At 53.5% G+C, this 58557-nt stretch overlaps 1 protein-coding gene across 5 annotated transcripts; it reads right to left on the minus strand.

Annotated features, from left to right (window-relative positions):
* Positions 1-5954: 5954 nt before the first annotated feature.
* LOC144940644 (uncharacterized) lies at positions 5955-49888 on the minus strand. 5 transcript variants are annotated; one of them, XR_013639150.1, is made up of 13 exons: positions 48895-49888; positions 43326-43550; positions 41101-41259; positions 28315-28374; positions 25758-27056; positions 22831-23268; positions 21854-21958; positions 18579-18710; positions 18079-18173; positions 17017-17417; positions 14659-15660; positions 13808-13857; positions 11495-11533 (listed from the first exon to the last, which is right to left on the minus strand). XR_013639150.1 is itself a non-coding variant. In XM_078866910.1 (12 exons), exons 1-11 carry the CDS (start codon positions 49606-49608, stop codon positions 14660-14662), a joined length of 4512 nt encoding a protein of 1503 aa, XP_078723036.1. In that variant the 5' UTR covers positions 49609-49888; the 3' UTR covers positions 5955-11533; position 14659. The 5 variants fall into 5 exon arrangements, 4 of the variants coding, with proteins under 4 accessions (XP_078723036.1, XP_078723033.1, XP_078723035.1 ...); XM_078866910.1 differs by lacking the exon at positions 13808-13857 and having other exon boundaries at positions 5955-11533; positions 14659-15543; XM_078866907.1 differs by lacking the exon at positions 13808-13857 and having other exon boundaries at positions 5955-11533; positions 48895-49887.
* Between the last annotated feature and the right edge of the window lie 8669 nt (positions 49889-58557).

Consider the following 58557-nt stretch of genomic DNA (forward strand, 5'->3'; position numbering starts at 1 on the left):
GAGCGGCCAGGTAAACGAGGGAGGCGTCGTGAGATAACTTTTGAATCTTATATTGAAAACGAATCTCTTTTTAGAGGTGATTTTTGTGTTTGGTTTGTTGTTCTTCCCCCCGCACCTCCGATGAGCACATTTGGCTACGTACATACGTACGTAATGATTGAGGCGTGACCGGGAAGGAGGCAAACGTGGCTTGAAAAGAAGTGGGGCATCCCCGTGACGAGGACGTGGAGCTGTGAGGAGGGGAAGCGGCCGGGAGGAGGGGGTGTCGGAGTGGCCAGGCCAGTGTGGCTACCTGCGTAAGACACCACACGGGAATGATCCCCTCGACTCTTATTTACAGCAGCGCAAACCGACGGGATTACTTTACATCCGGTGGAGGGGGACGTCTCTTTATTGAGCACCGACTAGGGATTTGAAATACCTTTGCCAGGCCAACCATAGATGAACGCTGGCCTCCACGTCAGAGGTCGCAAACGGGTTTTGATTCCTTACCCGTACCCGGCCGCACCAGGGTCGCAAACGGGTACCCGTACCCGGCCGTACCCATACCCTACCCGTACCCGGCTGGGGTATCGGGTACCTGATTGCGACCTCTGGGATGAAGCCATGTTGCAGGCGCGGGTGGGTTGATTCTAGGAACTTGAATTGTGAGAAGAGACAAGACGTTGGGAAATGAGTGACAAACAGTTACTCAACAGTGACTCACGGCCCACCCGTACCCGTACCCGGCCGCACCAGGGTCGCAAACAGGTACCTGTACCCGTACCCGGCCGGGTACGGGTAGCCGGGTAGGGTACGGGTATCGGGTATCCGGTTGCGACCTCTGCTCCACGTCATCCACTAATAACACTAAACTATTGCGGCTTGCTGCGTTTATCACAGGGTGTTGTTGCCAGATCGGAAATATGCCCCTCCTCCCTCTAGTACCCTATTAGTGCTGCTAAGATGCTTGCCCTGCCTCAGTGCCTTGGCGACGCTGACAGAGCCACTCCCGGGAAATCTACAGCCGTCGTGGTTTCTGGCCAAACCCGTCTTTTTCCAGTAACGTTGGGGCCCCAGTTCTAAGCAATGCTACTTGAAGTTGTCAAACCATTTTTTTAACATATATAGTCGGGCAACCTGCTTGCGGTGACGGATTAATATCGATTGTTGTGGGATGTTTTGAATTGGCGCAGGGCTTTTGCGTGGCCGCGGGCCGTGTGAAATGAAGTAGCGGGGGCCACGTCCTGGCCCATGGGCTGTGGAGTTTTTCCTCGCCCGGTTTCTAAACCAGCCGCCTTCGAAGTGGGGAAAACTGTGAAAGAACACTTAGTGCCACTATGTGTGGGTTGCGGTTGTTGTTAATCATTATAATTAGGAGGTAATTGTGTTGATTGTGGTGTTGGTGAAGGTGGGGGGGAGTAAAGGGCATCGCACACTGGCGCTATGCAATCAGATTTGAAGCTTTCATGACTGCAAGGATTCATATTCTTAGGTTTTTTCGGTAAAGTCACGTAGGTTAAAATTTAAAATTTAAATTAATAAAAATAAAATAAAAATCACGACGTTTCGGAGGCAACACTTTTATTAATTAAAATTTTTTACCTACGTGACTTTACCGAAAACCTTAGAATATAGCTATGCAATCAATCGACGTTCGTAACGGAGTCACTGATACCCCTGCCGCCTCCGTGACGTCGGTGTTGAATCTGCTGTCAGGTCCTGGGTGCGACTTGGTACAATAAACGAGCCTGCAAGGCCACGCTTTCACAGCGGCGGTCGTCTTTGGTGGATTTTTTTTGTCTCGGGACCAGAGGTCGCAAACGGGTTTTGATTCTTTACCCGTACCCGGCCACACCAGGGTCGCAAACGGGTACCCGTACCCGGCCGGGTACGGGTAGGGTACGGGCATCGGGTATCTGATTGCGACCTCTGGGATGAAGCCATGTTGCAGGCGCAGGTGGGTTGATTCTAGGAACTTGAATTGTGAGAAGAGACAAGACGTTGGGAAATGAGTGACAAACAGCTACTCAACAGTGACTCACGGCCTACCCGTACCCGTACCCGGCCGCACCAGGGTCGCAAACGGATACCCGTACTCGGCCGGGTACGGGTAGCAGGGTATCGGGTAGGGTACGGGTATCGGGTACCCGGTTGCGACCTCTGCTTGGGACACGCGAACCACCTGTGGCCGGGCCTGTTGGGGCCGTGGTATGGGGTCCGTCTGTACCGGCATCCCAAGCTCAGTAGGGCCCCCCAAAAATTACAAGATGGTTTAACTGATTTATTTTCATGGGATTTAGGATTAGTGTTTTTTTACTTAATACATTTGACTTTAGTGCTGTACAGTAGCCTTAAAACATCTCACCACTAGAGGGCGCTGCTGCGTTACAAAAAGGCCGTTTCCAATGCTAAAATATGGGGTTAAGCCGGTTAAAAGAAAAATGTGGATTTAAACCCCAATAAGCGGGGAAACAGACTTAAATCTAATTAATGACGTTCTAATCTCCCACAATGCACCTCATCGCCCAGGGCGCTGTTTCCATAGATAAACCCCCACCAACACGGATTTTTAAGTCACAAAAAACTTTTAAACTTTGGTTTACAGCAAAATCACGCTAAAGCATCGAGGTTGAGGTAACACGAGGTTCAATACAATGTCCTACAAAACACGCAATAAATACAAAACACGCAATAAAAACGTTAGAGAAGACAAAATGTTAAATCGTTTTTGGCGCACAAAAACCCCACGTGAAATGGGGGTTTAAAATGTACACGCTGAGGTGTAAACGGGAGGGAATGTAAACTAGTTTCCCTCAGCATATGCAGTAATGTTGTAATTGTAGTAAACACGCTTAGCCCTCAAACCCCTGTGTGTGTGTGTGAGAGAGACAGAGTTCAGAGTTGTAGCTTCATCACACACGCGCAGTGAGTTTGCGTGGTCACCGTGTGGATGAAGAAAGAGCCGGGGCCACGGTGTTAATGACGAATGTGTTGAGTGTTTTGTTGAGTGTGCACCACTGTCAACGCAGTAGCAACAACAGTAGTAACAACAACAACAGTAACAAGAACAGTAACAACAGTAGCAACAACAACAGCAGTAACAACAACAGTAGCAACAACAACAGTAACAACAACAACAGCAATGTGTGAACTCCGCCACTGAACACCACGGATCCGCACGCAGCTCTGCGTGCTCCGGTACAACGAGAAGTTCCACTTCCTCCTGTGGCACGTCCCGGTTTGCACCTCGAAGGGGGGAGGGACTCGGGGGGGGGGGGGGGGACTCGGGGGGGGGGGGGTGGAGACTCGGGGGGGGGGAGACTCGGGGGGGTGAAGACTCGGGGGGGGGGGGGGGAGACTCGGTGTGGGGGGGGAGGCTCGGGGGGGGGGAGGGGAGACTCGGGGGGGGGGTGGAGACTCGGGGGGGGGGGAGACTCGGGGGGGGGTGGAGACTCGGGGGGGGGGAGACTCGGGGGGGTGGAGACTCGGGGGGGGGGGGAGACTCGGTGTGGGGGGGGAGGCTCGGGGGGGGGAGGGGAGACTCGGGGGGGGGGGTGGAGACTCGGGGGGGGGGGAGACTCGGGGGGGTGGAGACTCGGGGGGGGGGGGGGGGGGGAGACTCGGGGGAGGTGGGAGGGGAGACTCCGGGGGGGGGAGGGGAGACTCGGGCGGGGGGTGGAGACTCGGGGGGGGGGGGGAGACTCGGGGGGGGGGGGAGACTCGGTGGGGGGGGAGACTCGGTGGGGGGGGAGACTTGGGGGGGAGACTCGGTGGGGGGGGGGGGGAGGCTCGGGGGGGGGGAGGGGAGACTCGGGGGGGGGGGTGGAGACTCGGGGGGGGGGGGAGACTCGGGGGGGTGGAGACTCGGGGGGGGGGGGGGAGACTCGGGGGAGGTGGGAGGGAGACTCGGGGGGGGGAGGGGAGACTCGGGCGGGGGGTGGAGACTCGGGGGGGGGGGGGGGACTAGGGGGGGGGGAGACTCGGTGGGGGGGGGGGGAGACTCGGTGGGGGGGGAGACTCGGGGGGGAGACTCGGTGGGGGGGGGGGGGGAGACTCGGTGGGGGGGAGACTTGGGGGGGGGGGGTGAGACTCGGGGGGGGGGGGGGGAGCCGAGGAGGAGTCCACGGGCCCGAGTCCAACCCTGGCTCGGGCAGCTGCGTGGCGAACTAGTGCCACGTGGTACCCCACGCACTGAGGCTCACCTGGGCGACCCTCCACCGCTACCGTTACCATGACGACCAAGTGATGCTGATCTGGACTGAACCATTATCACTTGGCTCTGTGAGTCGTCGGCTCCGTATTCTTTGTCACAGCTCTGGCGAGTCGTCTCCATGGAGACCCATCCCTGCGGTATAATGGTTCAGTCCGAATTTAGATATTAGAGCAGTGTGGCATACTCAGTGGAAACTTCCATATCCGTGGAAACGCCGCAACACCCCCCACCCCCTAACCCCGTCTCCCCACATGATAATGGTTCAGTCCAAATCTAGACTGAAGATCTATGGGGTGGGGGGGATGAGTGGAGGCTCCCGTCTGCATGCAATGGTACAGTCCGTGCTACGCCGGGAGGCGGAGAATATGAGGTGAAATGGGAATTCCCGTATCCACGGAAGCGCATCACCCCTATCGACGAATGGTTTGGTCTGGAAGAGGGGGGAGGAGAAGCGGCGGTTCGCGTCTCCATGGAGACGTCACCCCCACACGTGAATGGTTTAGTCTGGAAGAGTGGGATGAGAGTGGGGGCTCCCGTCTCCATGGAGACGCCACCCCCACACGTGAATGGTTTGGTCTGGAACTGGGGGGATGAGAGTGGGGGCTCCCGTCTCCATGGAGACGCCACCCCCACACGTGAATGGATTGGTCTGGAAAAGAGGGGATGAGAGTGGGGGCTCCCGTCTCCATGGAGACGTCACCCCCACACGTGAATGGTTTGCGCTGGAAGTGGGATGAGAGTAGGGGCTCCCGTCTCCATGGAGACGCTTCCCCCGAGGGGTAGTGGTCCAGTCTGGAGCCTCTGGTTTCTATGGCAACAACCCGCTTCATATACGGTAATGCTATTGCACATCACCACATTAATAATGAACGAACGTAATTTGAATGCATTATATTGTGGGTGGGTATGACTCAGTTCATCGTCATCCCATTGGGATCGATAATGTGTGCATCCCTTTGTGAAAACCCGACAGTACATGCCCTATGGATGAACTGAAACTCGCCACAAGAATGATGCATTTCCAGTACTGGCTCAGATGAGATAAGCGTCACGCTCTGCTCGCGACACGGATTCTCTTGTTGGCATTTTGGCTTAAGAACACAAAACGGCCCACGGAAGCAGATACCGCAGAAGTGATTCTGAGATCACTTCAAGTGACCTCTTATCGCGTCCCTAGGGGGCAGCACTTTCCCATTGCACTGTCATGGAATTGGCCAAACATGCCGATGGAAGGACCCTCCTGAATATCGGTCTTGAGACTCCGTGACGGCCATCACCAATATCTCCATCACCACCACCTTCACGAACATCACAAATACCATCACCAGCATCTTTCACCACCACCAATCGCATCAAAGCCTAAGAACCCCCCCCCCCCCATAGCCTTCAAGAGACTGCTGGGCAAGTGCTGTTAGCGAGCACCTATGAAGGCTATCACGGTGCACAAATGGGTGGGTGGCCATCACCACGTCCGGCCGCCTTTGTCTCCCCAGTGCTGATGCTCACACCTCGCACCAGGTACTCAAGACGCAATCGACCTCGGCGAGTCGCCGTTTGCCGTGCGTGGGAATCGATCTTGGGTCAGTGGGTTCATAACAGTTGCGCTAACCACTGCGCCACCGTTCCCCACACCAAGCACATCACCAACTCCATCGCCCACATCACCACCACGACAGCCTGCAGCCTTTTCTACCATCACCACTCGCTCGTCAGTTGCGTTAAATGAACACGGGCAGAGTCGGCCTCGGCATAGTAACGTGCAGGCGGTGGCTTCTGCCAAAGTTTATTTCTGATTAAAGCACAATCACGTGACACGAATACAGGGCACACAGCAGTAGCGGGCGGGCGGGTGGGGGCGGGATGGGATGATGGGGAGATGCGTGGAGGATCAATCGGAGATATAAGAGGGATCTGCAGCTCAAGAGGGGATAGGGGATAGAGGGGATAGGGGATAGAGGGGATAGGGGATAGAGGGGATAGGGGATAAAGAGAATAGTGGGGAAATGAGAAGATGCGGGGTGGGGGGGGGTCGACAGTAAGACCAGGGAACCAGAGGGAGGACGTGGCTCAATATGAGATAGTGGGGTCAATAGGAAATTGGATCAGGATGATACAAAATGATCAGGAGACCGAGTTCAAGAGAACACAAGGGGGTCAAACAAGATACAGTGGGTGGGTGGGGGGGGGTGAATCAACCGAATATATCGGGGGTTTAAGAGGAGGTTGGGATATCAAGAATTGCGGGAACCAGCAGAGGATGAAAGGGATGAAAAGGATTCAAGGGGAGATTTGGGGATCGCGAGATGGCAGGGGATCGATGCGGAGACGGAGGTTCAAAGAAGACAGGGGAATCAACAGGTATCCACACACGAGGATCAAATCAAACCGGTCACCTCGGCCATGAAGGGGGGGACACCTCGCCCTCTCCCTCCATCCCTCGGGGGAGGGGCTCCATTCGAGTCCCCATCCCAACCGACCATCCCGGAACCCTCGTCCGAGCGGGTCGTCCGGGTGTCAGTGGCGCACGGTGAATAAATTAAATAAATAGGAGCCAGCGACTCCCACCTCCCACCGAATGAATAATTCTCAAGGCTCCCCCTCCCTCCAAATGTAATTCCTATTTGCCATCATCTCCCGCTATCATTCCTGTCTGCACTTCTGAACGCATCTTCCACCTTCGTTACTGTCTGCACTCCATCTCCCGCTTTCATTCCCATCTCCATTCATCTCCCACTTTCATTCTATCTCCATTCATCTCCCACTTTCATTCCTATCTGCACTCCATCTCCCACTTTCATTCTATCTCCATTCATCTCCCACCTTCATTCCTGTCTGCACTCCATCTCCCCCTTTCATTCCCATCTCCATTCATCTTCCGCTTTCATTCTATCTCCATTGATCTCCCACTTTCATTCCTATCTGCACTCCATCTCCCGCTTTCATTCCCATCTCCATTCATCTCCCACTTTCATTCCTATCTGGCCTCATCTCCCACTTTCATTCCTATCTGCACTCCATCTCCCGCTTTCATTCCTATCTGCACTCCATCTCCAGCTTTCATTCCTATCTGCACTCATCTCCAGTTGTAATTCCTATCTGGACTCATCTCCCAGCTGCTACCATATACAGCACTTGTCTTCCGCTACCACTAGTTTCTCCCACTACGACATTTCCTCTCGGCACCGTCCACATCCTCATCTCGTCTCCCTCCCACGAAATATGTCATCATCTTGCACCTGCTCCGATCGCCTCCCACCTTACCGAGTATCGGACGCCTCGTTTCCATGGACCGCTAACTCGAGGGGGAACTCAAAAGTGCGCTTGAGTTCGACTCATGATGGACAACTCGTTAGAGTTACAACAGATAAAAAGGTGGCGTTTCCCACGACCTTCCAAGTTATTAAGAGTTTCCGCGCCAGTCGGATGGGCAGGTCTCTCACACAAATGTCTACGGTGTTCACGTTCGCCCACAATTCTGACGTCGGGTCCGTCGGCCCACCAAGCTCGACAATTGAAATTTGGAGCGGAAAATTCGGACTCTGGCCCAAACTGGAAACCCAACAAAAGTTGTTCGTTACACGTAAATACAAAATAACGGCACCATCGCATTGAATTTAATTCCGCATCGCAGTCTAAAATTCCGGCCGTGAGAATTAAAATAACGGGGTTTTGACTGGTGGCACGTGAAGAACCTCACTCTCATATGGCAGAGCGGTTGGCGGGAGCACGCAGCCCTCGACTGCGTGCTTGTACCGGACGTTTGAAAAAAAGCTTCGTAGCTCATCGGATTCCTCCAGCCTACGCAAAGATGGTGATTCTGATGTGTGAACCAGGGGTCACTTAAAGACGACGAGACCCCGGAGACGAGCTCGGTGATATCCTGCTTCCCAGCAGGAGAGGTGGCGCTGCTCTCACGAGACCTCCCAAAGGATTCTCGCTCCCGTCACGCGGCACCAAATACCACAATCGGGATAAAATTGGAAACGGTGTGCGCACAGCAGAGGTCGCAACCGGGTACCCGATACCCGTACCCTACCCGATACCCGGCTACCCGTACCCGGCCGGGTACGGGTAGCCGTTTGCGACCCTGGTGCGGCCGGGTACGGGTACGGGTAGGCCGTGAGTCACTGGTGAGTAACCGTTTGTCACTCATTTCTCAACGTCTTGTCTCTTCTCACAATTCAAGTTCCTAGAATCAACCCACCCGCGCCTGCAACATGGCTTTATCCCAGAGGTCGCAATCAGGTACCCGATACTCCCAGGCCGGGTACGGGTAGGGTACGGGTACGGCCGGGTACGGGTACCCGTTTGCGACCCTGGTGCGGCCGGGTACGGGTACGGGTAAGGAATCAAAACCCGTTTGCGACCTCTGGCGTATAGTGGGGGGCCCGGGTGACGGCGTGGGCGGGAATTGGAGTTGCGTGGTTCATGGAAACGCTGCACAATTCTCATCTCTTTTAGAGGCTCCACGTGGAGCCCTCATGCTGGGATCTGAAACACTGGACTCTCCTGATATGTGCGTGTGCACGTGTGGCTTACATGCGCGTGTACACGTTCCCACGCGTCTGCCTGCGTGCACGCATGTTCGTACGTGTGTGCACACATTCGTACCCGTGTGTACATGCATGTGCGCATGTGTGCGCGTGTATAAATGTTTGTACGTGTTGGCACAGTAGAGGGCACAGGTGGTGTATCGGTCAGCCATCTCAGTCAGTCGACCCATGGCACCACCTGGGTCTATCCCGTGACCTCCTGCCAGCGGGCGTTCGACACTTCACGTGGCCTTAACGTGCACATGGGCTGGCACAAGCGCCGTGATGATGTCACCGCCACTTAGTGACGAATGGCGGTTGTTGTACGTGTGTACATGTCTTCATGTGTGTGCAAACGTTTGTATGTGTGCGTACTTGTTTACGAGTCTGTCCATGTGTAGACCTGTGGGGACGAGTACAATCTTCACACGTGTACGATGTTTGTACGTCTGTGTGTCTATGCGTACATGTTCTCACAAAGGTGTGTGTGTGTGTACTTGTGTATATACATATATGCACACACTTATGAGTTGCGTAGGTATGCATGCTTGTGTGTTTATGTGTGGGTGTATGTCTGTGTATGGCTGTATAGCACCAGTGTGTGTGTGTGTGTGTAAACATACACACGTGGATATAGAACACGTGAGTGTACGTGTGTGTAAGTGGGGAGGGGTGGCGCAGTGATTCGCGCAGTGTGCGACAAATCCGGCGACCCAAATTCGTTTCCCCGCTCATGACCAATACGTAGTGAATGTTTTAACTGGTCCTGGGCCTCCCCTAGGTCGACTCGGCCTTAAACGAGTACCTGGTGCCACGTGTAAACATCCGTACTGGGGAGGCGAAATTGGCCGTTGCGTGGTCCTGGCCACCCACCCACACACCCCCTTGCACACTGACGGCCTTGATAGGTGCTCGCTAACAGCACTTGCCCCAAAAGTGTATTTTAAGGCTACACGGGGGATCTTTATATTTGTAGTGTCTCTATACATCACGCGTGTTGATAATTTAATAGTCGTGCAAATACGCAACCACATCCCCTCTGGGGGGCGGTCGATAAAATCAGTACCACTTTGTGGGGAAGTCAACAGTGGTTGCCCCTTTACAGATACAGACGCCCCCGCCATAGGAACGTGGAATTGCCCCACTGGCTCTGCAGGGCTACTAGAAACAGGAGGATACGCACACTGGCCAGGCTGTGTGAAGAAGAAGACTCGTGGATCGTCACGACCCCGGGAGGGGTGGGGGGGGAGTGGGTCTGGGTTCAACTCAACAATCGAGGTTTGTAGTCTCATTCCCGTAGTCGAGCGAGATAACAAACAAGTTTTCGTTTTTACCCCCCCCCATCTCATTCGCATCGCTTTGTTCGCTCCGTAAAGTCGGCCCATCACGTGTTCACAGCGGCATGGCAATTGCACGTCGGTCGTATTCATCCGTAAAACATTGGGGTTCTGCTGCCAGCGATTCGATGCTTGCTTGTATCTATCATGAGTGTAAGAATTTATTTCACTTTCACAAATTTTTGCATTGCCACATGCAGAGTGCATGTATAGAATGTGTGTATGTCTTCTTGGTTCTTTCGGTAAAGTCACATAGAATGGAAATAATAAAATAATAAAAATCAAACATAATAAAATCATTCTCACGACGTTTCGGCCACAACGCAAGCAGCCGTCCTCAAGTGGAGAACAGGTCACTGCTTGCCTGAGGACGGCTGCTTGCGTTGTGGCCGAAACGTCGTGAGAATTATTTTATTATGTTTTTATTTTATTATTTTATTATTTCCATTCTACGTGACTTTACCGAAAGAACCAAGAAGATGAATCCCTGCAGTCACGAAAGCTTTAAATCGAAATGTGTGTATGTGTAGTTCGTATATACACCACGTGTGTGTGTGTGTGTACTTGTGTATGTAGTCGCAGTGTTTACGCGTGTGCGAATAGTGTGTACGTTTTACACCACGTTTGTGTGTGTGTGTGTAGTATCGTATTCTATGGTTATTTCGGGAAAGTCACGTAGTGTATAGTATCAGCTGTGTATAATACTTGTTTGTGTAAACATTGTGTTGGCGTTTATTGAGTGCGTATATATATGTGTGTGAATAATTGTGTATATAACTGTACCAATAGCACCCGTGTGTGTGTGTGTGGAGCAGTGGCAAAGTGGTTAGCACACTGCGCTACAAACCCAGCACCCTCACCTCGATTCCCAGCCACTGCTAACTCCAGTGGCGAGCAATATATGTACCGGTCCTGGGCTCCTCCCCTCTAGGTCCACTCAGCCTTAAACGAGTACCCAGTGCAGTGTTGTAAACCTCAGCACTGTAGAGACAAAGGTGGCTAGGCATGGTTCTGGCCACACCATCACCCGCTAAGGGCGCCTTGCCCGATATGGGACAAGTGCCGAGTCTATAGTGTGTATGTGTGTACACATTACGTAGTGCGCACGTGCGTGCTTGTGTATGTACATTTGTATATAGTACCTGCGTACGTGTGTACCTGCGAGGTGCGTGTGTGTGTGTAGTTGCACCGACAGCCCACATCACACACCCCCTTCTCCGAGACTCCATCGGGGGACCCAGGGGTCGCGTTACACACTCACTCACTCACTCAGGGGGTCCAAGCAGGGCCAGACACCCCCCCCCCATCCCACGTGATACACGTTCAGGGGGGGGTGGGGCTATGAGGACCCACGAAGTCCGATGGGGGTTCTCGACAGGGTCCCATGAGCTCCCCTACGTTGTCGCCACTGGGGTCGTGTCACAGGGTACCGCGGGGTTCAGGGACGAACAGCAGCCCTCGCTGTGGTCCTGTGTGCACACACGCACGCACGCGCACACACACGCACGCACACACACGCACGCACGCGCACGCACGCACGCACACGCACGCACACACACGCACGCACACGCACGCACACACACGCACGCACACACACGCACACACACACACGCGCACAGCTGTACTTCATAGAGTGCCGGGTAGAGCAGTCGGGGTGATTCATGATCCAGCACTCACGGATTCACTCCAGTCACTCGCTCGCTGGTGGCCAGGTCGCGCCTCTGTATTACTCTTCTATCGCTGCTGCCCTGGTGGTGGTTACTGTTCCCGTGACCTGTACTCATTGACCCCCCTCCGCCCGCGTTGAGGACTCGGTCCTGATCCACTCACCCACTCTCACCCACGCGCTCACCCACTCGCTCACCACCCCATGAGTTACAACACTTCTCTCCGTTTCTTCCCTTGCACTGCTCCATTCTAGAATTGCCTCTTCCCACGTCGCCATCCCTTTATCCCCAAGCTCTTACGACAATAACCATTCCGAATTCAAGCAACACGTTACGCTCTCGTCGTATACAGCTTCCGCAGTGCTGGTTGTAGCTGGCCGCTTGGTGTTTTTGGCCCTTTGGGCGCTGCGCTCAGAAACTGTTTAAACATAAAACAACAACCGCCATTCGCCACTAAGTGGCGGTGACGTCACCACGACGGTTGTGCCAGGCCAAGTGCACGTTGAGGCCACGTGAAGTGTCGAACACCCGCTGGCAGGAGGTCACGGGGCAGACCCAGGTGCCACGGGTCGACTGACCGAAATAAAACAACACCTACACACATACATCCTGCACGTATGGGCACACCCAGCGTATACACACACACACACATGTACAGGAAACACATGGTGCATGTCATGTGCGTGTGTGTGCGTGGTGTACATTGAGGACACATGGAGGGCAGTGACTGTGTGTGGTGGGGGGGGAGTGTGGGTGCATGCGTCATGCATCGCTTATGAAGAGTAATGCCTCGTTGAGTAAGAAAAATTCGAGCAAACACAGAGAAGGCAGCAGTCGCTGATGGGCAGAGATGGAATCAAACAGAGAGAACGACAGGCAGCCAGGCAGCCAGTCAACCAGGCAGCCAGACGACAGGCAGATAGCCAGTTAGCCAGACAGAATGAATAACAGGCAGAGAGCCAGAGAGACAGACTTACTGACTGACAGTCAGACAGGCAGACAGGGTGACTGACTGAGAGCCAGACAGGCAGACAGGATGACTGACTGAGAGCCAGACAGGCAGACAGGGTGACTGACTGAGAGCCAGACAGGCAGACAGAACGACTGACTGAGAGCCAGACAGGCAGACAGGGTGACTGACTGAGAGCCAGACAGGCAGACAGGGTAACTGACTGAGAGCCAGACAGGCAGACAGGGTGACTGACTGAGAGCCAGACAGGCAGACAGGGTGACTGACTGAGAGCCAGACAGGCAGACAGGGTGACTGACTGAGAGCCAGACAGGCAGACAGGGTGACTGACTGAGAGCCAGACAGGCAGACAGGGTGACTGACTGAAAGCCAGACAGGCAGACAGGGTGACTGACTGAGAGCCAGACAGGCAGACAGGGTGACTGACTGAGAGCCAGACAGGCAGACAGAATGACTGACTGAGAGCCAGACAGGCAGACAGGGTGACTGACTGAGAGCCAGACAGGCAGACAGGATGACTGACTGAGAGCCAGACAGGCAGACAGGGTGACTGACTGAGAGCCAGACAGGCAGACAGGGTGACTGACTGAGAGCCAGACAGGCAGACAGGATGACTGACTGAGAGCCAGACAGGCAGACAGGGTGACTGACTGAGAGCCAGACAGGCAGACAGGGTGACTGACTGAGAGCCAGACAGGCAGACAGGGTGACTGACTGAGAGCCAGACAGGCAGACAGAATGACTGACTGAGAGCCAGACAGGCAGACAGGATGACTGACTGAGAGCCAGACAGGCGGGCAGGATGAGACAGACAGACAGGCAAAGCTGGTCTTCCACTCAAGCCAAACACTGTTTCCGATGCTAATGGCGGGCAGGCCCTGTGGGATTTCAAATTCCGTGAGGTTGTCGGGGGGGAGGGGGGGGGGAGGTTGCGGGGCGGGGGCATCGTGTCAGACAAGCAGTGGGGGGGGCAGGGGGTGTCAGATGAGCACCACTAAAGCAGGGGTCAAGTAGACGGCGGGTGGAGCCAGACAGCGATGGAAAGTGGGGGCTCGTGGTGGGGGCAGCCATGGGGGGGGGGGGGTGGTCGCAGGGCTTGAACTCACGGGGCAGCCGGGGCCTACGGGGTCCAGGGGCCACGGGGGCCACCGCGCCTCTGAGGGCGTGGGGTTAGGGGTTAGGGGTTAGGGGTTAGAGGTGGGCGCAGGGTTAGAACCGCACTCCCTCGACCTTTGACCGAGCCTCCTCCTCGCCCGAGGTCGACTCTGGCCTTGAATGAGTAGCGACTGCGTTGCGTGACCGTAAGTCGGCGCTCTCTAGCAGTGGAAATGTTGTGTGCGCGCGCGTGCCTGGGCGTGCGCGTGCACGTGGACAACGGTGCTTTTGGGTGTGTGTCTGTGTGTCTGTGTGAGCGGGAGTGTATAGCGGTTAGCGACCCGAGTTCGATTCCAACTCACGGTCTCCCCTAGGTCGACTCGGCCTCAAATGAGTACCTGGTGTGTAAACATTCACCAGGCGTGGTGCTGGCCACCCGTCCCCCCCCCCCCCATGTGCCGTGCCGGCCTTCATAGGTGCTCGCTAACAGCACTTGCCACAACAGTCTGTTCAGGCTATACGGCGGTCTTTGTCTTTGGCGTTTGAGTGCGCCCCTGTGCATCCATGTGCACATGTGTGCACCTGTTTGTGTACATGTGTACCTGTGTCTGTGATAGTTGTTTGTGTTTCGAGTTCTGTATTGCTCGACTTGACTTAATTTGCTTGGCTTCATCCACTTTGCGTGACCCAGGTCACTCTTGCAAACGAGGCTCATCATCCTGGTCTCTCCGAGTTCTCATTTAGTGACACAAAATTAACTCGTCTGTGTACATCTAGGAGTGTGCTTACGAGTGTACCCCTGTTTGCTTGTGTTCTCACGAGTATCATTCCATGTACCACCACCACCACCACCACCACGCACCTCATTTCCTCCAGGTGCCCGCTCCTGCTCCCCGCTCTCTGCTCCCTTCCTCGCAGCGTCTCCGTTCCCCTCCGCTCCGCACTCGGCGTCCAGCGAATCGCAGCTCCTGCGAAGCTCCGTGCTCTGGGCCCCGACACTCAGCCTGGCGCCGGCGCGCTGCTCGCCGCCACCGCGAGCAGCGGCGGCCTTGACGGTGCCGGTGGCAGGCGGCACCGGCACCGCCCCATCCACGCCGGGCCTGGGACTCGGCGACCGCTCCCTGGCGGCGGCGGCCACCGCCATCGCCGGCGTTGGTACGGCGAGCGTGAGCGCGGCCGCTCGGGGCGGCACCGGCAGCACCGGCGGCGCCGGCGGCACCGGCGGCGGCGTCGGGGACGTCGCCACGGAGAAACCGAGGATGCCCAAGAGGCCGCCGGGCCGATCGTCCCCGGCGACGCGCGTGACGGGCGAGTCGCGCGTCGTGGTGGAGCGGGCCCACGGCGAGAGGCCGCCGACGCCGGCCGCGCCACCGCCCGCAGTCCCCGGCCTCGCGTCCAGCCTCCCGGACGACCCCCCGCCGCCCGGCGAGCGGCGCAGCGAGCGCGGGGAGGCGCCGGCCAGGCCGCGGGCGGCCGCGCCGGCGGTCCCCGACGACGGTCGATCGGCGCGGGACGAGGAGAACGAGGCGGAGGAGGCGGTGGAGAGCGGGCGGGCGTGCAGGGCCCCGCGCGACGGAGACGCCGCCGGGGTCGAGCCGGCGCTGCCCCGGGGGGTCGCGGTCGACGGGCCGCGCCGGGGTGCCCAGGCCGAGGCGGAGGTTTGCGTGGACACGGAGTGGCGGGCAGGAGGGCCGCCGCCGGGATTGACGTCGGTGCCGTTGGCGCCGTCGGTGCCGTGGCCGTCCACCTGCGTGGCGACGGAGGAGGAGGAGAGGCGAGCGGTGGCGCGGGACGCGACGCGGCGCTTCATGTCGTCCGAGAGGTTGGTGGCGCCGGCGGGGTCCACTCTTGGCCCCACGGGTGCCTGCGCCAAGCCGAGCGTCATCCGAGGGTGGGGGGTGGGGGGGGCCATGATGGTATCATCGTCGTCAGCAGGCCTAATACTATCGCTGCATCGCACGGTCCAGCGATGCAGCGATCTATCCCTGCTCGTGCACACAGAAAGACGATTTTATCGTTCCATCTCTGCGACGGCCATCCACTCAGTTTTGTTTGGCCGCTATTCCATTGTTGGTCTCGACCGCCACTAGATCATCCCTTCTAGCCACCTGCTTACTTTTCATCACAGTGAAACGTCGTCTGTAAATTGTTGAGGTTTAAATTTTTTTTTAATGTGTTCCTCTTTCTGTCTTGGCGTAATTCCACGCTTCTCTGCGCAACTTCCAGCTTTGGCTTCCCATTCTCGGCTTCGGGCACCCGTTTTGGGGTTTGTTACAGACATGCCCGTGCCGGTCTGATTGCAAGTCTGTCGTGTGTGCGCGCGCACATGCGTACGTCACAGACACACGCTCTGCATCCCGAGCCACGCACGGAAGCCCAAGCAGCAGCTCACCCGCATTCGTCTAAGCAAGCCCGACGGCGGCCGATGAGACACGCAAATGTTGAAACCGGTTCAGGAGTTTTGGCTACGTTCAACAATTGCCGCTGAAGTTAAGCACTTTCTCAGAAGGCCACGATGCGGCTGATGGAATGCGTAAACAACAAACGTTTTTTTTGGTAATTTTGCACGTGCACAAACCAACATGTGAAGGGTGCGTAATAAGTCTGCGTGTTTATTGTGTTGCTGATATTCCTCCACGACCACACTTAACGGGCATCACGCAGCGAGCGTGCGAGTCGATGACCGGTGTCTTAGCCGCATCGGGCTCATTGGTTCAAATCCATTCTTAAAAGTTCACGACCGCGCGTGCAACAACATCGAACGCTCAGACGGACGACGGGTGCCGCAGGCTGCCGTGCGACCACTCTGACCCGTCGTGGTGAAGTATGGTCAAATAATTCTAGATTTGAAGCTTTCGTGACTGCAAGGATTCATATTCTTAGGTTTTTTTCGGTAAATGTCACGTAGGTAAAAAAATGTAATTAATAAAAGTAAAATAAAAAATAAAATAAAAATCGCGACGTTTCGAAGGCACAGCACGATAGCTGTATACAGCTGAAGACGGAGGCTTGTGTTGCCTCCGAAACGTCGCGATTTTTATTTTTATTTTATTTTACTTTTATTAATTAACATTTTTTACCTACGTGACTTTACCGAAAAAACCTAAGAATATGGTCAACTAGCGCCCCCCGCCCACCCCGGCCAATGACCGCACGCTGTGGAGAAAAGTCCTCGCCCAGCAGTGAACAGACCACGTGCGACATGGACACCCCCACCCACCTCGTTTCGACGCCCCCTCCACACCACCCTCCTCTCCTGGCCTTCCTCCTCCTCCTCCCTCTCCCCCCCCACCACCTCGTCCTCCTCCTCCTCCTTCTCCGAGGCTCTCCACCCCCTCCCCCTCCCCCTGCGAGGGGCGCCCGGAGCCCCCGCCTCCTGGGGGGGCCCCCCCCCACCCCCGCGGGGGGCACCCCTCCCCCCAGGGCGACGAGAACTCGCGCACGAAGCGCACGTCGTCCGGGGAGAGGGGGGGCGGCGGCGGCGGCGAGGGGGGAGGGGAAGGGCTGGGGGGCCCCCCGTGGAGGGGGTCGTGAGGGGTCTCCGCCATGCCCCCCGCGGGGAGGAACGGGGAGCTCTCCATGAGGCGGCGGAACTCGGACATGGAGGAGACGGAGCGGGCCCTGTCGGAGCCGGGCGGGGGGCAGGGAGGTCAAGAGGTCATGAAGAGAGGTCATGGGGAGGAGGGGGGTCAGGGTTAGGTCAGGTTGGAGAGTCTGGGAATCGGTACTGATTATGGTTGGGGCTAAGGTCAGATTCAAGGTTATGGTCAGACATATGGTTAGGATTAGAGTTTCTGATTTGGGACAGGGTTACAGCTATGGCTGGGGTTGCAGTTTTATGGTCACGGATAAGGTTTTGGTAGGAGCCAGGGTTAAGGATAGCATGTGTGTGTGCGTGCATATGTGTGCGTGTATGTGTGGGGAGCGGTAGTGTAGCGGTTAGCGCGCTGCGCTATGAACCCGGCGACACGGGTTCGATTCCCGCTCATGGCCAACACCAGTGACGATTATCTGAACCGATCCCGGGCCTCCCCTAGGTCGACTCAGCCTCAAATGAGTACCTGGTGCGGTGTGTAAACATCACCACTAGGGAGACAAAGGCGGTCGGGCGTGGTGCTGGCCACCCACCCCCTCGTGTACCGTTCCGGCCTTCATAGGTGCTCGCTAACAGCACTTGCCCCTACAGTCTGTTAAGACTATATGGTGGATCTTTGTCTTATCTATGTGTGTGCATGTAAGTGTGTGTGTGTGTGTGCGTGCGACGGCAGTGGACATGCCCCACCGTCTCAGCCCGCTGCCCTGCTCCTCCGCCTCCTCCAGGTCTCGCCGTACCACATCCCCAACCTCGGGCCACAGGGACGCACAGCCACACTCGCACTGCAGCGGGACGGAGACGCACACACAAAGGACAGTGATCACCAGTATAGCCTTCGCCTGACTGTTGGGGAAGATGTGCTGTTGGGCGAGCACTTAATGACGGCTGGCATGGTGCGCGAGGCGGTGGGTAGCCAGCTCCACACCCGTCCACCTTTGTTTCCCCCCCGCCCACCCCCCCCCCAATACTAATGTTTGCACATCGCACAAGGTATTCATTTGAGGTTGTGTTGACCTCGGGGAGGGGCCCTGCATCACCACCACACAACACCGACGAGTCCAAGGGGCGGCCAGTATATGCGAGCGTGCGGTGTGCGCGTGTGCGGTGTGCGGGGTGTGCGTGTGCGGTGTGCGTGTGCGGTGTGTGCGTGTGCGGTGTGTGCATGTGCGGTGTGTGCGTGGCGGCACCTGTGCGAGGCAGGACAGGAGGCGTCTGCGCTCCGTCTCCCAGGACGTACTGCGCTCGTGAGCGGTGGCGGTGCGGCGCTCGCGACTCCTCAGCTCCGCCAGCAGCGACTCCACCAGCGCGTGACACGCGGCCTGCGGCGCACGCACGCACGCACACACACGCACACACGCACGCACACACACGCACGCACGCACACGCACGCACGCACGCACGCACGCACACGCACGCACGCACGCACGCACACACACACACGCACGCACGCACGCACACACACGCACGCACACGCACGCACACACACGCACGCACACGCACGCACGCACGCACGCACACGAACGCACGCACACGCACGCACACACGCACGCACACGCACGCACGCGCACGCACGCACGCACACACACGCACGCACACACGCACACACACGCACGCACGCACACACGCACGCACACACACGCACGCACACACGCACACACACGCACGCACACACACGCACGCACACAGACAACGATCATCCGTGTAGTCTTGACAGACTGTTGGGGCAAGTGCTGTTAGCGAGCACGCGAAGGCTCAGCACGGCGCACTAGGGGGTGGGTGGGGTCTGCACCACGCCCGGCCACCTTTGTCTCCCTAGTGGCGATGCTTACACATCGCACCAGGGGCTTACATACGCAGACACTCGAGAAAACATATATATCCCCCGTGTAGCCTCAGAGGCGTAGCTAGGGGGGGGGGGGGCAGGGGGGTCCATGTGTCCCCGGGCGCCAAGGTAAAGGGGCGCCAAAATGAGGCTTACAACGTCACATTATAACTTATTGCGGCGAGCGCGGCAGCCTGAAACTACTGCACAAATCTACACCTCAACCTAAAAGTTGATATATCCCGCCACACACAGCCTACGTGTCATGTAATTACATTTTGGTATGTGATTAAACGGGGGGGGGGGGGGGACGCCAATTTTATAGTTCGTTCCCGGGCGCAAAATATCCTAGCTACGCCACTGTGTAGCCTACACAGGTTGTTGGGGCGAGTTCTGGTAGCGGGCAAATCTACGAAGACCAGTACGGTGCCTGAGGGGCTGGTGTAGCCAGGACCACGGCCGGGCCACTTTTGTCTCCGCAGCGCTGACGTTCATCACATCGCACCAGCAACTCATTTCAAGTCAACGAAGGGGAAGTCCCCCATTGCCGGTTCAGATGTTCGCCGCGGATGTTGGCTGTGAGCGGGAATCGAACTTGAGTAGGCGCCTGGCTCGTAGCGCAGTGTGCTAACCGCTGTGCCACCGCTCCTCGTTCCCACTCAGTAGCGGCGACGTCACCACGGCGCTTGTACGTACATGCGCACGTACACACACACACACGTGGCTGCAGACAACCACCAGTCTGGGGCACGCAGCCTGTGGCACACACCAGCAGTAGCATGAGCCAGACGTGTGCCGGGTTACACCTTGACCTTGCACACAATGTGAGAGTTGTGCGAGAGCCTGGATATCTGTGGGTGTGCGCGAGTTTACGAGAGTGTATGCACACTTCAAAATGGGACCTTTTTGCTCGTATCAAAGTGTGAAAAAATAAGAATAGGTATTACCCTTTATGGAAATAAAAGTGTGAACACTTTGTGGGCGAGTGCGAGTGAGTATGTGCGAGTGAGAGTGGGCGGTAGGGCACTGGTTGGCGCGCTGCGCTACGAACCCGGCGACCAGAGTTCGATTCCCGCTCACGGCCAACACCAGTGACGATTATCTGAACGAGTCCTGCGCCTCCCCTAGGTCGACTCAGCCTTAAATGAGTACCTGGTGCGGTGTGTAAACATCGCCACTGGAGAGCCAAAGGCGGCCGGGCGTGGTACTGGTCACCCACCCCCTCGTGTACTGTGCCAGCCTTCACAGGTGCTCGCTAACAGCACTTGCCCGAACAGTCTGTTAAGGCTATACGAGGGATCTTTGTCTTTGTTTGCATGTGGACACCTGTGAGTCAGTGTGCGTGTACACACCTGTGAGTCAGTGTGCGTGTACACACCTGTGAGTGAGTGAGTGTACACACCTGTGAGTGAGTGTGCGTGTACACACCTGTGAGTGAGTGAGTGTACACACCTGTGAGTGAGTGTGAGTGTACACACCTGTGAGTGAGTGTGAGTGTACACACCTGTGAGTGAGTGTGAGTGTACACACCTGTGAGTGAGTGTGAGTGTACACACCTGTGAGTGAGTGTGAGTGTACACACCTGTGAGTGAGTGAGTGTACACACCTGTGAGTGAGTGTGAGTGTACACACCTGTGAGTGAGTGAGTGTGAGTGTACACACCTGTGAGTGAGTGTACACACCTGTGAGTGAGTGTGAGTGTACACACCTGTGTGTGAGTGAGTGTGAGTGTACACACCTGTGAGTGAGTGTGAGTGTACACACCTGTGAGTGAGTGTGAGTGTACACACCTGTGAGTGAGTGTGAGTGTACACACCTGTGAGTGAGTGTACACACCTGTGAGTGAGTGTGCGTGTACACACCTGTGAGTGAGTGAGTGTGAGTGTACACGCCTGTGAGTGAGTGAGTGTACACACCTGTGAGTGAGTGTGAGTGTACACACCTGTGAGTGAGTGTGCGTGTACACACCTGTGAGTGAGTAAGTGTGAGTGTACACACCTGTGAGTGAGTGAGTGAGTGTGCGTGTACACACCTGTGAGTGAGTGTGAGTGTACACACCTGTGAGTGAGTGAGTGTGAGTGTACACACCTGTGAGTGAGTGAGTGTACACACCTGTGAGTGAGTGTGTGAGTGTGTGAGTGTACACACCTGTGAGTGAGTGAGTGTGAGTGTACACACCTGTGAGTGAGTGAGTGTGCGTGTACACACCTGTGAGTGAGTGAGTGTGCGTGTACAAACCTGTGAGTTAGTGAGTGTGAGTGAGTGTACACACCTGTGAGTGAGTGAGTGTACACACCTGTGAGTGAGTGTGTGAGTGTGTGAGTGTACACACCTGTGAGTGAGTGTGAGTGTACACACCTGTGAGTGTGTGAGTGTACACACCTGTGAGTGAGTGAGTGTGTGTGTACACACCTGTGAGTGAGTGTGTGAGTGTGTGAGTGTACACACCTGTGAGTGAGTGAGTGTGTGTGTACACACCTGTGAGTGAGTGTACACACCTGTGAGTGAGTGTGTGTGTACACACCTGTGAGTGAGTGAGTGTGCGTGTACACACCTGTGAGTGAGTGTGAGTGAGTGTACACACCTGTGAGTGAGTGTGAGTGAGTGTACACACCTGTGAGTGTGTGTGCGTGTACACACCTGCGAGCTCTCGCTCAGGGAGTGAACTCCGCTGTCCTCCGTGCCAGGGGAGTCGTCCGATCGGTCCTCGCCGCCCTCCCCGTCCCCCCGGCTCAACTCCACCTGCTCAGGGTGGTGGAGTGAGACGACAGACACGGACATCCCTGTCACCCGCAGACCGTACTCTCACGGGGCCTCCACACAACGGCACGCAGACCGGTCCCCCTCTCTCTCTATTCGGCAGTGTTCTTCACTCATTTTCAGAGGGGCGCCGCTCCCGCCGATAAGACATCACCAGGGTGTGCCAGCACGATGATGACGGGGGGTGTTTTCACATTTGTGAATTATCGGGGGGGTGAACGTCAGGGGTTGTACTCAAGGCGATCAGAGGCCGCCATTGGCCCACGGGCCTTGTCTATGATGGGGTTTCTCTCGACAATGACAGACAGACCGGTCTCTATATTTGCTCTCTAGACAAATAGATAGACTCGTCTCTGTGGGGGTCTCTAAACAATGACAGGCAGAAGACCGGTTTCTGATGAGGTCTCTAGCACAGTCTGGTTCCCAAACTGTGATCCGTGAACCACTGATAGTCCGGAAGGTCGTGGGGGAAGTGGTCCTTGGAACTGTCACGAAGTTCTACATATTAACAGTCATTTAAAATTTGACAAACATTTGTTTTAGTTACATGGTTGGTGGCCTGCTAACATTCTTTGAGGGTCGACAGTTGCCGCACGGGTCCAGAAACCTCTGAGGACGGCTGCTTGCGTTGTGGCCGAAACGTCGTGAGAATTATTTTTATTTTTATTTTATTATTTCCCTTCTACGTGACTTCACCGAAAGAACCAAGAAGATGAATCCCTGCAGTCACGAAAGCTTTAAATCGGGTCCAGAAACGTTGGAAACTACAACTCTAGACAACGGAAGATGAGATGGAGCAGTCTCCAAGGGGCCTGTTGGTTGGTTGGGGGGGGGGGGGGGTGTCTCGTAAAGGGTACCTGGGCCCTGGGGCCCTGCCCGTTGGTGACGTTGCCTCTGCGTGGGCCCAGCAGCTGCTTGAGCTGCAGGAGCAGCTCTCGGGCCCCGAGTTCCCGGCTGGAGTGGTCCCCCCCCTCCTCCTCCTCCTCCCCCTCGTCGTTGTTGTTGTCGTCGTCGCCGCTGTCGTCGTCACCGCCGCCGTCTCGGCCCCGTCCCTCCGGACCTCGCTGCTGCTGCCGCCTCTCCGCCCACGCCACCCCGTCCCCACTATTGTCCGAGTGCGTGCGTCTCCGCGTCGTGTCCGTGTCTCTCCACGTTGTGTCCGAGTGTCTCCTCGCCGAGTCCGAGTGTCTCCGCGTCGCGTCCGAGTCTGTTTCACTTTGGTCCCAAGAATCCCAAACGCCGTTCTCCTGCTGCTGCTGCTGCTGCTGCCGCTGCTGCTGCTGCTTCTCCTGGTGCTGCTCACCGGCCCAGAATTGAGGAGTTGAACCCGGTGTGGGTGGGTGGGAGGGTGTGTGGGTGAGGTACAGGGTTTGGGGTTGGGGGGGGGGGGGCAGGGTGTAGGGTCAGGGTTACGGGTTAGGGGACAGCAGTGCAGGGTATGGGTTCAAGGGCCAGGGAAGGGGGTCAAGGGTCAGGAGTCCACATTTGTGGTTAGGGGTCAAGGGTTTATGTTTTGGGGGTCAGGGATGCGAGGTTTAGGGCCAGAGGGTCCAGAATTTGGGGTCAGGTTTAAGGCTCGTGATTACGAGCCCACAATTTAAGGTCAAGGTTGGGGTTACATTTTGGGGGGTTATTGGTACAAAGTTGAGACATGGGGTTTAAAGGTCAGGGTCAAGGGTTAATGGTCATGAGTGGGGGATTCAGGGTCAAAATTGGCATCCGGGTTTGGGGTTCAGGCCGGAATGTGGGTGGGGGAAGCGGGGAGGGGGAGGGAGCAGAGGGGAGGGGGAGGGGTGCAAGGGTCGGGGGAGAGGGAGGGAGGGGGGGGCAGAAAAACAAACCAAAGGAAATAAAACAAAAATGGGCAAAAATCAACGGCAATTTAAAAAGAACAAAAATGAAAGCTACAGGACAAAGAAAAGTGTGAAAATGAAAACTAATTTGAAGATGGTGGAGTAGGAGAGGGAAGAGAAGAGAACAAGGATGAGGATGAGGAGGATGATGGGCTGGAACATCTGTGGGTCAGGTCGGGGTCGGGAGGGGCAGGAGGGGCAGGAGGGGGGGGGACATAAGGAAGCCCCAAGTTACGTCGGACATGCAGATGGGAGCACGCCACTCGCTCGCTCGCTCGTTCCCGAGACACCCAGGTGAGGAGTCACGGTGAGGGTGGCGAGTGAGTCACTGTAAGGAGCCATGGATTTGGGTTAGAGGTCTGGCGAGAGGTCTGGTGACGACCTAGATTAGAGGTCTTGGTGATTTGTTTGGCGAGTGGCCAGGTGAGACATCTGGTGAGTGGTCTGTGATAACCTAGATTAGAGGTCTTAGTGATTTGTTTGGCGAGTGGCTAGGTGAGACATCTGGTGAGTGGTCTGGTGATAACCTGGATTAGGAGAATTATTGATTTGTTTGGTGAGTGGCCAGGTGAACGGTCTGATGAGAGTTTGAGTGAGGACCCAAGTGAAGAAAGGCCTGGCGATGACCCAGATAAGGGGTCTCATGCTTTGTCTGGCGAGTGGCTAGGTGAGGGCATCTGGTGAGTGGTCTGGTGATAACCTGGATTAGGAGAATAATTGATTTGTTTGGTGAGTGGCCAGGTGAGACATCTGGTGAGTGGTCTGTGATAACCTGGATTAGGAGAATTATTGATTTGTCTGGTGAGTGGCCAGGTGAACGGTCTGGGTGACAAGGTCAAGTGAGGTTTGGTGAGTGCCCAGGTTAAAATTCTGGTGAGGAGCGGCAGTCCAGGTAAATGGACAAGGTGAGCAGTCGGGGTGAGTACCCATGTGAAGTGCAGGGAGGAGTGAGGGGAAGAGTGAGATGATGGGTCAAGTCTCAAGTCAGGTGCAAAGTGAGGTGAGGCATCAGCCCGAGTGAGTGAGCAGTGAGGTGAGGAGTGGAGTGGGGAGGAGAGGGGTGAGTGGCTGAGATGTCATCGGTGCTTAAGTCAAAAAGTCAAAGTGGTTTCCCACTCAAGTGAGCGTGGGGCAGCGTTCATCTCCCATTTATAACCCTGGAAATTCCACGTTCCTATGGCGGGGACAAATAATTCAACGGGACAACCCACTGTTGACTTTCAAAAAAGTGGAACTCATTGTATCGACCACTGTGAGCGTCCATGTACGCGCTCGGGGGAGGCGCACACGTATTTAAATGCACACAAACACCCATAGAAACTTACACAATATCAAAGATCCCCCGTATAGCCTTTAACAGCCTGCAGGGTAAGTGCTGTTAAAGGGTTGCACCTATTAAAGCCGCCTTTGTCTCCCTAGTGACAATGTTTACACATCGCAGCAGACACTCATATTGAGGCCAAATGTCCATAGGGAATGATCCGGGTCTCGTTGACATACTCGTCAATGGTTATCACCTTGAGTGGGAATCGAACTCGGATCACTGGGTTCGTAGCGCAGCGTGCTAACCACGACACTACCTCTCCCCACACCTACACAAGACAAAGATCCACCGTATAGCCTTAACAGATTGTTGGGGCAAGTGCTCTTAGTGTGTACATATGAAGGCCGCCACGGCACACGAGGGGGTGGGTGTGGCCAGCACCACCACATCGGCCAATTTGATCTCCCTCGTGACGATATTTACACACCGCATCAGGCACTCATTTGAGGCCGAGTCGACCTAGGGGAGGCCCAGGACCGCGAGTGGGAATCGAACTCGAGTCGCCGGGTTCGCAGCGCAGCACGCCAACCGCTACGGTACCTCTCCCCACACACACGGCCACACACAGCCACGTGGACGCACGCAGGCCACGCGGCACTCCCCGCACCTGGTTGATGGCGGAGGGCGGCGTCTGATCGTCGTCCCTCCACATGGAGGAGGAGGCGGCGCCGTCGCCCCCCCCTCCGGCCGCCCCTCCCAGCGCCGTCGCGAACGTGCGCAGCTCCCTGCGGAAGTCGCGCATCACGGCGCTCAGCAGCTGCGCCTCCCGGCACGGCCCGGGCCCCGCTCCGGCCACGACTCCGACGGCTCCCGGCGCCGCCAGCCGCTCGGCCTCCCCGATGACGCGGTCCACCGTGCGCGCCAGCCGCTCCGCCTCGCGCCGCATCCCGGCCACGCGCGCGTACGCCGCCAGCACGTCCAGCCCAGCGCCGGGGGACAGGCGGCAGCACGTGACCTCCGAGCCCGCCGCCGCCTCCCCGTCCCCTCCTCCTCCTCCTCCGCCGGCGGCGGCCGTCGTCGCCGTCGCGGCGGCCTCGCCGTCGCCGCAGCCGCCGGGCCCGGCGCCGCCCGTCGACGCCGGGGGCTTCTCTCCTCCGGCCGTGGTGGCGTCGCTCTCCCCTCCGATGGGGCCTTCGCGAGCGCGGCGCGGGGGGCGGCCTTCGTCGCCGTCCATCTCCGCGATCGTGGCGTCCCGCGACTGCCCGCCCGGCGCCGCGGCCGCGGCCGCCGCCACGGCCGCCGCGACCGCCGCCTCCTCCTCTTCGCGCCGCTGCAGGCTGGTCGCCAGCAGCCGGTTCTCCTGCTGCAGGCGCAGCACGGCGCCGCTCAGCTCGCTCAGCTGCTGGCGCGCGGCGCGCAGCTCCTCCCGCACGGCCGGGTCCCCCTGCGGCCGCCGGTCTTCGCCCGCCGCCGGTGCCGTCCCCCGGCCCTGCTGCTGCTGCTGCTGCCGATCGTCGGGGTCGGAGGTCGCCGTTTGCGGGGCGGGCGGCGCCGCGTCGGTCGCGGCCATCTCGTCCTGGGAGGCCCCGGCGGCGCCGTCTCGCTCGCCGGGTGGACCGGCAAGGCCGCCGCCGCCGCCGCAGCCGACACCGGCGCGCGCGTCCTCCAGCTCGGCCTTGAGGCCCCGGTTCTCGATCTCCAGCTCCACGATCTTCCGGCCCAGGATGTTGGCCTCCTCCTCCAGCAGCTTGAGGCGCAGCTTGAGCTCGGCCTGGCGCGAGCTGGGCGGTCCGCCGGCCTCGCCGAGCGCCGGCTGGCCGTCCAGTTCGCCGTAGAGCGCGCGGTAGCGCTGCAGCTCCCCCTCGGAGCGGTCGCGCTCCTTCCCCACGCGCGCCAACTTGCGCCGCATCAGCACCGCCTCCTCCTTGGCGAACTGCAGCTGGCACCGCAAGTCGGCGCTGTCCTCCTGCGTGCGTGCGTGCGTGCGGGAGGGAGCGGTTGGAGGTTGGAAGAGGGGATTTGGTGGGGGGCAGAGGGCAGGATCGGTGAGCGGTGGCATGGTGTGTGGGGAGGGAGGGGGTGAAGATACACTACAGGCATGCATTGAAATGTATGTCCCAAGGGTAAAAGGTCATCAACAATGAGCAATCGATTGCAAGGCTGCACCTTTGACTTTTTACGATAGATTTGGGCAGGTTAAAATCACCATTGCCATATCTCAGTTTACGTAAATGTGAGTGATTTTATTCAGTTACGCGATTTATCATCAAGCCACTGCTGGATGGAGGCCTACCCAAGGCTTTGCCATCTCACTAGGTACTGCGATGCGACAGTCCACCTACTACCACCTGCACCACGAGCTGATTTCATCGCTGCATCTCCTTGGTGGAGGACCTCTCGTTTCTTCTAGCACGAGAGGATGACCACCGCCGCTGTGGAGATGGAGCGACGAATTCAGCTCGCGTGCAGCAGCGAGGTGGTCGGCGTGCATATCCCCGTGTCTCTTTCGTGGCGTCTCCACAACATGCATCTCTCTGTTGCCACGTGCATCCATCTCGGATTGCCGCCAGAAATATTCACGCATCTCCACTTGTCTCCATTATGTCTTCATGTGTAATCTCGTCTCCGTGTCTTGCTACGAGCTTAAACGTTTCTCTGCATGTCGCCGTGTATCGCCGCACATCTGCCAGTGTCTCCACACGTGCCTGCATGTCAGCATACATCTGTAGTGACATAAGAGGGGAGGGGCTGCTGGGGGCTCTGTGACCCTAGGCAATCCAGACGCTTAAGCCCCTTGGCGCCACCAACATGGGGGGGCTGTGTGTGCTCTGTGGGATATCTGGGGGCGCACACAACCCCACCCCTCGTTGGGGACGAGGCATAAAAGGGCAGCTCCCTGGACGATCGGGGCCAGTTGTAGCTAAAGACCCAAGACCAGCCATCTCAGGACCCTGGGACGCTGTGAGGGCCAGTCCTTGTGAGGGCGAGTTCCGAGGAAGCCAGAGTAGTGTATCTAGGCTGTGTACCTAGGCTGTGTACCTAGGCTGTAACAGAGTATCAGGACTGTTGGAGTGTTGTGTTGTAATAAAGAAGTTACCTCTACAAGTGTCTCCGGAACCCATTACACATCTCCATGCGTCTCCCTGTCTATGTTTCATCTGTTTGTGTCCGTGTGTATCCGCGTGTCTCTGAGAGTCTCTCTCCGTGTGCGTCCCTGTGCGTACCTGTGCCGGGGACTTCTTGTCGGCTTTCTGCGGCTCCCGGCTCCGTCTTCGCAGGGAATTCTGGAGGACAAAAATAAATCGACGACAGATTTCCTCCACAATTCCCACGGACTTCTTATGCCGTCTCACCGCCACAACTGTGCACGCAGGCCCTCACATTCCCCGTGCTGTTTGGGCCTTCACGTTTGGAAGGCCCAAGCAGGTTGGCAGGAGGTCCACAGGGGGGTATAAACACTTCTGCCTCACAGCAACAAGGGCCTGGCTTCGATTCATGACTCGGGTCACCTCCGGCCTGCGTGGCTTTCCCTTCAGGTTCTCCAATTTCCTCCCCATATCTAAAATTAACCCGAAATTCATCTGCTATTGGCCAAATGTCTACAGTGCTGAAAAACGACCTGCAAATTGCACAATTTGGGGGTCACACACAGCGGCAACATCGGGCCCCACAAAAATAAACTTGGAAGAACCTTCCTGCAAAAAGGGGTCTTGAGGGGATGCAGACACGTGGGCGAAGCTATGAAACAGGATGGTGGGGGTAGGGTGGGGTAGGGGTAGGGTGGGGTGGGGGTAGGGTGGGGAGGGGGTAGGGTGGGGTGGGGGTAGGGTGGGGTGGGGGTAGGGTGGGGAGGGGAGGGGCTAACAGGGCACACACAGGCTGTGACGGTGCCGTCATTTCTGTTGTCAAACTTGGCACCGTCGTTGCTGTGAACGGCCCCTCTCGGCCGTTACCCCCCACACGGTCACATGTGCGGCCACTCAGCCAAGAACAAAGACAAAGATACCCCGTAAAGCTTTGAGCAGACCGTTGGGGGCAAGGGGTGGTAGCGGGCACCGATTAATACCGACCGGTCGACAAGACGCACGAGGAGATAAGATTGCCAATACCATTGCCCTCCGCCAATGCCGACGTTTGCACACTGCGCTAGGTTCACATTTAAGGCCGAGTCAATCTCGAGGAGCCCCAGAACCGCTTGCGATATTTTTTCGCGGATGTTGGCCGTGAGCAGGAATGAATTTGGGTCGCCGGGTTCATGGCACAGCGGGCTAAGCATTGTGCCACCGCTCCCCACACATGCTATCGAGACACAACACACACGCAGACAGAAATCTTAAATGCCAGCCAGCCACACACACACATACACTATCCCCAACCTCAATGCCACAAACACAGGCACACACACCAAAGACAGAGATCCCCCATAAAGCCTTCACCGACTTTAGGGGTAAGTGCTGTTGGCGCGCACCTATGAAGGTCGGCACGGCACACGAGGGCTTGGGTTGCAAAGACCACGCCTGGACGCCTTTGTCTCCCTGATAGCGATGTTTACACATCGCACCGGGTACTCATTTCAGGCCGAGTCAACCTTGGAGAGGCCCAGAACCGGTTCAGAAAATCGTCATTGGGTGTTGGCCGTGAGCGGGAATCGAACCCGGGTTCGCCGGGTTCATAGCGCAGCGTAGCGCTAACCGCTGTTCCACTGCTCATACACCATCGCTAGCCTTTCCGCTATAGACACACACTACCCCATGCTTGCATACTATGGACACACACACACACAGCCACACGCACAGCCACACACACAAACCCTTAACCCTGCCAGCCACACACGCCCTAACCGCTCTTTGAGCACTGTATTTGGTCAGTAGGGATGGATGAAGGAGTGTGGACGATTACTTGTGTGCACAAGTGTGCATAGGGTTTGTACAATCAGTGTGTGTGTGTGGTGGAAGGGGGGGGTGCGAGCGGTGGTGCAGTGGTTAGCGCGCTGTGCTACGAATCCCGGCGAGCCCAGTTTAATTCGATTCCCACCGATCCGGGCCAACATCGGTGAACGAAAATATGAACCGGTCCTGGGCCTCCCCTACATTTACTTAGCCTGAAATGAGTCACTGGTGCAGTGTGTAAAGATCAGCACTGGTGGTGGGGAGACAAAGGCGGCCCAGGCCGTAGTGTTGGGTCACCCACTCCCCAATCGTGTGCCCTGTTCACAAATATCACTTGCCCCAAACACTGTCAAAGACTATACAATGCATCTTTGTCTTTGTGTGTACATGGGAGAGGATGAATGAGTGAGTGTGGAAATATATGAGCATGTGTTATATGAGTGTCAGTGCATTCTGTACACGCTGTGTGAATATGAGTGAGTGTGAGTTGTCTATGTGTATGAACGTGTATGTGCATATGTATGGAGAGCGGTGGTGCAGTGGTTGGCGCGCTGCGCTACGAACCCGGCGACCCGAGTTCGATTGCCGCTCACGGCCAACACCACCGGTGACGATTATTTGAACCGGTCCTGGGCCTCCCCTAGATCGACTCAGCCTCAAATGAGTACCTGGTGCGGTGTGTAAACATCGCCACTGGGGAGACAAAGGCGGCCGGGCGTGGTGTTGGCCACCCACCCCCTCGTGTGTATGATATGAGCATGGGTAATATTGAATGCGAGTGCAATCTGCACTGGCTGCGTGAGTGCCGTACGAGTGCCATTGAGTCGTGCGGAGTGTGCGTGGCGTGAATGAGTGTACTGCACAGTCTGTTCAGGCTTTACGGGGAGGGGGATCTTTGTCTTCATGTACTGCAGACACGAGCACGTGTCTACGACTGTTAGGGCTGTGCGAGTGTGAATGAGCGGATGTCATTGTCCGGCAAATCTGCTTTGCAGCAGCTGGCTCCGTCCCCATTCGCAGACGCTGCCTGAAAACCCCCACAACAGACGCAGATTCCCATGGCGTCACGTTACAGTCATCCACACACACACACGCAGTGACACACACACACACGCAGTCACACACACGCAGTCACACACACACACGCAGTCACACACACACGCAGTGCATCCACACACACACACGCAGTGACACACACACATACACACACACGCAGACACACACACGCAGTGACACACACGCAGTGACACACACACACACACGTGCAGTCACACACACACACGCAGTCAGTCACACACACATACAGGCAGTCAGTCACACACACATACAGGCAGTCAGTCACACACACGCAGTCAGTCACACACACATACAGGCAGTCAGTCACACACACGCAGTCAGTCACACACACATACAGGCAGTCAGTCACACACACATACAGGCAGTCAGTCACACACACGCAGTCAGTCACACACACATACAGGCAGTCAGTCACACACACGCAGTCAGTCACACACACATACAGGCAGTCAGTCACACATAGGGACACGCGGTCAAGACGCAAACACAACGGAATCACACACAGCAGCAAACTGTCAAACTCAATTGAACAAAGGCACGTATACACACACACATTTGCGCATTCATATACAGAGTCGCATGGACATTAATGCACACATATCTGCGCAGTCGTTCACAGGCTCACATGTTTATATACACACATGCACACATTCATATACACACATGCACACATTCATATACACACATTCATATACACACATGCACACATTCATATACACACATGCACACATTCATATACACACATGCACACATTCATATACACACATGCACACATTCATATACACACATGCACTCATTCATATACACACATGCACACATTCATATACACACATTCATATACACACATGCACTCACTCATTCATATACACACATGCACACATTCATATACACACATGCACACATTCATATACACACATGCACACACTCATTCATATACACACATGCACTCATTCATATACACACATGCACACATTCATATACACACATTCATATACACACATGCACTCACTCATTCATATACACACATGCACACATTCATATACACACATGCACACATTCATATACACACATGCACACATTCATATACACTCATTCATGTACACACATGCACTCACTCATTCATATACACACATGCACACATTCATATACACACATGCACACATGCATATACACACATGCACACACTCATATACACACATGCACACACTCATATACACACATGCACACACTCATATACACACATGCACACATTCATATACACTCATTCATATACACACATGCACTCACTCATTCATATACACACATGCACACATTCATATACACACATGCACACATTCATATACACACATTCATATACACACATGCACACACTCATATACACACATGCACACATTCATATACACACATGCACTCACTCATTCATATACACACATTCATATACACACACTCTCACACATTCATATACACACACTCTCACACATTCATATACACACACTCTCACACATTCATATACACACACTCTCACACATTCATATACACACACTCTCACACATTCATACACACACACATGCGCACATTCATATACACACACTCTCACACATTCATACACACACACATGCGCACATTCATGCAGAGTGACGCGTTTCATACACAAAGGGTCACGCACACAAAGACAAAGGTCACCCGTGTAGCGTTCCACATCGCGCTAACCACCATCCCACCAGTGCACCCCACACACAAAGGCCCCCCTCTCCACCCCCATTCATCTCCCCCCCCCCCGCCAGCCAGCCCGTGCAGCTCTACACAGACGTACAGACTGGTGATGGGGCGAGTGATGTTTGTGAGCACACGACACGTGCGCCGGTATTTCAAACCCACCACCGCCACCACCACCACCACCACCGCCACCACCACCACGTCCGCTACTACTTTTTAGGCCGAGCCGACCAAGGTGGGAAGGTGCAGTACCGGTTCAGACGTACAGTGCGTGTACGGCTGAGCGATTAATCGATTTCAAATCGAAATTTGAAAGAACGCGATTGGCAAATCGCAAAGGCTGCGATTTTTTTGCGATTTGAAAAGTCCCTTCTATTTTCTTATTGGAATTGTTAAAATGTTTTATGATTATAACTTTATTTATTTAACCTAACAATTGTTCTACGTTTGATTGTTCTATTTCAATTAACACATTTTAATAAGTACATGTTGGAAGCAATTAATATCTTTTAACTTTTCAGCCGTGCATTAGAATATATAGAGCAGTTCATATTTTGATGGTATCATGTGGTAATGCTCCATCACACGTTTAAAATCAATTACACGGTGAACATTGAACCGAAGCGTGACTTCAAAAAACGTAATCGCGAATCAAATACGCAATGGCAATATCTGTCAGAAGCATCGCAATTACCGTAGATATTTCCCCCAAAATCGTTCAGCCAGAGTGTACGCCACTCGCAACCTTCACGGACCACGAATCGAACCCAGGTGGCCCCACGTGTGCCGACGAAACCGCGACACCGCTGCTTGCCACGGACTAACCGCATGACCACCTCCCCCTCCTCCTCCCAGACCCTGCATCCTGGGCGACGCATCTTTCGAATGTCTGCCCGATGAACGTAAATCAGTTACGGTTCATTTGATCGCTCCGGCCGTTGCTGGGACACGTGGTAATTTAAGGAGCCGATAAATGCCACCGACAAGCCGGCTACACAATTCCTACGCAACAAAAGACGACGATGATCAACCCGTGTAGCCTCGGCGGACTGTTGGGGCAAGTGCTGTTATAGCGAGCAGGCTGGCACGGCACGTGTTAAAGGGTGGGTGGCCTGAACCACGCACGGACAGCCTTTGTCTCCCCAGTGGCGATGTTTACACATCGTAACTAGTTTCAGACCGAGTCGACCGACCGAGGGGAGGCCCAGGACCAGTCCAGATAGAATCGTCGCTGGCGATGTTGGCTGTGAGCGAGGATCAAACTCGGGTCGTCGGGTTTGTAGCGCAATGCGACAAGCCACTGCACTACTGCTCCCCATTGATTCTAGATTTGAAGCTTTCGTGACTGCAAGGATTCATATTCTTAGGTTTTTTTCGGTAAAGTCGCATTAAAATTAATAAAAGTAAAATAAAATAAAAATCACGACGTGTTGCCTCCGAAACGTCGTGATTTTTATTTTATTTTACTTATTAATTTTAATGTTTTACCTACGTGACTTTACCGAAAAAACCTAAGAATATGCTCCCCATTGATTCACACATGCACACACACACACACTCGTACACAATCACACACACACACATTTACACAAGGTCACACACATGCACGCGTTGGTCTACACGCACACACACGAACGCACACGTTCATGCATATCACACATTCACACACACAAGACAAAGATCCCCCGTATAGCCTTGAACAGACTTGGGGCAAGTGCTGTCAGCGAGCACCTATGAAGGCCGGCACGGCACCGAGGAGGTGGGTGGCCAACACCACGCCCGACCGCCTTTGTCTCTCTAGTGCCGATATTTACACACCGCACCAGGTATTCATTTGAGGCTGAGTCGACCTCGAGGAGGCCGAGGACCGATCCAGATATTCGTCGCTGGTATTGGCCGCGAGTTGGAATCTAACCCGGGTCGCCGGGTTTGTAGTGCAGCGCGCTAACCGCTACACCACCACTCCCCACACACACACACACAGGGTCACACACTCAGACAATCGCTACACATTCATACGCAGGCACACACGCACGCGCGCGACGAGGACTTTCATTCAGAGTTACAGACTAAATGCGCACACATTGAGGATGACGTCCAGCAAAGATCGAGAGATGCGGAATAAATAAATAAAAACCCTAGAAAACGAATAACCAGACACACCGTACAAAACACAGTTATTACGATTAAACGATAAACAGGCAGATACTTGCTCCCGCACCCCGACCCAAACCAACCACGACAAACTAACATTGACCTTCAAAAGCAGCTGTCCTGGCAGTCAAACCAAGGATTTAGTCAGCAGCCCATGCCAGTCCCAACACCACTCTAGGTAGGCAATCCATTTTCCATCGTCTATGTAATGCACATGGCAGGCGATGGATGGACGGATGGATCGATTCATGAAATGCAACTCATTTCTTCTGCTCACAATGACGACCTTGCCCCGTCGACCCAGAGTTCCAATACCCAGACGCGGCTGACAAACGGCGAGCGGCATCCACTCCTCTTATAAATTCACCGACCTGGAACTGACCAGGCGGGTGAAGCATGGATGCCTTCACCCACCAATGGTTTGACAAAGACAAATCGCACCTCCGATTAGCACTGTTGGATACATACAAAGGGCTGAAACGCCTAAACAATTGCTCATAAAGTAGAGCACCCGTAGGTCAATGGATTTTTTTTTTAAGTCAGCGAAGCGAATGTGAAAATTACAAGAGGGAGAATCTTCTTGGTTCTTTCGGTAAAGTCACGTAGAAGGGAAGTAATAATAAAATAATAAAAATAAAACATAATAAAATAATTATCACGACGTTTCGGCCACAACGCAAGCAGCCGTCCTCAGGTGAAGACCAGGTCTTGCTTCCCTTCTACGTGACTTTACCGAAAGAACCAAGAAGATTAATCCCTGCAGTCACAGAAAGCTTTAAATCGAAATTTACAAGAGGGAGAGTTTAAATGGAGGGGGGACGTGGGGCGGGGGGACGTGGGGGGGTGGGCGACGTGGGGGGGGCAGAGGGGGTGTGATTTGAAGGATTTGAAGGACTTGGCTGCTGGAATGCTGGGCATGACAAGGGCAGTATTGGTGAGATAAGCAGAGGAAGGGTGGGGTGGTGGTGGGGGAATATGCGTAAGGTGGGGGCTGGTGGCCAGGGGGTGGGGGGCCGAGGCATGTGAGAGACCATGCGGGATTTTAGGAACCAGCAATGCCAATCTTGCAGTTGTTCCTAGAATGAGTGGGAAGCCAACGAGGAGGAGGGCGACTTGCGGACCGGAGCGACGTGGACAAGTGCACGAGGCGGAGAGAGAGAGAGGGAGGGAGGGATGGATTTGGCAACTGCGTTCCACATCATCGTCCGAGTGGGCGATTTAGATCGGCCACGTTGAAGACCGTCACAAGGCGTGGTTGCTGCTCAGTCGTAGATCAACGGAAACGCACTCAAGTGCTGGTTCGGAAGGTGGCCGGGTGGCACAGTGGGTCAGAGAAACACCGGAGCTATCGAACAAAGACGGCCGCCCCCAGCTGCATCGCGCGCTTTTAGATGCGCTTCGACGGCCGTCTGCAACGCTCTTCCATCCGACATTAGGAAACCGCTGGAGCTATGCACTTTTAAATCTGGGATTGAAAACTCATTTGGTTTATCTTCTTGGTTCTTTCGGTAAAGTCACGTAGAAGGGAAGTAATAAAATAATAAAAAGAAAACATAGTAAAATAAAATAATTATTTTATTTTATTGTTTTATTTTTATTTAAAAACTTAATAAAATAAAATAATTATTTTATTTTATTATGTTTTATTTTTATTATTTTATTACTTCTACGTGACTTTACCGAAAGAACCAAGAAGATGAATCCCTGCAGTCACGAAAGCTTTAAATCGAAATCATTTGGTTTAACTGCGTTTTTGTGTGTTTAGCGTGTCCTTTCCCCGGCACCTCTGATTAGCACAGTTGGCTAAGTACGGTGCGAAAGACGTTCAACATACGAGCCACCATTTGCCGGGACCCTGAGTTTGAATCAGAGGTCGCAAATGGGTTTTGATTCCTTACCCGTACCCGGCCGCACCAGGGTCGCAAACGGGTACCCGTACCCGGCCGGGTATCGGGTAGGGTACGGGTACCCGATTGCGACCTCTGGGATGAAGCCATGTTGCAGACGCGGGTGGGTTGATTCTAGGAACTTGAATTGTGACAAGAGACAAGACGTTGGGAAATGAGTGACAAACGGTGACTCACCAGTGACTCACGGCCTACCCGTACCCGTACCCGGCCGCACCAGGGTCGCAAATGGCTACCCGTACCTGGCCGGGTATGGGTAGCCGGGTATCGGGTAGGGTACGGGTATCGGGTACCAGGTTGCGACCTCTGGTTTGAATCCAGGATCCTGTCGCCCGCAAGTCAAACCCTCAGGTGCAGTGGAGTCGACGGTGCGCAGCCCATTCACGAGTTATTAAAAAAAGAGGTCTAAACTTTCTAGATTTGAAGCTTTCGTGACTGCAAGGATTCATATTCTTAGGTTTTTTCGGTAAAGTCACGTAGGTAAAAAAAAAGTAAAATTAATAAAAGTAAAATAAAAATTAAATAAAAATCACGACGTTTCGGAGGCAACACAAGCCTCCGTCTTCAGGTGGAACCGTCACAGCACGATAGCTGTATTATTTTTATTTTACTTTAAAAAAATTTTACCTACGTGACTTTACCGAAAAAAACCTAAGAATAAGGTCTTAAACTAACACCGAGACCTATTGAATTACGCAGATGCCCACGTGCCGTACCTACAAACCCGCAGTCTCGTTACAGGGGCCAAAAGACTTGCAAATAGATGCCCACAAACTTACATAGAGACCCCAGGGGGATTCTAGGCCCCGCAGACTCTAGTAAGTTGATGGTCTCAACCCAGTCACTGCACACACACACACGCACACAAAAAAACCTAATGACATTCAAATTGGATTTTCCACTTTGGATAAATTCCAGCTCCGAGAGTTGGAAAAAAAAAACTCGCTTTGATTGACATGCAATGAACACTGTTGGCTGGGCATAGAAGTTGTGCCCCAAGGTGTAGACGGGGGAGAGAGAAATACAGTGACTTGCGTAACACTGGTAGGAACCTCCTGGTTACACCAGCCCACAGGGGATTATTGTGTCCGTCCGTTCGTCCATCGTGCATGGAGGGGCTGGGTGGGGAGGGTAGGGTGGGGAGGGTGTGGAGGGGCTGGGTGTGGAGGGTGGGGAGGGACTGGGTGGGGAGGGTGGGGAAGGACTGGGTGGGGAGGGGCTGGGTGGGGAGGGTGGGGAGGGACTGGGAGGGGAGGATGGGGAGGGGCTGGGTGGGGTGGGGCTGGGTGGGGTGGGGCTGGGTGGGGAGGGGCTGGTCACCCCGTGGTGCCCTTATAAAACTCAACGTTTAACCTACTCACGCCGGCTTGTGCCCGCCCTCACAGTCGGGCATATTTGCGGAATACACCACGCCGCCGTTGACCCTGGCCATTGACCGAGCAACCCAACGTTCCTACCAGCTTCCTCCGCAGCAGGAATGTGTTATTCGGGGTTAGATTTCCGGCACCGTTCTCTGCCACAGGGTGGTACACTGCTCGCCGCACAGAGCTCCGAACGTAATCTCCTTCGTCTCGTGACATGATGCACAACCAGAGCATTTGGAACACAATTGGGGAGGGTGGGAATGGTCGGACAGAAAAAAAATTAACCCGTAAAAACAAAGTTTTTCACTATAAATCCTTTATATGCGTGGCGGCTAGATTCCTCTCGTCATCTGGCTTGAGATGGCTGCCACCTATGGGTCAGATGAATGGCTGCCACCATTAAGCAATTGGTAATTAAATATAATTAATTTTTTCCTAAAAAGTGTAAAATTTTCAGGAAAATACATTGTCACGCACAACGAGTCTGTGTGCAAAATGTCAGCTCGATTGGATCACGGGAAGTGGGTTAAAAAACGACCAAAAGATTTGCACGGTCGTAAGCAAGCAAGCAAGTGAACTTAATATAAAGGATTTAAAAAGAGAATCGTATTACGGAGGGCTACATTCTCAACTAATAATCTGCATGAGTGACTGAGGTGTGTTCAATTACAATGATTTTACAGAAGGACTAAGAGAGCTCAACTGTAGGATAGACATAGCGATGAATACTGCAATCTGCTTCCAACTAGAAACATCCCAAAACCAACACGGTCACAATTTGGTTCCCCAAAAATGACAGTGAGCAAGTTGCGCGGGTTTCACTCTGACAGCATCCTCAGCTGAACGCATGCTGAACATCTGAAAATCTACGATTCCCATAATTGGTAAACAAAGTAGGTTGCCTTCCATTGAGTGTGATGCTAAAGCCTGTAAGATGTGGGCAAAATCCTCTACGATTGCCATTGTATTCATATACACGACGCAGTACACATTCATACAAAAGACAAAGATCCCCCGTGTAGGCCAAGTACGACGTTGGGGCAAGTGCTCTTAGGCAAGCACTTATGAAAGCCGGCACAGCATGGCGCACGAGGTGGTGGTTGTGGCCAGAACTGTCACGCTCGGCCGCATTTGTCACCCCGATGTCGATGTTTGACACATCGCAGGAGGTACACACTCATTTTAGGCTGAGTCGACCTAGTGGAGGGCCCAGGAACCGGTCGAGAATGAAATCCGGCGTCGTCGGATTCGTGAGGGCAGTGTTCTAACCACTGCGCCAAAGCTCACCACAAAGACTCACGAACACACACACCATGTGCCACGGTGGCTAGGAGATGTCAACTACCTCTCGTCTGGCACGCAGGCGGTCGTCGGTTCGATCCAGACCCTGACGCAGAGGTCGCAACCGGGTACCCAATACCCGTACCCTACCCGATACCCGGCTACCCGTACCCGGCCGGGTACGGGTACGGGTACCCGTTTGCGACCCTGGTGCGGCCGGGTACGGGTAGGTCGTGAGTCACTGGTGAGTCACCGTTTGTCACTCATTTCGGGTAGGGTACGGGTAGGGAACGGGTACCCGTACCCGGCTGGGTACGGGTACGGGTACCCATTTGCGACCCTGGTGCGGCCGGGTACGGGTACGGGTAAGGAATCAAAACCCGTTTGCGACCTCTGCCCTGACGCCTGCTGCATATTTGGAGTTTGCGTGCCTATCTCTCTCTCTCTCCTCGGGGTGGCGTGGATTTTTCTCCGGGTCCTCCGCTTTTCCCCTCCGCGTTTAGAATCAACATCCATGCATGTCGAGTATTTGGCTGCTAGAATTGTCCACGTGATAAACCAATTCCGTTGAGCGACCATTTGTGGCAGGTCGCTTCTGAAAAAGAGCTATGTAGCTCAGTGGGCCTTACTTGGTAAAAATATATATAGTAAGCAGTTTATCTTCTTGGTTCTTTCGGTAAAGTCACGTAGAAGGGAAATAATAAAATAATAAAAATTTAACATAATAAAATACAATTCTCACGACGTTTCGGCCACAACGCAAGCAGCCGTCCTCAGGTGGAGAGCAGGTCTGTCGGAAAGACAGCGTCTGAAGACTCGACAGACCTGCTCTCCACCTGAGGACGGCTGCTTGCGTTGTGGCCTAAACGTCGTGAGAATTATTTTATTATGTTTTATTTTTATCATTTTATTATTTCCATTCTACGTGACTTTACCGAAAGAACCAAGAAGATGAATCCCTGCAGTCACGAAAGCTTTAAATCAAAATGTAAGCGGTTTAGTTTAGAGGAGGTCACTTCCCGGAACCGGAGGTTTCCCACATCTTCCATTTATCCCTAACCACTATCCCATACCCCTATCCCCTTACACTTACCACGGCTCATAATGCGACCCCTATCCCTCACGCCTATCCCTGCCGTTCCCCCAGCCCTATCCATGACCGTACTCCTATCTGTACCCCTTTCCTTTACGCCTAACTCTAACCCCTAACTCCGACCATTAACTTTGACCTTAACCACTAATTCAATGTGTATGTGGTAGTGCCCGACTCCACAGGCATGGCCCACCACATTAGCGAGTACGTGTCTCTCCGTGTCGACCCCCCCTTTCCCTCACCCCTAACCCCGACCTGTAACGGTGACCCCCCCCAACCCTGACCCCTGACCTCGCGAGTGCGCTCCACCTCGTTAGCGAGCGCGTGTCTCTCCGTGTCGACCCCCCCATTCCCTCACCCCTAACCCCGACCCGTAACGGTGACCCCCACCCCAACCCTGACCTCGCGAGTGCGCTCTACCTCGTTAGAGAGCGCGTGTCTCTCTGTGTCGCGACCCCCCCTTTCCCTCACCCCTAACCTCAACCCGTAACGGTGACCCCCACCCCCCCCCCCAACCCTGACCCCTGACCTCGCGAGTGCGCTCCACCTCGTTGGCGAGCGCCTGTCTGGCCGTGTCCAGCTCGACGAGCCGTTCGCGCAGCGCGTCGTTCTCCTCGTCGAGGCGCGCGCGCCGCTCCTCCACGCTCTCCAGCTCGCGGTGCAGACGCACCGACACGTCCTTGGCCACCTGCAAAGACAAAGATCCCCCGTGTAACCTTAACGGACTGTTGGGGCAAGTGCTGCGAGCGAGCGGCACCCATCAAGGCCGGCGCGGCACACGGAGGGTGGGTGGCCAGCACTACGACCCAGTGGGGATTACACTGGTCAACACACTTTTTCTGGCATAAGGTATTCCAACGGTTATAAGGTAATTTTGGGGTGCTGATTCCAAATCTGGCAGAAGAAAAATATTAAATAAATGTGGATATCTACATAAAATGATATTATAAACACACTATCCTAAAAATACAGCACCATATTTTAACACTAAAGCAGTCACTGACTCGCAACAACTTGCAATCATAAGTGACGGAGTTGATTTCGGGTAAAATCAATGAAAATGGGGTATGCCGATAGCATAAAAATGATGTGATAGAGCAAATCTGAGATCAGATTTGGAATCAGCACCCTGAAATTAGTCTAGAACAGCTGCAAAAGTCCAGGCCAGATAAAAAAAAAAAATTTTTGTTGACCAGTGTAATTACACACAGGACCAGGTAGTAATTTGAGACTGAGTCGACCTAGGGGAGCCTCAGGACTGGTTCAGATAATCGTCACTGGTGTTGACCACGAGCGGGAATCGAACTCGGGTCCTCAGGTTCGTAGCGCGGTGCGCTAACCGCTACACCACCGCTCCGCACCTACGCACAGAACGCACTCAAAGGTCCCCCATATCGTCTTGATGGACTGTTGGGGCAAGCGCCATTAGCGAGCACCGAAGAAGGCCGGCACGGCACGTGCGGAGGTGTGTGGCCGACAACCACGTCCGCAGTGGTATTGGCGAATGTGCCGAGTGACCCCAGTTCTCGTCGGGTCAGCATCAGGACAACAACGGTTGGAGTCTCATTTTCCAGAATAAAAAATGATAATTGTTTTTTTACCCTTTTATCTGGCAATTGACCACAATACCTGCAGTCGTAATGCAAACAAAAAAACACAACTCTGATAATGTATGCACTGTCCTTGAAGTTGATTGGTCCACACCTGAGACAGCTTTCCTCAGAGCCTAGTCTCACATGGTGTTGGACCAGATGACGCCAAAAGGCACACAACTCAAAGACAATGCACCATCAGAGTATGAGAGCTCGGGGTAAGCATTTACCAATGGTGTAAATGCTTACTAGGCTCTAAGGAAAGCTGTCTTGGGTGTGGACCAATCAACTTCAAGGACGGTGCATACATTATCAGAGTTATGTTTTTTGTTTACATTATGACTGCAGGTATTGTGGTCTATGCAAACATGACTCCTTGTAAAAAAGGTGTCAGTTTTGTTGCCAGATAGAAGGGTAAAAGAACAATTATCAACGGTTGGAGTCATTGGAGTTGTTGGCGTCCGCGTAAAGGTGGGGCACTGCAATACAACAAAATCGGACACCCGACAAAATCATCGATCTGTTCATATATGGAAGAATGTAGATGTAGTGTTGACTGTAGTAGGGGCATGTCTCTGCCCATATTTGGTCTTGCGGAACCTGAATCGAGGTATCTATTGTAACGATTCTGCTCATAGTCCATCCAACAGGCATGTGAGAGTATCGATTCATGGAGGGTTAACCACTGCGTCGATTCATTGGCAAGCGATCGACGGGTCAATTAATTTTCGATTTAAAGCTTTCGTGACTGCAGAGATTCATCTTCTTGGGTCTTTCGGTAAAGTCACGTAGAATGGAAATAATAAAATAATAAAAATAAAACATAATAAAATACAATTCTCACGACGTTTCGGCCACAACGCAAGCAGCCGTCTTCTCGACAGACCTGTTCTCCACCTGAGGACGGCTGCTTGCGTTGTGGCCGAAACGTCGTGAGAATTGTATTTTATTATGTTTTATTTTCATAATTTTATTATTACTTCCATTCTACGCGACTTTACCGAAAGAACCAAGAAGAGGGTCAATTCATCTCATCGGTCGCTACAGCGTCGTGCGAGTCGCTCCAAGTTCCGTTTCAATCGCACGCTCCAGGCACCGGGTCCACTGCCAGGTGCCGCCACCAGCGCCGTCGTGAGCCGCGCCCGGTTCACGCCGTGCCCACCTTGAGGTCCTGCTCCATGGCCCGCACCAGCTCCCCGTCCAGGTGGCCGCCCTGCGCCGCCTTCATGCCCTTGCGCTCGGCCTTGCGCAGGCGGTACTGCAGGATGCGCACGCTCTTGTTGGTGCGGTCGAGCTCGCGACGCAGCTCCTGCAGGGCCTGCACATCCTCCTCCAGGTACGAGTCGCGCATCTCCTCCATCTCCGCCTTCATCTCCTCCATCTCGTCCTGACGCACAGCGCAGGGGGAGCAGGAGGAGAGGGGAGCAATTCAGAGTTATTTGCTCGCACGCACTCTCCGACGAAGCTGTCACGAGCCTGGGAGGCTCAAGCGAGACGCACGGTAAGGCTGGCAGCCCCCCCTCCTCCCTTCCCTTAAGCCCAACCCACTTAAATTTCGATTTAAAGCTTTCGTGACTGCAGGGATTCATCTTCTTGGTTCTTTCGGTAAAGTCACGTAGAAGGGAAATAATAAAATAATAAAAATAAAACATTAAATAATTCTCACGACGTTTCGGCCACAACGCAAGCAGCCGTCTTCAGGTGGAGACTCTGCCTTCTCGACAGACCTGTTCTCCACCTGAAGACGGCTGCTTGCGTTGTGGCCGAAACGTCGTGAGAATTATTTTATTATTTTCCTTCTACGTGACTTTACGAAAGAACCAAGAAGATGAAGCCCAACCCACTTTCTCATAACCACGCCCACTTAGCCATCCACCGCTCGCAGGCCCCGCCCACTCCGCTGTCAGCCCCGCCCACCTACTCAGGTAGCCTCGGCCGTTTGCCCGCGTCATCACGAGTCGAGCACGTGGCCAAAAATGTTAAAGCCGGAGACGAAATCCCAGTTTTCAAACGAGGAAGGGGGGGGAAGGGGGCACCGACATTTTGTGAAACCACAGGAAAACCAGGACACTTCATAGCTGCAGAGGAGGGGGAGGAGTGTGGTTAGGGAGGAGAGTCGAGAGTTTGGGGGAAAAGTAACCCGGCGGTTCAGAGGCCAAGAGCCGACGCTGCTGAGATTCTGGGTTCGAATCCAGGTTTCAGCTGCCCAATTGAAATTGGGGAAGTTGAGCGTGGTGATGGGTGAGCAGGTGAGTGATAACATGGATAAGTGAATAAGGCGAAGGGCAATCCATGGAGGGAAAGCGGTACATGGGTTGAGGAGAGGGTGAGGGGCAGAGTGAGTAGGTGTCTGTGGGTGAGGGGAGAATTATGGAAAAAGGATTAGGTGCGTGAATGGAGGGTGAGGTTCGAGGAAGGGTGAGTGTAGGGGCGAAGTGTGGATTAGGAGGGATTTAGCATGTAATGACCGGTCTTAAAAGCCAGACAATTGTCTACCAAGATGCCAGACACATGGACGAGTGGAGACATGAGCCTGGTATCAAGCCAGTTGTTGTTGCGAGCGGTATCCATTGTTAACTCTCTGCCCGTCAATCTGCCTGCAAAGCTGTGCGTCTGTACGTGTTAAGTCTACGTGGCTGTACTCAAGGTTCATTAAATTCACGGCTCTCTCGCTGCGAGGCTACGTGCTCATCGCGATCTGTATCGCTGAATTTGTGCAGCTATTTCGCTCGGTAACGGTCTGCGTGTCCGTCTGTAATCCCGCCGTGTGCGTGTGCGGCTATCATTCGGTCTGTGTAGATATCCGTCTACCCGGGTGTCGTGTCTGCATTCATTGGCTGTGTATCTGTACAGCTGTCGTGGGGAGCGGTAGTGCAGTGGCTAGCGCGCTGCACTACTAACCCAGCGGGGCCCATGTTCGATTCCTACTCACGGCCAACACCGGCGACGATTATCTGAACCGGTCATGGGTTTCCCCCCAGGTCGACTCAGCCTCAAATGAATACCTGGTGCGATGTGTAAACATCGTCACTGCGGAGACAAAGGCGGCCGAGCGCGTTGCTGGTCACCAACGCCCCGTGCTTGCTCACAGCCCTTGCCCCAAAAATCCTTGCAGGCTATACAGGGGATATTTGTCTTTATGTGCGTGGCTAACTGCATGGTTCACTCAATGCGTGCCTGTCCTATCTGTAAAGGCCCTGTCTGTGTGGCTATCATGATTGTTAATTGAATACATGTCTACAACGCTGCGTGTAGTTGTCTTTTGTTAATTGTCTGTAAAGCTGCGTGTCTGCATGGCTGGGAGTCGTATTAATTACAGGTTTCTGTGCTGGGCTGTGTATCTGTCTGGCTATTTGACTCTTTGGCTGTATGCATTGTTGAGTGGCTGTATGTCCGCAACGCTGTGTTCTGTGTGGTCAGCTCTTTTTTGTTGTTAATGGACTTCATGAACTGGGGGCAGCAGCGCAGTGATAACCGCTCATGCCTCGCAACAAGACGGGCCTGGGTTCCATTCCCGACTCATGCAAACTTTCAATTTATTCTTAGGTTTTTTCGGTAAAGTCACGTAGGTAAAAAATTAAAATTAAAAAAGTAAAATAAAAATCACGACGTTTCGGAGGCAACACAAGCTTCCGTCTTCAGGTGGAACCGTCCCCTACGGGACTTTACCGAAAAAACCTAAGAATATGAATCCTTGCAGTCACGAAAGCTTCAAATCTAGAACTATATAACTCGGTTTTAGAAGCGACCTGGCCACAAATGATGGGCTCAACGAAGGGGGCTTATCACGTAGAAATGTATAGCAGTCAAATACTCGAAGCCGCGTGATGTGCATTCTAAATGTGGAGGGGGAAAAACCGGAGGACCCAAAGAAAAATCCACGCGATCACGGTGAGAGAGACATGCAAACTCCAAAAATACAGGCGTCAGGGTTGAGATCGAACCCACAACCTCCTGTATAACATACAAGTTTCAAGTTCATTTATGAGGTATAGCCCTGTGAGCCATTCGGCTCTTGAATCGGGTGCAACCGCAACAAACAAAAAACAAAAACATGAACAAGAATACATCTTATAGTGACTATGTTCAAACAGAAAATCCAAGAAAAGACAGCAACATATTGCAGAAAAATCACCGTACACCAACGCGAGGTAGTTATCATCTCGCCCACCGTTGCACCTATATTTCTGTCTAGTTTGTATGTCCCCCCCCACCACCACCCTGTTGTGCATGGGGTTTTCCTCTGGGTTCTCCTCTGGGTACATTGATTTTCTCCCAAAGTTAAACACACACGAACAAACCTACGTGATTCTAGATTTGAAGCTTTCGTGACTGCAAGGATTCATATTCTTAGGTTTTTTCGGTAAAGTCACGTAGGTAAAAAATTTAAATTAATAAAAGTAAAATAAAAATAAAATAAAAATCACGACATTTCGGAGGCAACACAAGCTTCCGTCTTCAGGTGGAACCGTCACAGCACGATAGATAAACAAGGACTGTTTTCTTGGAATTTATCTCACTTGATACAGCTATCGTGCTGTGACGGTTCCACCTGAAGACGGAAGCTTGTGTTGCCTCCGAAACGTCGTGATTTTTATTTTTATTTTACTTTTATCAATTTAAATTTTTTACCTCCGTAACTTTACCGAAAAAAACCTAAGAATATAAACATACGTGACTGGCATTGGCCAAACATACAGAGTGTTCAAAAATCACCCTACAATTTACTCAATTGGGGTTTCCACACAGCAGCACCATCGACCCCCACTGCAAAAAAACAGACAGGACCTTCCTCTGAAAAGAAAAGGCTCGAGACTTTCCCCGAAATATTACAAAAAAAATTTTTCTCTAAGCCTGTGTGCGTGACTATCAGTGCGTGCATATGGACTCGTGCTGCATAGTTGGTTGTGATGATGATTTCGTACAGCCAATGAGAAGCAAGCTATGAGAGATTCAAAGTGATGTAGCCCAATCGGTCGCTTTGTCCGAGAATTGACGAATTGCAGATAACGCTCACCCCCCAACCCATTCAGGCAGTCATCCACATACTCACTCCTGCACTCACTCACTCAACCCATCCACCCAACCACTCAGCTCACCCACGGCATTAATTCATTCACATTTGTGGCAATGTGAAGTTCTGTGGTCCATGTTCATTGCCGCAGTCACTCACAGAAGAGAGAGTGTTTTATTTTGGCATGCACTGCATATGCTGGGTTACACTATTATGCTAATGGACTGCTCGGCTGTCTGTCCGCAGGGCCCGCGGGCTCGAGTGATAATATCCGTTGACGTGGCTGTGTGCGCACGGATATGCGTATCGCTGTAGGGCTCTGTGTGTGTGTGGGATGTGTCCGTGTGCTGTGCCGGCCTTCATAGGTGCTCGCAAACAGCACTTGCCACCAAGTCCGGTAAAGGCTATACGGAGAAACGTTGTCTTTGTATGGCTGGGGAAATCGACACGGTTGCCCATCTGGTCGTATAACCATTCGTCCATCTCGTCAACCACCTGTCTCTCTGTTTAATTGTGTGCATTGCCTCGTCCGTCTGGGCATATAAAGGCTCCTATATCAAATCCTCCATCTGGTCACTGATCGCTACTTCTGTGACCTACGTGCGGTGAAGAAGGGTCATTGCCCGAAACGTCGTCGATTACAGTTTATATCCTTTTAAGCCCCCCCGCCCCCCGGTGTTATTGACGAATGTGTTGAGGTTTCGTTTCTATTATACGTGATTGTGCACTACAGTACTGTCAGCAGCAGCAGCATCGCCAAATCATTTCATTATCTGCTCGTGTGTCCGGTCGGTAATCCAATTGCTCTCAGGCCGTCTTCTTTAATGCCCATCCAATCGCCCACGTGTATATCTCGTTATCTGTAGATCATTAAATATGGTTATCTATCTGATCATACATATGGTCATCTCTCTCGAGGATCATATATCCGGTCATTCATCTGCTTATCTGTTCGTCTCTCCGGTCGCCCGTGTATATTTGGTTATCTGTACGATACTGTATATCCGATTATCGATCTGATCTCATATCTGGTCCGTTACATGGCTCTACATTTGGTCGACGAGATTACGATACATCTGGTCGACGTCCATAGGTTACAAATAGGTTCTTATAGCAGTTCTCTTGCTCGTCTATCCTATAAACTATTAAACGAAGCATTTATTTTTTATTTTACCAGGTAAGGCCCACTGAGCTATATAATAGCTCTTTTTCAGAAGCGACCTGCCCACAAATGATGGCTCAACGATGTTCACTCTAAGATGTGGAGGGAAACCCCAGAGGACCCGGAGAAAATCCACGCGACCACAGGGGGAGAGAGAGACACGCAAACTCCAAATATACAGCAGCAGGCGTCTGGGTCGGGATCGAACCCACGAACTCCTTGCATACCGGGCGAGAGGAGATACCATCTCCTATCCACCGCGGCGCCCCCTCCGTTCAACTATCTGTTTGCCCGTCATCTGGTTTGGGTGCCCGTCATCTGGTCTGGCTGCCCGTCATCTGGTTCGAGTGCCCGTCATCTGGTTCGGGTGCCCGTCATCTGGTTCGGGTGCCCGTCATCTGGTGTGGGTGCCCGTCATCTGGTCTGGCTGCCCGTCATCTGGTCTGGTTGTCCGTCATCTGGTTCGGCTGCCCGTCATCTGGTCTGGTTGTCCGTCATCTGGTTCGGCTGCCCGTCATCTGGTTCGGGTGCCCCCCCCCGCCCCGCCCCGCACACCTTGAGGTAGGCGTTCTCTGAGCGCAGCTCCTCCGCCTCCCTCATCAGGTCCTGCCGCTCCATCGTCTCCACGGACACGAGGCCCTGGGGGCTCTCTCCTCGCGCGGCGCCCCCCCGGGCAACGCACCCCGCCGTGCCCACGGGGACCTTGCGCCCCCCGACGGGGAGGGCGGACAGGGGTCCCCGCACGTGGCCACCCCCTCTAGGGGGTCCCATCCCGCCACCGCCGCCGCCGCCGTCGTCGCTGGAGTTGCCCCCCGCGTCGTCGTCGTCGTCATCCTCCTCCTCGGGACCCGACAGGGGCTCAGACGCGCAGTCGGACAGATCCGAATTGCTGCTTTCCGTGTGCGAGGGGGTGCGAGGCGGTGCAGCGGACCCCCTCGCGGACACGCCTGACTGCACCCCGACCCCTGGACCCCCTCGCGATCCCACCACCACCGCCGACGTCGCCGCCGCCGTCGTCCTCGGCTTGGAGGAGAGGATGAGCAGTCCCGGGGTAGCGCGCGCAGCTCGGCGGGACGAATTGTCTCCCGAACCGGCGGCGCGCAGCGATGGCTTCGGGGGCAGTGACGGCTTCTGATTCGGCTGCCTGGAGCCGGGCGCCTCGCGAGGTCTCGCCGGGGATGGCGCTCGGGGTTGACCTCTCCTCCTCTCGCCCTGGGTCGCCGCTCCTCCTCCTCCTCCTGCACCACCTCCTCCTCCTCCAGGTTCCATGGCGCCGAGCAGCGGTTCTCAATGGCGCGGGAGGGGGCTGGAGGAGGATGGGGTGATGGTGATGATGGCGGTGGTGGTGGTGCTGGTGATGCTCTTGCTGGTGATAGCGGTGGTGGTGATGGGGGATGTGGAGGATGTTTGTGATGGTGATGATGGTAGCAGCAGCAGCAGCGGCATCCCTGATGGGCGCGGCCGCGCCGCGAGTCGCCGATGTCGCCTTTGTTTGGGGCGCGGAGCCGCGGCGGAGGCTGCGGGGAGGGAGAAGGGGGGAGGGGGGAGGGAGATGGGGGGAGGGGGCCGAGTGTGGGTGGGGTGGGAGATGCAGGGGGGTGGGGGGAGATGGGAGATCGAGAGGAGGTGGGAGACGCAGGAAAGGATGAGGAGGGAGATAGGAGGCACGCAGCCGTAGCGGCTGCTGATGCCGGGAGGAAGGGAGGGGAGGGATGGAGGGGAGGGAGGGAGGGGTGTGTGTGACGAAGCGGGTGGGAGATGCAAGGAAGGGGAGATTGGGCGATTGGGAGAGGGGAGGAAGAGGTGGGAGATAAAGATGAGATTGGAGATGGAGCGAGGCGGTGGGAGATACTGAGGTGCTGCTACGGCGGCTGCTGTGAGGAAGGAGGGTCGTGGGAGACGAAGAATTACAGATTGGAGGAGGAGGGGGGGGGTAAGACGGAGGAGGTTGGCGAAACAAGGGGGAGGGGGAGGTGATGGAGAGGGGAGCAGGAGGTGGAAGATAGAGGGGGGATTGTGGTGCTTCTGCTGCTGGGAGAGACGGGGGGAGGGATGGAGGGAGGCGAGGGGGGAGTAGGATCCGGGGGATGGAGGGCGAGGCGAGTGATACAGGGGGAGGATGAGATGAAGCTGCTGCTGCTGCTGAGATGGGGGAGGCAGAGGACCGGTGGGTGGGTGGAGGGGGGGAGATTCAGGAAGGAGGAGGTGCGAAACACAGAGGGGAGGGGGGGATAGAGGGGAGGGGGGATAGAGGGGAGGGGGGGGGATAGAGGGGAGGGGGGATAGAGGGGAGGGGGGATAGAGGGGAGGGGGGATAGAGGGGAGGGGGGGAATAGAGGGGAGGGGGGATAGAGGGGAGGGGAGGATAGAGGGGAGGGGGGATAGAGGGGAGGGGGGATAGAGGGGAGGGGGGGATAGAGGGGAGGGGGGATAAAGGGGAGGGGGGATAGAGGGGAGGGGGGATAGAGGGGAGGGGTGGTAAGAGATTCCCGAAGGATACGACTGTTAGGAGGGGAGAGTGGGGGGTTGCGGATTGGAGAGATAAGAGATGCATGGGGAGGTGGGAGATAAATGTGGAAGATTATTCAGGGCGGGGTAGGGAGGGGAAGATAGACTTGGGGTAGGGAGTGGGAGATAACAGAGAGGATGGAAGACATTTGTGGAGGTAGACACAAGCGCGTGTTTACATTTGAGACGAGGGGTGAAAGGTGAGTACAGAGATGTGGAGGGAGATGGATGAGGGGTGGTAGACTTGGAGGTAGGTGAGATGTATGTATGTTAAACTTCTTTTGCACCCTACGTAGTCAACCATGCTCATCAGAGGTGCGGGAAAAGGACAACAAACGAAACAGAAAAACAGGATTTCACACAGGAGCGCCATCGTTTTCAATCCCATAATCTCCTCCTTTAAGGGAGGAAAGTGGAGAGACAGTGAAGGAGATGAGTGGAGGCATCTACGTGGGAAGACCACGAGAAAGATGAAATGGAGAGCGATAAAGAGGGGGGTGAGGGGAGGGAGATAAGGGGAATTTGGCGGAGATAAACATTACAATTACACCTCATCTACTTCTGCGAATTATCTCACCCTTTCAAGACTTTGTACCTCGTCGAGAACCTCCTCAGACACCCCCTCAAACCATCCTTGGTACACAACCGACGGTTGTGAGCAAAACAAAAAATTCCTTAGGAGACAGAAATCTGGCCTTGAAACCCACGACCAAATCTGGAAGGCTGCAATCAAAGGTTGTCAGTCAGCTCGAGTGAGCTCTCCATATGAGACTGGAAAACTCATTGCTTTAACACTTATTTTAGTGTTTTGTTAACTACTTTTTATTTTACCAGATAAGGTCAACTGAGCTACTGTATATAGCTCTTTTTCAGAAGCGACCTAGCCACGAAGTGTCTTATGTGGACGTTTATAGCAGCCAAATACTCTTAAACGCATGTTTCTAAATATACAGCAGGCGCCAGGGTCGTGATCGGACCCACGACCACCTGTATACCAGGCGAGGTAGTTAACATCTCCTAGCCACCGTGGTGATGATGAGAGAGAGTGAGACACGCGAAACTCCAAATATACAGCAGCAGCAGGCGCCAGGATCGAATCCACGACCTCCTGCATACCAGGTGATGACGTCACCCTGCTGCTGCTCTATATAAGAACGGGAGACACAGCAGAGCCTCACCATTCTGGCGAATTGCCCGATGATGCTGGATGCAATTACCAGCGAAACGTCGTACTCAAATTGTAAATGTTGTGGTTTCACGCTTCAATACACCGGTCGGCTAAAGCAGTGAACTATTTGTCTTTTGTCAACGTGACACTTTTTTGCTGATTGGCCGTGTCGGGTGGTGGAGGGTTACGACACATTTATAAATAACGCGATCTAAACCCAAAAACGTTGATTATGAATAATATTGGCCGCGAAAGCCTACGTGTTAAACTCAGGTGAGGTAGTTAACATCTCCTAGCCACCGTGGCACCCAATTTGCTGTCCTTCCTCCGCACATCCGATTTGCACGGGTTGGCTACGTAGGGAGCGAAAGAAGTTCAACATACAGTACATGCATACGGTACCACCGGCAAGCTGTGCTGGAAACTCGAAATCCCCTTTCTTCGGCGCTGTCAGCTGCCTCCATCCCTAGGACGACAGGAGCGCGGATCCCTTCCACTAACCCCTGTCGGTCGTAAAGCGTGAACAGCTCGCGGTCCTATTTATTATCTATTCATGAAAAGGTCAAGAAAATCAGGAATGGCATTCTGCTGCGTCCGTGTCTGCCCCGCCACCAACACTTGACATTCCTCAGCCTGTCACCATACACATCACCGCCACTGCCATCATCATCATCTCCCACCGAACAAAAACAAGTCTTGTTTCATCCCAGATTCACCGCCCCATCACCTGCTCACCCGCTTACCCACCGTGGCCCCCCTACAGAATTTACTCAGTTTCATCAACGTCGCCAGTAACATTTCGTTTTGATGTATGTACGGTATGTTGAAACTTCTTTCGCACCATACCTATCCAACCGTGCTAATCGAGGGTGCGGGGGACATTAACAAACTAAACACAACAAGGCGCAGTCCTAAAGAAGTGAGTTTTAAATCGAGAATACTGCAGGCCACTCCCGTCTTCCTGGAGCGTCTCCGTCACGAGGTAGGCATCACCTCCCTCTCGGTCTGTCATCCTCTCAGGAAAGCCCCGTGTTGTTCCATCCCTGAACCTCACAGCCGCTTCTCAAAACATCTCTCCTGCCAAAGGTATCTCCGGATTTACAAATCGACCCCCTTTCCCCAGGCTCTTTATTAAATCCTTTATATTAAGTTCACTTGCGCGCTTGCTTGCTTACGACTGTGCAAATCTTTCGGTCGTTTTTTAACCCACTTCCCGTGATCCAATCGAGCTGACATTTTGCACACATACTCGTTGTGCGTGACAATTTATTTTCGTGAATTTTTTTTTCTCCAAAATTTTACACTTTTTAGGATTTTTTTAAAATATTTAATTACCAATTGCTTAATGGTGGCACGCAATCATCTGAGCCATAGGTGGCAGCCATCTCAAGCCAGAGGACGAGAGGACTCTAGCCGCCACGCATATAAAGGATTTATAGTGAAAAACTTTGTTTTTACGGGTTAATTTTTCTTCATCGCCGTTGACTCCTATGCACACAAGCTCTCACCATCTCCTCTCACATCCCGCCTCCAATCCAACTCGGCGGATTATCATCTTGGATGGGTTCCAGTTAAACGTTTCCACAACCTCCTCGCCACGCATCTCCACCCTCCACCGCTCCCTCGTCACACGCAACCCACGCACTGGAGATTGTTTTAGAATTAAGATGTGTGCACGTGTCATTTCACCTGTTTGCCAGTCGACATCACGGACATCCTGGAAAACGAGACGTTTTCATCTCGAAGGATGCTCCAGGTGACATTGTAAACAATACAAGAGCAACAACAAGAAACACCACACCCGCATCACCACACACAAAGGCTTGATATCCCCCGTAATGCCTCAACAGACTGTAGGGGCAAGTCCTGTTAGCGAGCACCTATGAAGGCCGTTACGGCACACGAGGGGGGTGGGTGGGCCAGCACCACGCCCGTCCGCCTTTGTCTCCCCAGTGGTTACACACCACAACATAATAGGCCTAAGTCAACCTAGGGGAGGCCCAGGACTGGTTCAGATAATCGTCACTCGTGTTGGCCGAAAGCGGGAATCGAACTCGGGTCTATGGGTTTGTAGCGCAGCACGTGAACCGCTACACTACCGCTCCCCACGCAGCCACCGTACACACACCGCACACACACACACCGCACACACACACACACACACCGCACACACGCACACCGCACACACGCACACCGCACACACACACACCGCACACACACCGCACACACCGCACACACCGCACACACACACACCGCTCCCCACGCAGCCACCGTACACACACACACACCGCACACACACACACCGCTCCCCACGCAGCCACCGTACACACACACACCGCACACACACACACCGCTCCCCACGCAGCCACCGTACACACACACACACACCGCACACACCGCGCACACCGCACACACGCACACCGCACACACGCACACCGCACACACGCACACCGCACACCGCACACACGCACACCGCACACCGCACACACGCACACCGCACACACGCACACACCGCACACACGCACACCGCACACACGCACACCGCACACACACACACCGCACACACACACACCGCACACACACACCGCGATATACCCATTGACAAGCACACTCCACATTTCACATCAACACCACCCTGCACACATCGCTCACGACACAACCACCAATCCACTCACCACACAGCCAACCACACCCCACTTAGCAACTACTACACTCCACGTTCCATCCCACTCACGAGACAACCACCTTACCCACTCGCCACACCATAGACCCTCCCTCACCACTTAACTACACTCCACATTCTAGATTTGAAGTTTTCGTGACTGCAAGGATTCATACTCTGTTTTTTTTTTCGGTAAAGTCACGTAGGTAAAAAGTTAAAATAAATTAAATTACACTCCACATTCCACACACAAGACAACCACCTTACCCACCCAACTCACCACTCCACACACTCCTCAACAACCACGCTCCACATCCCATCCCACTCACGAGACAATCACCTTACCCACTCACCACACCACACACCATCCCACACCACTGAACAACCACGCTCCATTTTTCGATTTAAAGCTTTCGTGACTGCAGGGATTCATCTTCTTGGTTCTTTCGGTAAAGTCACGTAGAAGGGAAGTAATACAATAATAAAAATAATACAAAATAAAACATAATAAAATAATACATAATTTAATAAAATTGTATTGTTTTATTTTTATTATTTTATTACTTCCCGTCTACGTGACTTTACCGAAAGAACCAAGAAGATGAACCACGCTCCACACCACGCAGATCCATCTCCTCCCGTCCCCACCACCGGCGCTCCTCAAACGTCTTCGGGCGTGTCGCCATCGCCCCCTGGCGACACGGAGTTGCCTCTGCGGGAGCTCACGGGACACGAAGCGGGGGGCGGAGCTTAGGAACGAGGTACGCGATGTATCACTGCGCAAATAGTATCAAGTCTCTGCGCAAGCTCTTCTCTAGTAGCTACTTGGTGTTCTAACGAGTCAAGAATCGATCATTTTTTCACGAATCGATAATTTTTTCTTCTTCTAATTCATTGAGTTGCGGTGTTAACGATTTAACAATTCATCGATTAATATAAATTATTAAGCGCACGATACATGCATTGAACAGCGCGGGCAATAACCAAAGTTTGCGATTCATATGGAGTAAATGAATAGATCGCGACGTTTCGATCGCAACACAAGCAACCGTCATCAGGCGCGAGCGTCGATGGACCGCGACGTTTCGTCTCTTCGCGTCTCCACGCTGCCATCTCCGTCCTCGTCGAAACCGACTCGGGCTCATGAAATTAACTTCCGAGTTTTGAACGCGCCGATGTAATTCAACGACATTAAACGGCTCTCAATCGGGGCAAGATGTTAACTCCCTCGCCTGGTGTGCAAGGAGGTCGTTGTAGGTTCGATCTCGAGCCCTGATGCCTGCTGCTGTACATTTAGAGTTTGCGTGTCTCTCTCTCTCCTCGTGGTCGCGTGGATCTTTCTCCGGGCCCTCAGGGTTTTCCTTGCCACGTTTAGAATCGACGTCCACGTGGAGGGTGCTGGAGGGGGGTGACGTCAGTAGGCACACTGTGACGTCAGCAGGCACATTGCGTGACGCTGCCGCATGCGGGTGACATCACAGATGTGACGTCACCACTCACTTGCCGTGCAAAATATATCCATTATTGCACCCCCCCCCTCCCCCAAAATACAAAAGTCTATTTTTATACCTTTTCCATTGTGCAGTCTGGAAGCTACTCACATGCCAAATTTCAAGTTTGTTGCATGTTGGGAAGTACGCTAAACATTTCGAACACACACATTCACACATTTCCCTTTTATATGTATGGAGATTTGGCTGCTATGGATTTACACTACACGATCAGCCACTTCGTTGAGCTGTCATGTGGCCAGGTCGCTTCTTAAGAACCGCAATATAGCTTAGTGGGCCTTACCAATGAAAAAAAAATAGTGTAGTTTATAGTTTAACTAAAACCCTACAGCCGCCTATAACAACCTGTTATTTTTTTATTTTACCTGGTAAGGCCCACGGAACTATATACTGTAGCTCTTTTCCAGAAGCGACCTGGCCACAAATCATAGCTCAACAAAGTGGCTTGCCATCATGTGGAAATTTATAGTAGCCAAATACTCTCAACGCACGTTAAATTAAGTGTGTGTTTTTTAATGTTGTAATTGTGGAATGCTTTGACGTTGTTTTTCGGCCGAGTCGCCCTTGCGAGAGAGCTTCTTCGCCGATCGACGGGAAATAAACTTCTGATTCTGATGGCATCTCACCCGCACACAGCTACACAATCGCGGCGAACTTGACAATAAAAGGATCGGTGCAAACACAGTTGAAGCCGCGTCAAAATGTAACTTTTCTGTTGTTCTTTTTATTATTATTATATATAATGAAACCATTTCGCAAAAACGCTCACACGAATCGGTCATGGGATTTTTTGTTTGTTTGTTAAGTTTTTCTCGGCCCTGTGTGTTTTTAGTCGAGGCCGGTGGCGTAACACGTCAGTTGTATATTTATATATACTTATATATAATATCATACAGACAATAACATACAGCATTATTACTATTATAAAGGTGCAGTACATGGCGGGGTGAGAATATGAATGCAGGAAATAAAACAAACAACCTTAATTTTATCAAAGTTAAACGCAAAAGCAATCCCACATAAAAAAAAAAGTTTGAACAAAATTAAAATGTTTGCGACGCTGTTGCTGCTGCTTCTGCTAACAACAAAAAAACACAACGCATTCGTCAATAACGCTGGCCTGTCACGTAAACCCAGGTGAACTTCCGAGTGATGTTGCCCGTCTTGGTTGCATGCAACCGAGTCACTTGCGGCCTCTGCAATGGGTTGTGCAACTGGTCACTTGCAGGGAAAAAGGCGAATTTCAAGCCACGATCTGCTCAGAGATTTGTCCACATTTGAGCTGCGTAAACTTGGTTGCATGCAACCGAATCACCTGTGGTCTCTGCAACCAGTTGCAAGCGGATGCGCAACTGGTTGCTTGCAGGATATGACAGACTACTTTCCGGCAGCGATCTGCTCGGTGATGTCTCAGTTACGCATTTCACCGCATGCACATTTGCCAACTTTGATCGGTTGATCCTGACTAAAGCAACTACCCGCTCACATGTGGACAATGCAGCAGCTGGCGATGATTAAGTTGCGCGGCTTCCACAGGGATGTAATTGCCTCAACTGATCGCGGAGGTTCTGATCAAGCTTTACACTAAAGCAGAGATCAACCTCTTATCTTTGCCAACTGACGAAAGGGTCATTGGCCGAAACATCGTAAAATATTTCGATTTAAAGCTTTCGTGACTGCAGGGATTCATCTTCTGGGTTCTTTCGGTAAAGTCTTTCGGTAAAGTTACGTAGAAGGGAAATAATAAAGGAATAAAAATAAAACATAATAACATAAGATAATATTATGTAAAAAATATATTATTTTATTATTTCCCTTCTACGTGACTTTACCGAAAGAACCAAGAAGATCGTAAAATATATTTTATCTAAAGGGTTGAGCTATTGACGAATATATTGAATTGTTTTGCTGCGTCGAAATTGTAAAAATGGGTCACGTGGCAGCACTGCTCCATCGTGACATCGTTGGGGTCATTACGTCACCTGCGACGGGTGGTTGGCGTCACAATCAAAGGCAGCAATGACGTCATCACTTTAGAAACAATCTCTTTGCGGCGTCACCGTTTTCGGCTCTTTAGCGTTAAGGCTCGCAACGTCACCATGGTTACAACTGTTAACCTCAATGATAATGTGCGCAACTGGTAATAATTATTACACTGGTCAACAACAAAACATTTTTTTTTTCTGGCCTGGACTTTTGCAGCTGTTTTAGACTAATTTCAGGGTGCCGATTCCAAATCTGATCTCAGATTTGCTCTATCACATCTCATTTTTATGTTATCGGCATACCCCATTTTCATTGATTTTAGCCGAAATTAACTCTGTCACTTATGATTGCAAGTTGTTGCGAATCAGTGACTGCTTTAGTGT

The sequence above is a fragment of the Lampetra fluviatilis genome, chromosome 23 (genome assembly GCF_964198595.1).
Source record: "Lampetra fluviatilis chromosome 23, kcLamFluv1.1, whole genome shotgun sequence".
Lineage (NCBI taxonomy): Eukaryota > Metazoa > Chordata > Hyperoartia > Petromyzontiformes > Petromyzontidae > Lampetra > Lampetra fluviatilis.

What these genes read in the sequence shown, in the direction of transcription:
- LOC144940644 (XM_078866907.1), bottom strand. Translation starts at nt 49,608, where the DNA reads ATGGAACCTGGAGGAGGAGGAGGTGGTGCAGGAGGAGGAGGAGGAGCG. An exon ending in GGCAGGGCCCCAGGGCCCAG is followed by an intron (nt 21,959 to 22,830) that starts GTACCCTTTACG and finishes CACCACCCTGAG; the next exon opens with CAGGTGGAGTTGAGCCGGGG. An exon ending in TCCTGTCCTGCCTCGCACAG is followed by an intron (nt 18,174 to 18,578) that starts GTGCCGCCACGC and finishes GTCCCGCTGCAG; the next exon opens with TGCGAGTGTGGCTGTGCGTC.